Below are 72089 nucleotides of genomic sequence, written 5' to 3' on the forward strand. Positions count from 1 at the left end.
TACCGTCGTGCTAAGCAAATAAGATGCAAAAACATGATAAACATCACATGCAATCAAATAGTGACATGATATGGCCAATATCATTATGCTCCTTTGATCTCCATCTTCGGGGCACCATGATCATCTTCGTCACCGGCATGACACCATGATCTCCATCATCATGATCTCCATCATTGTGTCTTCATGAAGTCGTCACGCCAACGATTACTTCTACTTCTATGGCTAACGCGTTTAGCAACAAAGTAAAGTAATTTACATGGCGTTATTCCATGACACGCAGGTCATGCAAAATAATAAAGACAACTCCTATGGCTCCTGCCGGTTGTCATACTCATCGACATGCAAGTCGTGATTCCTATTACAAGAATATGATCAATCTCATACATCACATATATCATTCATCACATCTTCTGGCCATATCACATCACATAGCACTTGCTGCAAAAACAAGTTAGACGTCCTCTAATTGTCGTTGCAAGTTTTTTTACGTGGTTTGTAGGTTTCTAGCAAGAACGTTTCTTACCTACGTATGACCACAACGTGATTTTCCAATTTCTATTTACGCTTCATAAGGACCCTTTTCATCGATTCCGTTCCGACTAAAGTAGGAGAGACAGACACCTGCTAGCCACCTTATGCATCTAGTGCATGTCAGTCGGTGGAACCTGTCTCACGTAAGCGTACGTGTAAGGTCGGTCCGGGCCGCTTCATCCTACAATGCCGCCGAAACAAGATACGACTAGTAGCGGCAAGAAGAATTGGCAAACTCAACGCCCACAACTGCTTTGTGTTCTACTCGTGCATAGTAACTACGCATAGGCCTGGCTCATGATGCCACTGTTGGGAATCGTAGCATAATTTTAAAATTTTCCTACGCTCACCAAGATGCATCTATGGAGTATACTAGCAACGAGGGGAAAGGAGTGCATCTACATACCCTTGTAGATCGCGAGCGGAAGCGTTCCAATGAACGTGGATGACGGAGTCGTACTCGCCGTGATTCAAATCACCGATGACCGAGTGCCGAACGGACGGCACCTCCGCGTTCAACACACGTACGGTGCAGCGACGTCTCCTCCTTCTTGATCCAGCAAGGGGGAAGGAGAGGTTGATGGAGATCCAGCAGCACGACGGCGTGGTGGTGGATGTAGCGGGTCTCAGCAGGGCTTCGCCGAGCTTCTGCGAGAGGGAGAGGTGTTGCAGGGGAGGAGGGAGGCGCCCAAGGCTGTCAAGTTGCTGCCCTCCCTCCCCCCCTTTATATAGGCCCCCTGGGGGGGGGAGCCGGCCCTGGAGATGGGATCCCAAGGGGGGGCGGCGGCCAAAGGGGGGAAGGGGGTGGCTTCCCCCACAAGCCAAAGGGGGGCGCCCCCCACCCCTAGGGTTTCCAACCCTAGGCGCAGGGGGAGGCCCAAGGGGGGCGCCTCAGCCCACTAAGGGCTGGTTCCCTTCCACTTTCAGCCCATGGGGCCCTCCGGGATAGGTGGCCCCACCCGGTGGACCCCCGGGACCCATCCGGTGGTCCCGGTACAATACCGGTAACCCCCGAAACTTTCCCGGTGGCTGAAACTGGACTTCCCATATATAAATCTTCACCTCCGGACCATTCCAGAACTCCTCGTGACGTCCGGGATCTCATCCGGGACTCCGAACAACTTTCGGGTTTCCGCATACACATATCTCTATAACCCTAGCGTCACCGAACCTTAAGTGTGTAGACCCTACGGGTTCGGGAGACATGCAGACATGACCGAGACGCCTCTTCGGTCAATAACCAACAGCGGGATCTGGATACCCATGTTGGCTCCCACATGTTCCACGATGATCTCATCGGATGAACCACGATGTCGAGGATTCAATCAATCCCGTATGCAATTTCCTTTGTCAATCGGTAAGTTACTTGCCCGAGATTCGATCGTCGGTATCCCAATACCTTGTTCAATCTCGTTACCGGCAAGTCTCTTTACTCGTACCGCAATGCATGATCCCGCGACTAACGCCTTAGTCACATTGAGCTCATTATGATGATGCATTACCGAGTGGACCCAGAGATACCTCTCCGTCACACGGAGTGACAAATCCCAGTCTCGATCCGTGCCAACCCAACAGACACTTTCGGAGATACCCGTAGTGCACCTTTATAGTCACCCAGTTACGTTGTGACGTTTGGCACACCCAAAGCACTCCTACGATATCCGGGAGTTGCACAATCTCATGATCTAAGGAAAAGATACTTGACATTGGAAAAGCTCTAGCAAACGAAACTACACGATCTTTATGCTATGCTTAGGATTGGGTCTTGTCCATCACATCATTCACCTAATGATGTGATCCCGTTATCAACGACATCCAATGTCCATAGTCAGGAAACCATGACTATCTATTGATCAACGAGCTAGTCAACTAGAGGCTTACTAGGGACACGTTGTGGTCTATGTATTCACACATGTATTACGATTTCCGGATAACACAATTATAGCATGAATAATAGACGATTACCATGAACAAAGAAATATAATAATAAGCATTTATTATTGCTTCTAGGGCATATTTCCAACATGTACAACTCCTATTCCCAAGCTCCCAATAGCAAGTGATGGAGCAACCCTTATAAAGAGGTCTCACTCTTCTTACTGTAGCAGTATGGGACCAAACTTCCCACACTTCCCACCACTTGTCGTGCACACACATGGGCCTTAGAGATTAACCAGGGATTATTGTCTTATATGGGCCTAAGCCCATCTATATTCCATCAATCCCCCACCAGATCTAGAGGCACATAAGTTTGTCAACTGTTCGAAACAATGTTTGATATACCAGAATTTTCAGTGGAGACTGTTAAGTTGAACTTCCACCTAGAGCAATGGGATTAGACTTCTTCACAACTGAACAATGGACTATGCCTTGAATTGTCAGTTTGGCGTGTAGAAGTTTTGCCCATTGTCAGCTGATACGTGGCTGCCGAAGGCTAAACCCCACGGGTGGAGCTTATTAGTCATACTCCGTACCTTCTCATGAGCTTCCTAGAGATCACTCAATCTCATAGACTGTGACCAGCAGTTGGGCTCACATAGGCATGTGACATATGTCGGCATCTCGATTTCCATGGCACAGATAGCAGCAGAGGAAGTCTTGATGGCTAAGATCGGAGGATCAGTAAGCCCGAGGGGGGCTTGTAGGCAATGGAGTCTGCCAGATGTTTGATAACTTTCAGTAGCAGCAGTGTCAAGTGGGAGCGGCAGCATAGGAGGGTTTATTTTTGGTGGTGTTTCCGGGTGCTGTCTTTGGTGTGGTGGTTGTTTGCTGAGGAGTCGATCACTTTGGCAAGGCCATTTCCTCTCTTTTTTTCTTTTTTCTTTTGGGCTATGTGCATCCTAGATGTCTTTGTGACTTTTTGTTGGTGCAGAGGCCGAGTGTAATTGATATTTTCACGATATTAATATATTCCCCTTTAAAAAAACCTAGGACTGCTAAATAGCTCTGCTACCCAGAGCGCCCACTACTCCCATTCCTTCAAAAGGAGGCTAATATCATCTCTCGCTCTAACCTAGAAGATCTTATTGCAGTAGAAAATCAAGAAGCCTATTCGTATTCATTGCGCCTCCATCACGGGGACCTTATTGCAGTAGAAAATCGAGAAGCCTACAAGATCACAACGACCATAAGTATGTCTTTTGTGAAATATTAATATTTTCTTGGATAAATAAATAGTACTTTCTCTGTTCATTTTTATAAGGCCTTAAAGACATTTCAGACAGTGTGTAAAGCAGTCCATTTTCTTATGTCTGAAACGACTTACATAAGTGAACGGAGGGAGTAATAATGTATTCGTAGTGTATTTTTTCAATTTTTTTTCTTTCGGGGATGTCGTTTTTCCCTGTGCGTATATAGCGTGGAAATGAAGCAGACGACGGAGACGTACGGTTCAAGTCGGATCGGGAAATAAAACCGCGCGCAGTCCCGTCGGTCTATATATACGGATCGAACCACGTACGTAACAATACATAGCAGCGACAGAAGAAGAAGAGAAAAGAAAGGGAGGAGGTTTAACCGGGCTGGGAGACCGATCGATCGAGGTAACAATGGCCGCGCCATTGAGCGACGATGAGATCCGGTTGATGGTGGAGCAAGGCGTGCATCGACCCCTGGAGGAGACCATGAGGAAGCTGCAGTCCGCGGTGCCGGACGCGCTGCGGGCCAAGGGAAAGGGGCTCCCCACGCTCAAGCAGCTCGAGTGGGCGGACGACACCGAGCGGAGTGCCACGCGCGTCGCCCAGGACATGGGTGCGTGGGTGGCTTGTTAGCCAGCAAGGCGCACACAAGAGATGAGTTTGAGCGGTCTAGCCTGAAATGGTGGGAAAATTCAGAGCTAGAAGGGATGAAACATATCATCAAACTTAGCTACAACGATCTTCCTCCTCATCTCAAGCCATGCCTATTGTATCTGAGCATATTTCCTGACAACCATGAGATCGAAATAGAGCGTCTTGCGAGGCGATTAACTGCAGAAGGGTTCATCAGTGAATGCTGTTACAGAGATATGGAGGAAACAGCGACAGACTACATAAATGAGCTCATTGACAGAAACTTAATCCAGCCATCACGGCTGAACCATGATGGCACTCATCGGAGCTGCGTTGTTCATCCAGTAATACATGATTTCATCGTGTCCATGTCCATGGAAGATAATTTTGTTACTCTGGTACATGCTCAACAGAAATTTGCCCCACGTGGCTATCGCACCATCCGACATCTGTCCTTGTTGAACAGTGGTAAATATGACCAGGCTGCTGCACAAATCGATGGGGCGAAAATTTCTCGTGCTCGCTCCATCACCGTATTTTCTCACACCGGGGGCATGCCTCGTCTGAATTATCTCAGTGTGCTGCGAGTTCTGGACCTCGAAGACTGTGAAGGTCCACTGTGCCTCGATGGTCTCTGCGGATTGCTGCTTCTGAGGTACTTGAACCTCAAGGGAACAGATGTCAGCAAGCTCCCAGCAAAGATTGGGGAGCTAAGATGCCTAGAGACACTGGATGTGAGATCCACAAAGGTAAAAGAGCTACCTCCCAGCATTCTCAAGCTGGAAAAGCTAAAGCATTTGCTTGCTGGGAATGCAAGGCTGCCGACGGGGATAGGCAAGTTGAAGTCAGTGCTGACAGTTTCGTGCAGAAATATCGGGAAGAGCACCGATGTGGATATCCTTCAAGAGCTCGATGAAATGGCAAGCTTGAGTGAACTAGAACTATTTTGTAATTTTACACAGATTTCTGGGGATAAGAGACAAGTCACGTTTCCGAGTGACGGATTTAAGAGTCTTAGGAAGCTTTCCATTCGATGCAACTCGCCATCAGTGACCTTCATGACCGGCGCTCTATCGAAGGTTCGAGTGCTTGAGCTGAAGTTGGAACAATGCGTTTCGGAGAAGTCAAGAGGTGTGTCTGGCATAGAGCATCTGCCGCATCTGAAGCGCATGCTCATGGAGTTTTCGCAGCATGATGCGGGTGCTGCAGCAGCAATGGCTGTAGTCAGGAAGGTTGTTGAGACAGTCCACCCAAGCTGTGAAGTGATCACCGTAAACGCTGATAACTACTAGCTAGAGCCATAAATTGAGTTTTGGAGCATTGTGCGCATTTGATTCCGAGCAAGCATGAGCCAGTCAATGTTCATTGCAAAATACTTCCGTAAATTGATGCTCTTATATATGATTGTGTAGTGAGTTGGTTTTTGAATAACTGATGTCCCTAGGCATTATCATTCGTGAAATAAAATGTGTGATCTTTTCTGCCATTTTTCCTTGCTTCTAACCCATGAGTACGTGTCGTCATGCTTTACAGTAATTGCTAAAGTGTTCGTGAGGCTCAAACCCGTTCTTGTAACTGTGTACATCAGAAAATAATCCAGGAGAGAGAATATTTTAGAAGTATACTAATGCAGGAGAAAATCCCTCTCTGAAGAAATTGTCAAATTAAAGGAATTGTTGGGTGATCACAAATATCAATACAGGAACCACAACTTGTGGTGAAGTTGTGGTGGAATGACTCCACCCTCCCAAGGTTCAAATTCTGGTGCCCACATTGTCTCCCGTGCAATCTTTCTATCAAAAAATAATCTGGAGAAAATTATAAGATTTGCACTAACACCCACCAAGTGTGATAAGACTGATTAAAAAAACACTTGCAAAAAATGTTTGCGTGTAGAACAAGTAAAATTTGAGAAACTGATAACCCAGCCCGGAGATTCCCTTCAATGGAAAATGTGTGTACACGGACCCTTAGGAAGTGATAAGATGTCTAATCTGAAAATTCTCTTGGAGCAAAACATCATTGTTCCATTCATAACAATGTGAAAAACTTATTTCATTAAAAAAAACAATGTCAAAAACTTATGTGAACTAGATGCATATTATGTGGTGCTAGGGGAACATTCTTTCGCAAACAACTGTAGCACATTCTTTTTTTCTTTGTTTCTCAAAGAATGAACATCTTTCTCCAATAAACAATATCTTCCTTTGTTCAAAAATATAAAATGTTTGGGGTATTTCGTTAAACCACATATGGACTAAAAGAGTGAACAAATACACTAGAATGTGTCTATATACATCTAATTTAGAAAAAAGTTAGAACATCTAATATTTGTGAACGGAGGGAGTGAAAACTAGGTGAGTTTTGTATATCAACACTTTTCATTGTCGTCTGTCATATGGAATACTTTTGTAACGAGTAGCAGGAATATTACCAAAAATATTAATTCTGAAATTTGTATTCACATAACAGATGGTGGACAAAAACAGAAAACATGGGCGCTCATACAAATCAGTTTTTGGATACTCCATGTTGAAAAAAGAGCCTCACGTTCTTTTAGGGGTTTCTGTGTCTCACGTGCACTGCATGTCTCGCGGTTTTTGAAATACCAGTCTTTCTTATAGGGAGAAAAAAAAGAGAGGAAAAAAGAGTCTCACATACACACTGCGCATATATTATTAGTGGGCCGGGCTGAGCAGCGGCCCGCTAACAGCACGGAAATACCTGGTACTGGGTCAAACAAATAGTTGGCCCGTTTTGCCTGTCGATCTTGAATCCTTTGCGAGGTCTGTCTGGGTTCCGCGTCCGCTTCTTTAAATACTCCTACGGTCCTACCTGGTGACCACAGCAGCCACGATCGTCCAGTGCCGCAGAAACTTGCGACAATGCCGACGTCTCTACCAAACGACGTCATCTCCGAGATACTCTCCTGGTTGCCGGTGAAGTCGGCATGCCGATTCCGATGCGTATCCAGGGGGTGGCGCATGCTCCTCTCCGACCCTGCGTTCATGACAACGCATCAAGCCCGCAACGATCCGCATCTCCTCCTTGTCTCCAACTCTTTCCATGGTCTAGCCGGCGAAGGACTCAGCGACCTGCGGCTGGTGGACATGGACGGCCGCATCCTGAGGGTGGTCGAGGCCGCAGGTGACCTCTGGACCATCTTCTCTGGCCCCGACGGCCCTGTCTGCGCCACCCGCCATTATAAAGTCCTCAACCTGATCGATATGACGACAGGAATTGTGCTGAGGACTTGCACATGGATGGACTATGGAGACTATACCTTTGGCATCGGCTATGCCGCCCGGTCAAGTATGTACAAGATGGTCTGTATCATGAATAGTACACTTGGTCAGCACACATGCACGGTTCTTACATTAGAAGATGATGAAGCCAGAATATGGAGGAAGGTCCAGTCACCGCCAACTACAGCCGACGGTCGTTGTCACCAGAATTGTGTGGCGACGATAGATGGTGCCGTCTACTTCCTTTATGGCTCGGCGAACGAGGTGCTCTGCTTTGACCTCGAGAGCGAGGAGTGGAAGGGGACAATCAAAGGCCCAGCTAGATCAGGTGGTGAGTTACCACAGAAGTTTCGTATGGTTGAGCTCGATGGTGCCCTTTGCATTGTTCACTTGGTGGGGCGCCAGACTAGCCGTCGTCACACAACCATATGGCTCATGTCTGATTCCGCCAGGGGCACCTGGGTCAAGATGTACACGATCCCGATGCTTCCATCCATGGATTTCGTGAGGCCTTTGAGGATGATACGTCGTGATGGGAAGCTATTGTTCTATTGCTTCCATTTTGGCGAGGCAACTCCATCGCTGGAGCTCTATGATCCGTTCAATGGGACATGCACACACTTGGCGAAGCATCCACGTAACCTCTTGGGTGATGTTGGTGTTTGGGGCTTGCACTTGAAGTGTTTTGTCTCAGCCAAGATCTCGCCGGTGGCTACACCAGATGAATCCTTGATCTCTTTTATAAAGGATCTTTTTGACAAACCAAAACCACACGAATCCTTGATCTCTTTTATAAAGGATTTTTTTGAGTAGCCAAATAATGTGATCTGATGTAACCTTAAACCAAATCTCTTGTGTGGCCTTATAACCTACTATGTTTTTTTGTTGGAGACTTGGAGGAACATGAAGACACAAAGAGCAGAGCTCGGAATGACAATCATGTAAGAATTTTTAACGTAGCTTTATTTATTTTCAAGGAACCGGCATGAACGCTAACTTTATGTTGATATGAAAGGGAGATATTTATGAAAGCGCTAAATTTAGCTCGGGCTCCAAGGAGCCAACATTTCGAACAACTATATATATCATCCTAGACTATATATTAATCCAACCATTCTAAGAACACAACCAGTTGGATGTGGCCAGTGACAAGGCTGAGATGAGGGACACCGAATGCAATGGCGTGAGGTGTGAGGGGAAGGAGAGGCTGGGATCGAACCTTTCGTGGTGACAAGCCGGCGACCTTATCCAGAGATGATGCATATTTTTCCATGGCATAATGGGCTTTGAATTAACTCAACAATTTTTCGTGGTGATGCTGACGCAAGCGCATATATATGAGCGATTGCGTCTTTGCTTTTTTTATGGGAAAACATCCAACCTATTCATTTTTAATAATGATAGTACAACGAATACCAGAAATAATAAAAATTACATCCAGATTCATAGACCACCTAGCGACGACTACAAGCACTGAAGCGAGATGAAGGCGCGCCGCCGTCATCGCCCCTCCCTCACTGGAACCGGGCGAAACATGTTGTAGTAGACAGTCGGGAAGTCGTCGTGCTAAGGCCCATAGGACTAGTGCACCAGAACAACAACCACCGCCAATGAAGAACCGTAGATCGGAAGGATCCAATCTGAAAACATAAAAACGTAGACGAACGACGAACAGGTCCGAGCAAATCCACCGGAGACACAACTCCACACGCCCGCCGACGATGCTAGATGCACCACCGGAACGGAGGCTAAGCGGGGAGAACCTAATTCCATCTTCAGGGAGCCACCGCCTCCTCGTCTTCCTGAGCAGGATACAAATCCTAACAAAACTCGAAAACACATCTAAAAACGGATTCCTCCCACCGCAAAGGCCGGGATCCACAGTGCCGCCATGGCCCTAAGGCCACCGGAGACGAGGCGGATCGGCGGCAGTGCTGGCGGGAGGCGGAGGAACCCTAATTTTTTTAGGGAGGAGGCGGCTGCGTCGCTTGCGTCTTTACCAAGTAAAAAAACACTTTACATGATCATATGTTATTTTCCATATGGAATACTTTTCTAACGAGTAACAAGAATATTACCGAAAATCAGTGGGTTATTTTTCATGTGGAAAACTTTTTATTTTATGTGTTGATGATGTGATAGTTCTCTATCTTTAGTTTCAGCAATTGTCACGAATCACAATACAATCTCTTTCCGAATTTTTCAAAAATTAGTGGGTTGCAAGAAGTTGCAGTTCCCGTATACAATCTCTTCACGGCCTTGCGGCTGGTTGCTGGAGAAAAGTGAATCGACAGGAAGGGAAAGAGAAGGTCGCTGGAGTTCTCGTTGGAGATAAGGATAAGGGAACACTCGGGGAAGAAGAGAGAAAACTACTGGACGAGCTTTCTCTCGCGTGAATAGATGACCAGTTAAGGGAACGCTCGGTGGTGGTCCCCTCACAGGGACGCGTGTCAAGCATTGGAGGCGGCTTAAGCTGCGATTAAATCATCCGGCTGTTTTTGATCGTTTTCCTTTCCAGCCACTGATCGACCATGGCAACGTCGCTACCGAACGACGTCATCTCGGAGATACTCTCCTGGTTGCCGGTTAAGTCGGCATGCTGGCTCCGGTCCGTGTCCAAGGGGTGGCACGCACTCGTCTCCAACCCTTCGTTCCTTGCGGCGCACAAAGCCCACAACGAGCCGCATCTCCTCCTCGTCGCCAGCCCTTACCTCGGTGGATCAAAAGGACGCCGAGAGCTGCAGCTAGTGGACTTGGACGGCAACATCGTGAGGGTGGTCGAGGCCGTAGGTAACCCTTGGAGGATCTGCTCCGGCCCCGATGGCCCTGTCTGCGCCACACGCCATGGAAGCGTCCTCAACCTAATTGATCTGGCCACCGGCATGCTGATGACTTCCACAGAGATGGGCAGTCAAGAGCGCTATATCGATGCCATGGGTTTCGGTTATGCCACTCCGTCAGGCGCCCCCAAGGTGGTCCGCCTCACAAATGTATGCGAGGTTGTGACGGTAGAAGATGGCGCACGATGGAGGCGAGTGGAATCACACCCAGCTGATCTAAGCTATTACGAGAATTCTGTGGTCACAATAGATGGTGTCATGTACTTCCTTTACAGCTTGGAGAACGAGGAGCGTGTACTCTGCTTTGACCTGTAGAGTGAGGAGTGGAAGGGGTCGATCCAAGGCCCAATGAGATCCGGTGACGAGTTCCAAAAGAAGACACTGGCAATCCATATGGTCGAGCTCAATGACACCCTTTGCGTAGTTCTCGGAGGGAAGCATGACCATCCATCCCTGCACGACAATATGGCTCTTAACTGATTTCACCAAAGTCATCTGGATCAAAGCTTACACAATCCCGATGGCTTCAACCAACGATCTAATCATGCCTTTGAGGGTCATGTGTCATCGCAGTAGAAAGCTATTGTTCTATTGCTTCCGTAGTTGTGGGGCAACTCCGACGCTACATGTATATGATCCGCTCAACAGCGCATGCACTAGTAGAAAACTGGGCTTTGGTCACAGGGCAATATTCACATTAGTCCCGGTTCAGTCACGAACCGGGACTAATGTGAGCATTGGTCCCGGTTCATGCGGCCAGGGGCCTGCCGGGCCTCGTGGGGGCATTGGTCCCGGTTTGTCCGGCCCCTTTGGTCCCGGTTGGTGGGACAAACCGGGACCAATGGGCCTCGCTCCTAGCCCACCACCATTGGTCCTGATTGGTGGCTTGAACCGGGACAAGAGGCTCACCCTTTAGTTCCGGTTCATACCACAAAGCGGGACTAAAGGGTTGGTCCTAGTTGCGGTCAGAGTTTAGTCCCACCTCGCCAACCGAAGGGCGCTCACACCGATTTATAAGCCCGTCTCTTTCTGCCTTGTTGAGCTCCTCTCAAAGTGAAAATAGATGCCCTTATACAGGGAATTTGACCTAAATTCAGAATAAATTTCTTTGAATTTCATAGAAATTTATTATGAATTTAGGTTGAATTTTCTCTATAGGCGCATCTATGTTCATTTTTTTATAGTAAATAAAATAAATAAACCTTAATAAAATAAATAAAAATAAGTAAACCTTAATAAAATAAAATAAAATAAACTATAGTAAATAAAATAAATAAACCTTAATAAAATAAATAAAAATAGCAGCTGTAAAATAAATAAAAATAGCAGCAGTAAAATAAATAAAAATAAAATAAAGAAAGTAAAATACATAAGTAATTAGAAACAAAATGGAATAAAATAAATAAGTTTTTTGTTGTAAGTAGAAACAAAACAAAATAAATAAAGCAAAAGAGAAAACAAAAAACAGGGAAAAAAATTATGCCACCTACTGGGCCACCACGGCCTGAATACGACTTGAAACCCATCCATGGGCCAGGATTCAGGCCCATAGAAGGCCCAGTAGGCCCCACAGGCAAAGAGAACGGTTAGGCCCGAAAGCCTGCAGTTGAGAGGAGCTCGAGAGGGTGGGCGCAGCAGCGCTTATAAACCACTCTCGAGCTCTCTCAACTAGCGAGGTGGGACTAAACTTTTGACGCGGGGCAGCACAAGGCCTTTGGTCCCGGTTGGTGCCACCAACCGGGACTAAAGGGGGGCATGCGTACCGGTTCGTGGCACCAACAGGGACCAATGCCCCCCCTTTAGTCCCGGTTGGTGCCACGAACCGGGACCAATGCGCCCCCTTTACTCCCGGCGTGCATGATTTTCTCGAAGTGGCTGAGGCAAACAAGTAGAATGGTTTTATGTGTTGTCCATGCCCTACATGTGGGAATACGAAGTCTTACTCTGACCGGAAAATCCTTCACACCCACCTGCTTTACCAGGGTTTCATGCCACACTATAATGTTTGGACGAGGCACGGAGAAATAGGGGTTATGATGGAAGACGGCGAAGAAGAAGAGGATGATGACAACTATGTGCCCCCTGAATACGGTGATGCTGCAACTGGGGAAGCTGCTGAAGATCAAGAGGAACCAGACGATGTGCCCAATGATGCTGCAACGGGGGAAGCTGCTGAAGATCAAGAGGAACTAGTGCACGACGATGATGATCTCCGCCGGGTCATTGTCGATGCAAGGACGCAATGCGAAAGACAAAAGGAGAAGCTGAAGTTCGATCGCATGTTAGAGGATCACAAAAAAGGGTTGTACCCCAATTGCGAAGATGGCAACACAAAGCTCGGTACCGTACTGGAATTGCTGCAGTGGAAGGCAGAGAATGCTGTGCTTGACAAAGGATTTGAGAAGTTATTGAAAATATTGAAGAAGAAGATTCCAAAGGATAACGAAATGCCCGACAGTACATACGCAGCAAAGAAGGTCATATGCCCTCTAGGATTGGAGGTGCAGAAGATACATGCATGCCCTAATGACTGCATCCTCTACCGCGGTGCGTACAAGGATCTAAACGCATGCCCGGTATGCGGTGCATTGCGGTATAAGATCAGACGAGATGACCCTGGTGATGTTGACGGCGAGCCCCCCAGGAAGAGGGTTCCTGCGAAGGTTATTTGGTATGCTCCTATAATACCACGGTTGAAACGTCTGTTCAGAAACGAAGAGCATGCCAAGTTGATGCGATGGCATAGTGAGGACCGTAAGAAAGACGGGAAGTTGACAGCACCCGCTGACGGGTCGTAGTGGAGAAAATCGAGAGAAAGTACTGGGCTGAGTTTGCAGCTGACCCAAGGAACGTATGGTTTGGTTTAAGCGCGGATGGCATTAATCCTTTCGGGGAGCAGAGCAGCAATCACAGCACCTGGCCCGTGACTCTATGTATGTATAACCTTCCTCCTTGGATGTGCATGAAGCGGAAGTTCATTATGATGCTAGTTCTCATCCAAGGCCCTAAGCAACCCGGCAACGACATTGATGTGTACCTAAGGCCATTAGTTGAAGAACTTTTACAGCTGTGGAATGGAAACGGTGTACGTACGTGGGATGAGCACAAACAGGAGGAATTTAACCTGCACGCGTTGCTGTTTGTAACCATCAACGATTGGCCCACTCTCAGTAACCTTTCAGGACAGACAAATAAGGGATACCACGCATGCACGCACTGTTTAGATGACACTGAAAGTATATACCTAGACAAATGCAGGAAGAATGTGTACCTGGGCCATCGTCGATTTCTTCCGACCAACCATCAATGTCGAAAGAAAGGCAAGCATTTCAAAGGTGAGGCACATCACCGGAAGAAGCCTGCCATGCGTACCGGTGATCACGTACTTGCTATGGTCAATGATTTACACGTAATCTTTGGAAAGGGTCCCGGCGGACTAGCTGTTCCGAATGACGCTGAGGGACACGCACCCATGTGGAAGAAGAAATCTATATTTTGGGACCTACCCTACTGGTAAGAGCTAGAGGTCCGCTCTTCAATCGACGTGATGCACGTGACGAAGAACCTTTGCGTGAACCTGCTAGGCTTCTTGGGCGTGTATGGGAAGACAAAAGATACACCTGAGGCATGGGAGGACCTGCAACGTTTGCACGAAAAAGACGGCATGCCTCCGAAGCAGTATGAAGGTCCTGCCAGCTACGCTCTTACGAAAGAAGAGAAAGAAATCTTCTTTGAATGCCTGCACAGTATGAAGGTCCCGACTGGCTTCTCGTCGAATATAAAGGGAATAATAAATATGCCAGAGAAAAAGTTCCAGAACCTAAAGTCTCAAGACTGCCACATGATTATGACGCAACTGCTTCCGGTTGCATTAAGGGGGCTTCTACCGGAAAACGTCCGATTAGCCATTGTGAAGCTATGTGCATTCCTCAATGCAATCTCTCAGAAGGTGATCGATCCAGAAATCATACCAAGGCTAAGGATTGATGTGGCGCAATGTCTTGTCAGTTTCGAGCTGGTGTTCCCACCATCCTTCTTCAATATCATGACGCACGTCCTAGTTCATCTAGTCGACGTGATTGTCATTCTGGGGCCCGTATTTCTACACAATATGTTCCCCTTTGAGAGGTTCATTGGAGTCCTAAAGAAATATGTCCGTAACCGCGCTAGGCCAGAAGGAAGCATCTCCATGGGCCATCAAACAGAGGATGTCATTGGGTTTTGTGTTGACTTCATTCCTGGTCTTAAGAAGATAGGTCTCCCTAAATCGCGGTATGAGGGGAGACTGACTGGAAAAGGCACGCTTGGAGGGGACTCAATAATATGCAGGGACGGATATTCTTGGTCTCAAGCACACTACACAGTTCTACAGAACTCTACCTTGGTGACCCCGTATGTCGATGAACACAAGAACAGTCTGCGCTCCAAACACCCGGAGCAGTACGACGACTGGACTACATGTGAACACATCAGGACTTTCAGCAGTTGGTTGGAAACACGTCTCAGAGGTGACAACACTATTTGTGATGAGCTGTACTCGTTGTCCGGGGGACCATCTTTGACTGTATTGACTTACAAAGGATACGAGATAAATGGGAATACATTTTACACGATCGCCCAAGATCAAAAGAGCACCAACCAAAACAGCGGTGTCCGCTTTGATGCAACAACCGAGAGGGGAATGACACATATTATGGTTACATAGTGGACATATGGGAACTTGACTACGGACATGATTTTAAGGTCCCTTTGTTTAAGTGCAAATGGGTCAATCTGTCAGGAGGCGGGGTACAGGTAGACCCACAGTACGGAATGACAACAGTGGATCTGAACAATCTTGGGTACACTGACGAACCGTTCGTCCTACCCAATGATGTGGCACAGGTTATCTATGTGAAGGACATGTCTACCAGACCGAGAAAAAGAAAAGATAAGGAAGCGAATACATCATACGCTGAGCCAAAGCGCCACATAGTTCTTTCAGGAAAAAGGAACATCGTGGGAGTGGTGGGCAAGACAGACATGTCTGAAGATTATGAAAAGTTTCATGAAATTCCTCCCTTCAAAGTCAAGGCTGATCCAAGCATCCTGATAAACGATGAAGATTATCCATGGTTACAGCACAATAAGCAAAGGACACAAGCGAAGAAAAAGTGAAGAATTTCTCTCCACAACTATTATGATGATACCATGCCAACTTTCAACCTTTTTGTAGTTCATTTGAAATGCCTGTTGTAACAGATGAGTTTTCGTCCGAAATCCTGATACTTCGAAAGAGATCGTCCATTTTGTACACGAAGTGCATTCAGTTTTTGTCGTAACCCTCTCAACTTTTTAGCACATGCTATGTGGGTGAAATGATGACACCATGCCAACTTTCAACCTTTTCAGAGTTCATTTGTAGTGCTTTTCAATTTCACGGTCATATAGCTCATGAAAATCAGTAAATGCATGAAAAATAACAAATGAAGTCAGAAAGGGTTGAAAATTGATGATGTGGCTTTGAATGGTGCATTTTGAACACACAAAAAGTCTGGAGTTCAAATAAGTTCAAAAAAATGAAATCCCTTTGTAACTGATGAGTTTTCGTTCGAAACCCTGATACTTCGGAAGAGATTGTCCATTTTGTCCACGAAGTGCATCCAGTTTTTGCCGTAACCCTCTCAACTTTTTAGCACATGCTATGTGGGTGAAATGATGATACCATGCTAACTTTCAACCTTTTCAGAGTTCATTTGTAGTGCTTTTCAATTTAAGGGTCATTTATAGCTCATGAACTAATAGCAAAAAGAATGAACTAAAAATAATCAATTAAAATATGTTGTTATGATCAACTAAAACAAAACTATAATATTCTTCAATAGCCAAAAGAATCAACTAAAAAGCTTTTCTAAAACTCCAATAGCAAAAGGAATCAACAAAAAAACTTTTATAAACCTCTAGTATTATTGAAACTAAAATTATATAAAATTTATGCAACTAAAATTATCAAATCATTTTCTGTTCAAAACATTAAAAGCAAAAAAGAATTTTCATAAAGAATGTTTTTGTTAGAAATTTTAATAGCAAAAAGCATTATCATAAAGATTTTTTTGTTAGAAACTAAAATAACAAAATCTGTTTTTGAATAGAATCATAAAACACAGTAATATTAAATAGCAGGAAAAAGAATCACTCCAAAATCTATTTTTATAGTAAAGTTAATCACAAACTAGTGATTCACACAAATTTCAAAGAATTCAAATTTAAACTATTCAAATTTGAAAACTAATGGCACTAACAGAAAGTTTATAATTTTTGTGACCTAAAAGCAAAAAGAATTAAAAAACTTTAATAAAATAAATAAAAATAGCAGCAGTAAGTATTTTGTTGTAAGTAGAAACAAAATAAAATAAATAAAGCAACAAAGAAAAAAAAAGTGCCATCTACTGGGCCACCACGGCCTGAATACGACTAGAAACCCAACAATAGGCCAGGATTCAGGCCCGCGGGTGGCCCACTAGGCCCTACAGGCACATAGTGTACGGTTAGGCCCGAAAGCCTGCAGTTGAGAGGAGCTCGAGAGGGTGGGCGCAGCAGCGCTTATAAACCACTCTCGAGCTCTCTCAACTAGCGAGGTGGGACTAAACTTTGGCCGCGACGCGGGCAGCACATGTCCTGTGGTCCCGGTCGGTGGCACCAACCGGGACTAAAGGGGGGCATGGGTACCGGTTAGTGGCACCAACAGGGACCAATGCCCCCCTTTAGTCCCGGTTGGTGCCACCAACTGGGACCAAAGGCTGCCGCTTCCCGCCCTTTGGGCTGCTGAAAAGAGGCCTTTGGTCCCTGTTGGTGGCACCAACCGGGACTAAAGTGGGCATTCGTCCCGGTTGGTGGCACCAACCGGGACCAATGCTCTGTGTATATAAGCTGGACTTGTGAAATTTTTCACTTCTCATCTCGCAATTGCCGCCCGACGACGCCGTGCTCATCGACGCCGCCAGGCTGCCCGTGCTCGCCGTCGCCGCGCCCTGCCTGCCCCGACGCCGTCGCGCCCCTGCCGTGCCCCGACACCGTCGCCGCGCCCTGCCTTCCCCAACGCCGCCGCGCCCCTGCCGTGCCCCGACGCCGACGTCGTGCGCCCCTGCCCTGCCCCGACGCCGACGCGGTGCACCCCTGCCTCGCCCCGACGCCGTCGTGCCCCTACCGTGCCCCGACGACGCCACCGTGCGCCCTTGCCTCGACCTCGACGCCAACGCCGCCGCGCCCCTGCCCTGCCCCGACGCTGCGCCACGCCCCTGCCCTGCCGTCAATGCCGCCGCACCACTGCCTGCCAGACAGGCCGGTACTCCCTCCTCCCTCCCACCCCTCTCCTCTGTCCTTCCTTCATGTATGTGATGATGGTGAAGTTGGTTCAGTGCAAAGTTTCAGAGAATTGCATGTTTTCAGCCATGTCCAGAAGGTGTTTGATGAAATGCTAGGGCTAGCTAGGGAACTTTGTTTTTTGTGAAACTTGGCAGGATGATGTCTCCTTGGATGTTGGTGAAGATGGTTAAGTTGGTTTGTTAAAAGGAAAAACTTGTTAGTGCAAGTTTTATTAAAATTTAGTGCTGGACAGAAACTACATGAATTTTTTTGGTGGACTTGCTAGATGAAATTGGGGCTGGCCTTCTGGACTTAAGGGTTTAGTAGGAAGGACTACAAGATGTCAAAAATTCAGAATTTTTTTAGCAAGGAAAAATAGGGTTGTAGTTCAATGCCAAGATTGGACCAAAATTGAAAAATGGAAGTTGTGCTCAAAATTTTCAAATGACCAAAGTGGGTTTTTGAATAAAAATGATCTATAGGCATCAGAGGACTTCTCAAAAATTTTGTGTCATTTGAAAGGAATTATTTGAAATAGTTCTAGTGCAAAAAGTTACATTTAAGAAAAAATAAGAAAATTCTACTGATGTTTTTGTTCATAGCATTTTTTTTGTCCATGTATGTATGTATGAATGGATGGATGGATGGATGGATATGGATGTATATACAAAATATTCATATATGATGTTTTTTTTGTTCATAGCAATTTTTTTCCATGTATGTATAATTTATGTATGTATATGTTCATATATGCAAAAGTTACATTTAAGAAAAAATAAGAAAATTCTACTGATGTTTTTGTTCATAGCATTTTTTTGTCCATGTATGTATGTATGAATGGATGGATGGATGGATGGATATGGATGTATATATATACAAAATATTCATATATGATGTTTTTTTTGTTCATAGCAATTTTTTTCCATGTATGTATAATTTATGTATGTATATGTTCATATATGCAAAAGTTACATTTAAGAAAAAATAAGAGAATTCTACTGATGTTTTTGTTCATAGCATTTTTTTGTCCATGTATGTATGTATGAATGGATGGATGGATGGATGGATATGGATGTATATACAAAATATTCATATATGATTTTTTTTTGTTCATAGAATTTTTTTTTCCATGTATGTATAATTTATGTATGTATATGTTCATATATGCAAAAGTTACATTTAAGAAAAAATAAGAAAATTTTAATTTTTCTTCTTCTCTTCTATCCCGATAACTTCAACACGAGGGGGGGGGGTCGACCTACCCCCTCCCCGATAACATTATTTTCCCATGTATGTATGTCGTCATTGTCGATATAAACCCCTCCCGGATAACTTCGACCGTGATAACTTATACCACGGGAGCACCCCCGGGCCCTCTCGCTCGACCAAAACTCTCAAGGACACCCAAACCCTAGAAAAAACGATGTCGGTCTCCTACCCCTTCCCGCCGCGCACCTACCCTTGAAGCGTTGCCGAGGCCACCCCAAACCCGGAATAAGCTAGGTCTACGTTTGCACTAATATATCCACCTGCTGTCATGTTTGTGTAATAATTGCCATTTTGTAATATTTGCAGAAACAATGGAGCACGGACGAGACGAGCAAGCAGAAGAGGTGTTGGGGGACATAATCTTAGCCGGAGGTGATATCTTGTCGTATCTTAACGACAATGATGGTCTCCTACCCCCTCCCGCCGCGCCCCTATCCTTGAAGCGTTGCCGAGGCCACCCCAAACCCGGAATAAGCTAGGTCTACGTTTGCACTAATATATCCACCTGCTGTCATGTTTGTTTAATAATTGCCATGTTGTAATATTTGCAGAAACAATGGAGCACGGACGAGACGAGCAAGCAGAAGAGGTGTTGGGGGACATAATCTTAGCCGGAGGTGATATCTTGTCGTATCTTAACGACAATGATGGTCTCCTACCCCCTCCCGCCGCGCCCCTATCCTTGAAGCGTTGCCGAGGCCACCCCAAACCCGCAATAAGCTAGGTCTACGTTTGCACTAATATATCCACCTGCTGTCATGTTTGTGTAATAATTGCCATGTTGTAATATTTGCAGAAACAATGGAGCACGGACGAGACGAGCAAGCAGAAGAGGTGTTGGGGGACATAATCTTAGCCGGAGGTGATATCTTGTCGTATCTTAATGACAATGATGGTCTGGAAGAACAGGGTGAAGAAGCAGGCTACGGTGATCGAAGAGTGGAGGAGGAAAGACATGATTATGATGGCGCCGGTGACCCAATGCTGGTGCAAGAAGGAGCCCGTGGTGACGGCTCCGGTGACCGAACAGAGTCCGGCCAGGTAAATATATTAGTTAAGCCTGTGCTGACTAGCTAATTGATGCATTCATTGTTTTGGTATGTACACATATTAATTAACTCTAGTCTTTCTTCTTTTTTCTAGCCCTCCGGATAAAGCACAACTTCGGTTAAGAGACGAGGCCCGAAGAGAAAGTTGCGCTCGGATGAAAGGTTTGAGATCACAGCAATCGCGCGCGACGGCCAACCGATTGAACCCATCCGGACAAAGGAAGCATTTGCTGCTTAGTGCGGGGTTCTTGTTAGGGGCAAGATCCCGATCAGCATCCACCAATGGTATAAGCCTAAGAAGGAAGACCCTGAGGTGTCTTATGTCAATGATATGCAGAAAGATGATCTTTGGACTGAGCTGAAGGCAAATTTCACCCTACCGCCAGAGGAGGATCCGGAGAAGCCAGTTAAAGAGCAATTAATCAAGTCTCATGCTCTTAAGAAGATGGCAGACCTATTCAGGAGGTGGAAGAATGAGCTGAAAACGTTTGTCGACAAAGAAGACACCAGAATTCATCGGCCGGTATGAGAAGATCAGAGATCACTGGCCCGCATTTGTGGCCCACAAGACATTGGAAAAGAGTAAGAAGATTTCAGCGACAAACAAGAAGAATGCTGCGAAGAAGAAGCTTCACCATCGCACGGGGTCAGGTGGCTACCTCAAAGCCCGGCCTAAGTGGGCCAAGGCTGAGAATGATCTGCTTGAAAAAGGGATCGAACCACAGACAATGAACTGGCCAAACCGTTGCCGGACTTGGTTCTTTGGGGCTGGCGGAAAATTGGACCCTGTATCAGGGAGGTGCGTTTGGACGAACGAGCTTTTGAGAATACCAGTCAAGAAGATTCAGCAATATATCGATGCAGCGCAGGAAGGGACGTTCGTTCCAGACAGAGAGAACGACGAGCTCACAATGGCCCTCGGGAATCCTGAGCACCCTGGACGGACACGAGGCACGCCAGGCTCCGTTCCGTGGAAGGCTGGTTTTCCGGACGCAGGCGGTTACAAAAGCCAGGAGAGGAGGAAAAAAATGGAGCAGACCCAAATTCAGAAGCTGCACGAAAGGGTTCAAGCGCTAGAGAAACGAGATGGCAATCGACATGCCGAAACTACCCCCGAAGCTACCCCGCCATCTCAGCGGAGAAGCAGCGTGGCTTCCACCGAGCTGCTTCAGCCTGAGCATGTCTTGACGGCTCCTGCTAGCTACCCCGTGGATGCTATCACGGAGTCTCAACATTGCCACATTATGGCGCAATGGCAGAACTTCAAAGTCAAGGCAGCTGTTGGCTCTGTTTTACCTCCTGAACCCGGCGCAACCTACCACCGCCGGCCGATTCCAGAAGGATATGCTAGGGTGATGGTGGATGAAATAACGGAGGGATTTGAGGACCTCCAGCTTGACCACCCTACCGGTGAAGGGGAGACTCGGCTGGGTTTAGCTCTGAAGACTCCGTGCCTATGGCGGAAGGAGCTCATTAACCTTTCGAACTGGACGCCTCCGGCGAGTAAGGGCACTCCGCCGCCTCCTCCTTCGGCGAGTGATCAGGGCACTCAGCCTCCTTCTCCGGCGCGTGGCGGCACTCCGCCTCCTCCTCCGCCTCCTCCGGCGAGTGATCAGGGCACTCAGCCTCCTTCTCCGGCGCGTGGCGGCACACCGCCTCCTTCTCCGCCTGCGCCGGCGTGCCAGAGCAGCCAGCCTCCTCCTTCTCCGCCTCGTCAGCAAGGGCGGAAGAGACCCGCCGCCGCTCCGGCTGCTCCGGCGCGTCGTAGTCCTTCTCCTCCTCCTCGTAAGCAAGGAAAGAAGACAGCCGCAGCCGCTCCGTCTTCTCTGCCGGCGTCTAGCAGTACAGCTGCCAGAGGCGGGAGGCAATACAGATTCGGTCCTTCTCTGAAGACTCTAGAGAAGTTACCATATGAGAGGACCCCGGAGGAGAAAGCGAAGATCGTGCGAGCCGAAGTGACAAACTTCTTTCAAGGGGTGAAAGCAAAGGACATCCACCTCCGGAGGAGAAGGTAGATCCGGTGAAAGTGAAGCGCACTCTGGCTGCCCTGACAAAACCACCAAAGTCTCCGCCGAAAGGCAACTATGACCGCATTATTGCAAAGACATTTGTCGAAGCGGAGCGGTCGGGAAGTACTGTCAGTGATCAAAGGTTAAAAGAACGACGAGCTGGGAAAAAAATTGCCTAGCTCGGCGAACAAGCGAACCAATCGTGCCCCCCGCTCAAGGTGTCTAGCGACATCGTCGCTAATGATCCGAGGATTGTGCCCGGTTATAGCAATATTGGAGATTACCTACCCGACGATGTACATTATGAAATCATGGAGGTGGACGAACACAAATACCATTACGGGAAACCTCTCGTCAGAGATGAAAGATCTCTAACAACGATGATGCGAAGATTACATGATTGGTACATGAAAACCTGCAGAGAGTCTGATGGGATGAATACTTTGACGCTGAGAGTTAAACCGGAGCATGACCTCGTTGGAATTGAACTGCTGAATGTTCCATTTGAGGAGTTCTTCCAGTTTTTCAATCAAAAGGCCCTCGATAAATCAACGATCACTTGCTACTGTCTGTAAGTAGTACTACTTCTGTCATTAAGTCTCTCTATATAGGTCAGCTCTTTCATTGCATGTATTTATAATTATCCTCACTATATTATGCAGATTGAAGATCGCCGAATTGAAGAAAAGACAAATCGGTGATATTGGGTTCATTAACACAAATCTCATATATGCATATACGGTTGAAAAACATGCCAAAGAAGCCGAGGCCAACTTGCTACGATCATTGGTATTAAATCAAAACAAAGATATAATACTCTTTCCTTACAACTTCAAGTGAGTGTTACTGTCTTGTGCATATTCGGTTTCCCTTATTAATCCAGGTTATGGTAATGTAATTGATGACTATGCATGCATGCGCAGCTTCCACTATATTCTCCTAGATATTAAGCTTGAGCAGGGAGTAGTAACCGTCTTAGACTCGAGACGAAAAGATCCCCAGGACTATGCGGACATGACTCAAATGCTCGAGAAGTAAGTTAAATCGATCATTATCCACCATATCAGCAACTTTGTTCATTTCCTGATATCAAGTAATTGTTTTCTTTGTCTGGCAGGGTTTGGAGAAAATTCACCACAAAAGCTCTGGGACTGCCGAAGAAGCTGCAATTTAGACACCCGAAAGTAAGTACTATAGTAGCATGTTCCGCACATCTCCTAGTGATTCAAGCGCTAGTTTCATCAATACCATTTAGCATGCTTGCTTATCAGTTAGATTGACCTCTATTTCTTGTAAAGTGGTTGTGGCAGGAACAAGGGAATGATTTCTGTGGATACTACGTTTGCGAGTCTATCCGTCACACGACCTGTGAGCGGGGCTACTCTGACGAACAATATGAAGTGCGTAAGCAATAATATTCACAATTTTATTTTATTACCATCATTTGTGTCGAGTTTCATTTATTCATATATATATGTATTGACCCCCTTCTTCAAATTAGATCTTTCGGATGCGGGATGAACTCCTAGCACCAGATCGTATGCGAGCAATTCAAGAGGAATTGGCGGCATTCTTCCTTGACCACTTTGATCGCTGAAAACGGAGAATACTATGTGGACCCTGTGTTCTTACAATTTAATTAGGAGATTATATTGTAAGAGATAATTATTGTATATATGTAGCCGGTAGTGTCAGATAGATATACGAAAACTTGTTGTTGGAGAAGGAGAGGTTGTCGATATCACTTCTCTCTGTATGCATATGTTCATGACGATCTTCTGTTTCCTTCATTTGCTTACTAGCTAGCGTGTCTAGTCCCCTCCATACGTATATAGTACGTAGCGTCGACCAAGCACGGAGATAAGAGAGGACACTTCTCTCTATTAATTAGCTAGCTAACACAATATATGAAACACCTAAATTAGCCCCCCAAAACCTCCCAACTCCCCCCCCTTTCAAAAACAAAAACAAAAACCCCAACCCATGAAATGCTGACGCGTGGATGCCTGTTGGTCCCGGTTGGTGACACCAACCGGGACAAAAGGCCCTACCTATTGGTCCCGGTTGGTGTCCGAAGGCCCCCCTGCCTGGGCTGGCAGCAGCGGCCACGTGGAGGACCTTCTGTCCCGGTTCGTGTAAGAACCGGGACTAAAGGGTTAGGGCTTTAGTAACGACCCTTTAGTCCCGGTTCGAAAACCGGGACAAAAGGCCCTTACCAACCGGGGTAAAAGCCCCTTTTTCTACTAGTGATGCACGCACCTGGTGAATCTTCTGGGTAACCTTTTGGGCCGGGTTGGTGTTTGCCGCTTGCACTTGAAGTGTTTTGTCTCATCTAAGATGTCACCGATGGCTGAGCGGCGGGCCCAATTAGCTACGAGTCTCAAATATTGACACACGTGCATCAAGTGCATCAAATAGTGATCTGATGTAACCTTAAACTAGAGCTCTTGTGTGTACTTGTACCGTATGATCTTTGATGTTTTCTTTATTGGAGATTGAGTCTTGGGGCTGCAATTCTGGATGAATTATTTCATGGCCTTTTTTTAACATGTCTCCCAGCTGGTTGTGCTTTCTTTCTGCTTGTTCCAACCGTTTCCAACAAAGAAATCTGAATCTGCCCGCATCGCGAAGGAGCCAGGTGGTAGCACGGAGACCCCCAACATAATAGCTAACTCTATGCCGGACAAGCAACAGGCATCAACTCCGGCTCCACGGACAATACATGAATCGCAGTCAGGTTCTGAACCAGACGAGGTGCTGCAGGACATGGCCGACTCTACGGCTCCTTTTTTTAGTGGAGCTGTACGGCTCCTAAATAGTAAAAGTCACGAAACCACGGTGGCCAGACTTGGGAACGCGATCCTACCGACCCGATTGTTTTGTTAGCTTATCGCCTTACACACGGCCAACGAGGTTCTATCGCTAGAATATTAGCGTGGCCCAAACTCTAACCCTAATCCTAGACGTACGACGTCTGCTTCCCACGACCAGACGACCGGCATGGACGACGGCGGCGCCACCGCTGCAGGCTCGTTGTTGCCGAGGGATGCCATCTTCGACATCCTCACCTGGGCGCCGTTCAAGTCCGTGTGCCGCTTCCGTTGCGTGTCCAAGGATTGGCTTGCCCTCATCTCCGGCCTGGCCTTCATCGCCCAGCACAGGTCACGCTCGGGGTCGCTCCTCGTCGGCAGCTACTGCATCCCCTACGACGGCGGCCTGCGGGTCATGGACGTGGAGGGCAACGTCTTGAGGACGATCAAAGGCTTAGGCGCCTTCCCTTCCGTCGCCTCGAGTGTCGGCAACCTAGTCAGCGTCCACTGCACCGAAGCCCCCGGCGTCCGCTTGGTCGATGTCACCACCGGTAAGGTGCTCCTGACCAGCCCAACATTGGGAAGCAGCAAGCTCCATGCCGTCAGCCTTGGCCGCGCCGCCGTCTCCAACTCGTGCAAAGCCATCCGCATAACCGAAAGCTTCTCGTACAATGGTGAATATGGTGTTGTTCAATCCCAGCAGACATGCGAGGTTCTCACGTTAGGGCATGACGATAGTGAGTGGAGGCAGGCACCATCGCCCCCAGCCCTTGTCCGCATGCACAATTTCATAGGCTCCACTGCCGCTGTCAATGGTGCCATGCACTTCCTCTCTCAGCAAGAGCCTGTAGGCAACAGTGTTCTTTGTTTCGACCTCGAGAGCGAAGAGTGGGGGAAGACAATCGAAGGCCCATTGAAAGAAGACACTGAGCTATGGGGCCAGACCGGGCTAATCCACATAACACAGCTCAAGGATACCCTGTGCATGATCCAGACGGAGAAACACAAGGCTGAACAGCGCACCAACATATGGCTCCTAGTTGATGCGGACAATAGCGTATGGATGAAGGCGTATGCGATTCCGATGCCCATGTCTGTTGATATGGTCCAACCATTGATGATAATGGCGGATGGTGTAAAATTGCTGACAGACTACCATACTAGACGCTCGTTGGTTCCTGTGTTGCGAGTGTACGATCCCTCTACCGGGATATTCACGGATGCGGTCAAGCTGCCGGAAAACACCTTTGGCAGAGTCTGTCTTTGTGACTTGCACTTGCATTGCTTTGGTGCCGGCAAGATCTAATGACGGCCGCGCAACTGAATCCACCTTCAATATGCTATTTGGATCTGCTATGGACGCAACCCATTATTGTTCATCGGTCAAGGACGTCGGCAAATTCATAGACATCAGATAGCTTCTTAATCTTATTCTTGTTCTTGTGCATTGAACTACAGGTTTAATTACCAGCTTCAGTTTCTTGAGTTAGTTTCCATGTCTACAAGCTTGGGTTTGTTTTGTTAGTGCAAGTGCTTTCACCTTGCTATGTATGGCCTGGACATTATGCAAAGTCCTAGTCCTGGTCCAGGTATAGTTCGTCGGATGGAATAAAAAAAAAGTTTGGTTTAGGTCCAATAGCCACGATTAGTTCTGCAAAGTGACCATGTCTGGTTCGTACAGGAAGTGCACTCCGAGTCCAAGATAGAGTATATGTGTACAAGATAGAGTATATGTGTCCGATTCTGTTTTGGGTGTGTTAGTTACTGGCCGGATGCGTATGTATATACACACAATGTATATATATACACATGCACAGGGCACCTTGTAACCGTGAGTTAAAAGAAGTATAGAGAAAAGTTCGTGACGTTTAGTAGGAGTTTGTATCCAAAACACATGGCCGAAGATGGCGTCACTGTTGTCTGGTTGCCAACAGATGCCATCTTTGACATCCTTCCCTGGACGCCGATCAAGTTGGTATGCCGCTTCAGATGTGTCTCCAAGGAGTGGCTATGCCTCATCTCTGGCCCGGCCATCGTCTCTCAACATAAGTCAAGCAGCACATCAGAGGGTTGCTCCTTGTCGCTGTCTACAATGAGGTCGATCAGCCCCACGGCGATGTTGTTATGAATGTGATTGACATGGAAGACAACTCTGTGTGGACGATCAAAGCCATATGTTTTCTTCCCTTTTGTCCAATCGAGTTTTGACTGCCTTCTTTGTGTGTCCTGCTCTTATTCCATTATCCGCGTGGTCGAGGTTGCCACCACAAATAAGGTGCTCGTGACATGCCTCGAATCGGACGGGGTCAGCGAGGTCTACACCATCGGCCTTGGCCGCGCCACAGTGTCCAACTCAAGCCATGGAGCAAGATGGACCCAATCCACATATTTGAGCTTAACTACACCTCGTGCATATGATCCATGCATAGGTACACCATCTACGTTTTTTTAGATAACCTACTAGGCTTTATTCATCATGTAGTATGGATATAGATATTACAATGGGTTCATGTGGCTGCCCTAGCCAAATGTGGCGACCCTGATCCATAGTAATTAAGTGCATGCCTAGCAAGATTATGTTGCTCAAACTTTGAGCTCCTAGACTCATAATTGAAATTACAAGAATTAAAGAGTTTGCCAAGATAAAATTTCTTTAACTACTACACCATAGGTGTCTCCTGATCCTTCCTTGATGTGCTTTACCACTGTTTCATAGTCCTGACGCAATAACAAGATTTTGAAGCCCCACTGCAAGTGATAGTCCCTCACGGTAGGTATATAATCGCTTCTAGACTTGGCGGGTCTATCATTTCCCTAATAACGAAAACTAATGATCCCATGTATCCCCCTAGGTGATCTCTTCACACAAACCGCAACTGAACCCACCCCATGTGAAACTACCGCATCGACATTGATCTTGACATGCCCTGCCGTTGGAGGGATCCACCTCTTTAGTTGAACTGTTGGAGCTATCCTACTCCCCTGGTTCCCACCTGACTTCGAACCCCGCCTAGCTTCGTAATAAAATGGGTGATGAACATAAATGTTGATATAGGGCTTTGGTTAATCCCTTCGTAAATTAATTTCACTTGTGCCCACCATATAGCCCAAAGCGTGATTGTCAATCCTTAAACTTCTGGTGAGGCAACTGCTCAATCATTGTAAATAGGTTCATTGATCAGTCATGCACTCAAGCAAGCTGCGTCGCCGTGAATCCGGCATCCCACAAACAACACAACTGCATGTAGTCAACATGTTCCTATGCATTCTCACATCTTCTGTCGGGATGGATACCGAGCTAACGTCCACAGAAACACTCGAATTATTGCTATACAAAGTACTACCGGGGTAAATTGCTTTGTGAGGTCACAAAGGTCATGACCTGTCGTAGTTCTACCCACTCCACGATAGTTCCAACACATGATACTCATTGTGCCTGACGGAGATCACTCTAGGGCTCAGCACACATGGCGCATCATTCGTTTTCTAATTTTGGTTCTTCTTCCGTAAACCCTTCTCAGCACTTGCGGAAACTCTAGCTCTTTCTGAGTCATACTTCGACGACGAACTCGGTGGGATAACTGGGTCCAGTCAGCATTAGCCGATTATTAACCGTAGTTGTGGCTCCCTTAGGGTGGTTGTCTTGCTTCCTGAGTCCACATTCGCATATGAGGATCTCTTCCTACTAGGGCCGGCCTCCTCCATATAAGCGTCGGGATATTCATACTTAGAATTATGCTGCGAGTGTTGTGTTCTTCCCCGTCCAAATGCGAAAGGGATACCGCCCTGTGGAGCTCCACGACCAAAGCCTCCCCTCCGTGCATGTCCTTCACCCGGGCCTCACCCTGCGACACGGGAGCACGTTGCCCTCAAGACCTTGAACACTAGTGCTTTTGGAGGGTGAACACCATCACCATGTTCCTTATATTAATGGCCAATATGACCACACACAACACACCAATCTCGAAGATGCTCATATTTGACGATAAAAATCCGACTCTTGTGTTCCTTCACCATTGATGTAGCGTTCTTGAGTGGTTTGTAAATGTTGACCTTATGCGGACACTATAAAAGTTCCCTCTAAATCATGAGTTGGTTCCACGAAAACCATCTCACCAGCCTTTCCAGGCAACGCATTCAACATGGGACAGTAGCCGTTAGGGAGATCATGTATCTGAACCCAGAGCTCAAGGGTATCCAACTTGATTTGTGACGGCTTGGTAAATCCGTCATATGGCGCTACGATCACAACAAAACCCTTGTAATTCCATGGCCCTTCTTCCATGACTCGCTCCCACTCACCCAAACAAAAGAATTGTAAAGTGTATAGATTATCCTGAAGGGTCTAATCTTCACCTCCCGGGCTAGATCCCAAGTTGCTCTCGTCGTTTTGAAAAACCAAAATTGGTTGTAAGGTTTCTCTTTTGTTGGAAATATGCCCTAGAGGCAATAATAAAATGGTTATTATTGTATTTCCTTGTTCATGATAATTGTCTATTGTTCATGCTATAATTGTATTAACTGGAAACCGTAATACATGTGTGAATACATAGACCACAACATGTCCCTAGTAAGCCTCTAGTTGACTAGCTCGTTGATCAATAGATGGTTATGGTTTCCTGACCATGGACATTGGATGTCATTGATAACGGGATCACATCATTAGGAGAATGATGTGATGGACAAGACCCAATCCTAAGCATAGCACAAGATCGTGTAGCTCGTTTGCTAAGAGCTTTTCTAATGTCAAGTATCGCTTCCTTAGACCATGAGATTGTGCAACTCCCGGATACCGTAGGAATGCTTTGGGTGTACCAAACGTCACAACGTAACTGGGTGGCTATAAAGGTGCACTACAGGTATCTCCGAAAGTGTCTGTTGGGTTGGCACGAATCGAGACTGGGATTTGTCACTCCGTATGACGGAGAGGTATCTTTGGGCCCACTCAGTAATGCATCATCATAATGAGCTCAATGTGACTAATGAGTTAGCCACGGGATCATGCGTTACGGAACGAGTAAAGAGACTTGCCGGTAACGAAATTGAACGAGGTATTGGGATACCACGATCGAATCTCGGGCAAGTAACATACCGATAGACAAAGGGAATTAAATACGGGATTGATTGAATCCCCGACATCGCGGTTCATTCGATGAGATCATCGTGGAACATGTGGGAGCCAATATGGGTATCCAGATCCCGCTATTGGTTACACTACAAAAAAAACACTTCCGTGATGATACGTGTTTGTCACAGTAGGTCGCGTTTTTTGTCATGCATGTACATCCATGACGATTTTATGACAGAATCGAGATAGTCATACCTGTGCTGTCGTAGAAGTGTTCCATGACATTACCAAAATTATCATCACGGAAGTGTCCACTTCCATGACGATAAATCGCGCGTCATAGAAGTGCTTTCGTCAAGGGTGACTGACACGTGGCATCCACCGTAACAGAACGCTGTTAAGCTATCGGGTCGGGTTTTGGATCCGATAACCCGTTAACAGCCCCGACCAATGGGGATTTTCCACGTGTAAAATCATCATTGGCTGGAGGAAACACGTGTCGGCTCACCGTTGGGACAGATGTCATCCGCTCATTGGACCGAAGGCGCCTATGATACGGCGACACGTGGCACGGCCCAACAGAGGCCCATTCTTGTGAAAAGGCCGGCCCGTTTGACTTGGTCAAAAGGTGGCGGGCCGGCCCACGAAAAGCCTGTTAACGGCCTGTTCGCATATAGCCCATTTACAGCCCACTAACCCAGGGCCCGTTACGCCCTATCCGAATTAGGCCCAGTAGCGTCATCTGGGCCGTCCAATATGATTCAGCCCGTTTTAACTTCCGGCCCATGTGTGGCCCATGACTTCTTTCGGCCCATATGAGGACCTTTGTAGCTCTTGGCCCATTAACGGCCCGTGGTGAAACTGGCCCGTAATGAACAGTGTATCACTTTATACCCATTAAAGGCCCGTTATTCCATTGGGCCGTTTCCAGCCCAAGTTATCTTTCGGCCTTCTCAAGGCCCATTGATTATTGGTCTCATTTGCAGCATTCGGTTACATACGGCCCGTTACTGTCATTTTCTGCTTGTGGGCCAAATTCAGCCCGTCGTTACAGTCGGCCCGTTTGCGGACCGTTAATACGTTGGGCCGTTTTCATGTAAAAAAACCCGTTGGGCTGTTTTCATAGAGTTATCAAATACGGCCTATTAACGTCCTGTTATGGTCCACGAATAGTACGGCCCATGATTGGCGAAATGATGATACGCCCCGTAGAAGGCCCATGGATCCTACGGCCCATATGAGGCCCATGGATAGTACGGCCCGTAGAAGGCCCATGGACCCTACGGCCCATAGAAGGCCCATGGACCCTAAGGCCCGTATAGAAGGCCGATGGATCCTACGGCCGGACGAAGGCCCATGGATCATACGGCCTGCAGGAGGCCCATGGTTACAACAGTCCGTGTGTTGCCATGATTATTTTGGCCTAGTTACCAAAAATAGGCTATTGTGGCCACTAGAAAAAAAACAGAAAAAGAACTGCAGTGACTACAAGCAAACAACTAAACAAGACAATAAGGAAATAAATAAGCAAGCAATTAACGCTAGCCTATTACCACTATTATACATATTACATCCACTGGGCATCAAAGTTCGCCACCAGTGCAAATATAGGGAACAAAGCAGCACATTACATGCACTAGCCGTCAAAATTGGCCACCAGTGCAAATAAACGCGGCAGCAAAACAAGAGCATAAATAAAACAACTTCAGAAGAGCTCAAGAAACGTTATCCTAGGTATCCACCATGCTGGCAATAAGCTTAGCAAGCTGATTAGCTTTGTCCTGTTTGGCGCTAAAATCCTCCAACGCTTGCTGTTGCACCAGAAAGTATGCATCTGAATGCTCCAGGGACTTCCGCAGTCCTTCCGCTTCTTGTCGCAGCACAGCTGATCGATGTCTTTCAGCTTGTAGTTGAGACTCAAGAAACCGAACTGATTCAGACAGTGAGTTTGAATAGCTTGTGCAAGCGGTAGTGGCCAGTAACTCGAACACTAAACCAAGACAGGACTTTGGGGTTGTCTCACTGTCTTCAAGATAGTCTTCCTTAGCTGTTTTATCAGCTTTGTTGGAGACCAACAAGGATGTGTCACTATCCTGAACCTTATCTGCATTACTTCCTTTACCATTGCTTAATAAGGCACTCTTCCCCAATATTCTGTCAGCATTCTAAAAGAAGAAACAAGCAGACACATAACAAGTTTAGCATGTACTAGTATATGAAACTCATTTCGGTGAACCAGTTCATTAGTAAGGTGGACAGGATTAAACTACCAAGTCTTCTATTGCCAAGTACTAGTACATAATAAAATCATCAAACAAACATATATCTATGTCCTATGGTCACTGCATTGTCTTGCCAAATCAAAATAGAGACACGGTTCAAATCATATCAGTTCAAGACAAAGCAGCAGTGAAAGAACACAAAGCGTGGGAAACTACATGGCACAACAAGATTTCAGATGGGTACCACGGGTCTACATGTACAACAACACTATTGGCTCTGTTGTGATGCTAGTAATATGCATGATATGAAAGTCAACTGTATACACAATTGAAATTGAAATCAACAGAGCTATTGATAAGAGCAAACCTGTTAAAGAAACATGCGTGAACATACCTGCTGTGCCATTGGAGTTTCGATTGGATCCTTGAATTTAAAAATAAGTTTGTATGAGTAAATACAGTGATACAAGAGCAAAGCAATCATAGTTAAAAAAGGCGCGCCTAAGCGAGCGCTTAAGCGGCCTAGGCTCTAGGCGTTGGCAAAACGCATTGCGCATAACTACGCATAATCTATGCATAACTGCGCATAAGCATGCACTTTGGTCAGTAAAGCGCAAGGCGGTGGCAAAACGCACAATTAACGCCTAGCGCTTTTTTGAACTATGATAGCAATGGAATCTTAAATTAGAACAGTTGTTCTTCAGGTTTAGGCACTTGTTCTACATGAACAGAGTACAGTAAGACGCAAGAATATAATACTTAAAAATAGAAAATGAGCTCATAGACCTTACGACATTCTTGGTTCGGGACCAGTACAGAACAAGGCGTTCCCAGTCATCGTCCAGTAAATGTGTCTCAGGAGAACGTAAGGGAATTTGATGAGTTTCTTTGCCGGTGAAGTACGTTTTCTTCAGGTAATTCCGATACTGCCACCAAGCATTCTTGAAGATAGCAGAGGTATTAGCACAGGTTACCTCATCCTGAGTTTCCAAATCGGTCCTTCTCTATAGAGAAAAATGGGAAAATTTGCTGTTTTATAACCATCATGGAGGTAGGATGTATGGGACAAAGCAAAGTAATTGCCATGAATAACATTACTTACACATAACTCATGGACAAACACCTGCAACTGGCATTTTCCTTCATCTTCAGTATAATATTTCCAAGATGGGAAGATACGCACATACGATTTAACAACATCAAATGCGATAGATGCTAAACTACGACTAGCTGCTTGTGCTTCCTCCACAGGAATAGGCGTACTAACTGGTGGAGTTGGGGTTCGCCGTGATAGTACTGGCCCTTTGGGCACTGGAGCTGCCTTACTAACTGCTCTTGTTTGGGAGCTCTGTGGTGGAGATGGTGCTGTGTCAACAGGAACTGGGTTACTATCGGCTGGGGTTGGGGTTAGATTGGGTGAAGCTGGTTCTCTATCCATCGCAGTAGGGGTGCAATCTGTGAGAGTTTGGGTTATGTGTGGTAGGGCTGGTTCTTGTGCATGTATAACCGGGGTGCTATCTCCACCAAGAGGTAGCACTGTTTTATTTGAAGACCGTGTTTTTAGTCCGCTAGATACTGGCATCACCCGCTCCAATTCAAATGGCTGATAAACAGGAAACATAGTTGAATGTACATACATTGTATGAGAGACAGATGCAATAGATAGTGTGGAAAAAGAGGGCATAAAATAGTTGACATGTATATTGTTTAACTAAAACGGATATCATGACATAATTTCACATATATGATGTCTATCTAAACTGGATAGCATAGCATAACATAATTCAAAGATATGATGAATAACTAAACAGGATCGCATGACATAATTCACCTACATGTTATCTAAGTAATCAGGATCGCATCATTTAATTCACATATGTAATTTATATGCTAAACAGAGGGCATTAGATATGATGTCTGAACTAAGAACATGGTGTTGAATATTGTGTATATGATGTCTAAACTAGGCAATGCAAGACACCGTATGCATGATATGAGCAGTATAACCGTGCCAAGTTAGAGCATACACCTCAGTGGGGGAATAGGACTGGTCATCTGTCTCTGAATCCATCTCTGAGGAGCTATCGGGACCCAACAAGAGATCTGTTTCGACAGGTAGCATTGTCTGCTCTGAAGGCCTTCTTTTCACTCCAGATTTTTCCATCTCCCACCCAAATGGCTGATTCACAGGAAGAGTAGTTTAATGTACAAACATTGTCGACAAATGGAAATGTAATGAAGAAAAGGATGGGCAAGATATCATTCAAATATATGATGCCTGGTTAAACAGGATGGCATTGCACATTTCACATATATTATGGCTGGCTAAAAGACATGAGACTGCATAATTCCCATATATGATATAGAAACTAAACAGGTGGCATTACAGAACATGTCTAAACTAAGAAGATGACATATATGATGTCAAAAGTAGGCACTGCAAGGCAACATATGCATGATATGACTAACATCATCATGCCAAGGTAGAGCAAACACCTTGGGGGGTAAATAGGAGTGGTCAGCGGCGTCTGAATCCGCCTCAGAACAGATATCTTCCTCTGGATTACAATCTGGAGAGGGGTGGGGAGAGTTTGCCATTGAACCCACCATGGAGCGATGTCTGCATGACATTGTATTGCCGCGCAAAACTCTTCTCTTTTTCTCTACATGTTCAGCATGACTGTGTACAATATCTGACATGCATACGAAAAAATATGGTGAGATTATGTAAGGAGAGCATGCAGAAATTTAGAGTGATGGTAACAACCAGTGGATCGACGTTTTTCCGTTGAACCAAAATAGCCCTAATGGATCGACGTGAATGTATAGTAATAAGTGATGCAACAAGTGTACAACCTCTTTGTCGTAGCCGTGTCGACCTCGGCATCATTGGGTTGGTCGCTGAAGCAGTTGAGGCAGAGGTGGTTGTCGGAGGTGTGGTGGAAGATCTGAGGAATCTGTAGATGGCGTCCAGGGCACTGCTCTATTGTGATGGATCGTTCTGTCGTTGGAGCAGCTCCGGTGAGCCGTAAGACGTCAAGGCTGAAGCAGCACAAGACAGACATCGTCAATCTCAAGTGGGATTCTAATAGCATCTCCAATAGATGATGTAAAATGGATGTAAAATTAACATCACCAAAAACCACCTGACTACAACAGATGAGGTAAAAACTGTTGACTCTGAACTTAACTGTCGAAACTGAAATTTACTGTGGAATCTGAATGCTACTGTCGAAACTAAACGCAATGGTAGCAGAGAGGCACTTGACATGTAGTTTAGGGAGGGCCTGCAGTTCATCTTCAACCTGCACCCCCCTGAGCCGCCAGCCACCACCGGCCGAACCGCCGGCCCCAGCGCCGCCTCGCCGCCCCGAAACAACTCGCCACCGCCGCCCCGGCCAGCCCTCTAGGCCCCCCGCCCCCACCCTGAACCCTAAGATAGATAGTGGGGTACCTCTCCGGCGAGCCCCCGTCCCCGCTGCGGGTGGTTCTTCCTTAACTCTGGCGAGCCCCCCAACCCCTGAAAATCGACTGACCCAAAAGTCAATTTTGTCGACTGAAGTGTGGCTTAATTGGAGCAGAGCAGCAGCACGAGCGAGGAGGAGAGTAGCAGCAGCAGCTGGGCGAGCGAGCAATCGAGCGAGAGCCGGAGTAGCAGCAGCAGCGCGAGCGAGCGAGCGAGAGCCGAAGCAGCAGCAGCAGATCCGGCTGGTATGGACGCCGCCACCGAAGGGGCCTCGCACTGGGGGAGAGCCGCCATGGAGATGTCGCCCGCGGCGCCGGCTTCAAGGTAGCCGCTCCATGGGGGTGCGGGATGGAGCACCGTCGGCACCGGGAGGTCGAGTTAAGGAGAAGGTGCGATGCGATGAGTGTACAACCTCATTGGTGGCGCCGAGTAGGCCTCGGCTTCGTCCGAGGAGTCGGTGAGGATGATGCGGTTCCGGTGGAGCAGGTTAAGGCGGCGCTGTGGGGATGGAGCAGCCGCGATAGACGAGGCAATCGTCGGAGCAGCTCCTTGGAGGTGGAGGACGGGGCGGCTGAACTGGCGGGACGGCGAGATGGACGACGGATCCTCATCCGGGGAGGTGGACGAGGGACGTCGAGCTGTTGCGGTGGACGACGTCATCGGGGAAGAGGCTCCGGCTGGGCAGCGGTGACGTGGCGGACGGAGGAGGGTGGAGTTTTGCGGCTGGAGCGGAGAGGTTATGGCGGCCTAGGATTTCGAATGGCGAAAAGGGGGCGATGGGAGGGGGTGAAGCATGACTTAGGGATGCGCTTGTCCAAAATGTAGGGTGTGTTACAAAAGTACCCCCCACCGATTTGAACTAGCGGCCCTTTCGGCTCAGGGTTAGAAGGGGGATTTCGCGTGTCGGGATTTGGCAGCTGGAGGGAGTTTTCGCGCGCGTTGTAGTTTCGGGATAGCAAGGCGCGGGTTGTGAAGGCGCCAGTTTTGGGAGCACGATATCTGAATTTTCGGAATATAACAAGACGCGGGTTGAATTTTAGGGACAAGCCTAACGTGTAGTAATATTGTACTTGTACGTACCAAATCAATTCGCACTTCCCTCAACCAAAAAGAAAACAAAAAAATAAAACTATTCACACCACACAAAGAGAGAGTCTTGCCCCGTTTTACTATACAAATGCTATTCAAAGCTACTCCATCCTTCCATCTATATAGGGCCTAATGCGTTTTTCGATGCTAACTTTGACGAAATATTAGAGCAATGATATATGACATGCAACTTACACAAAGCACACCGTTAAATTCGTCTGTGAAAGGTTCTTTCAATGATATAATTTTCACATTGTGCATGTCATGTACTATTAATCTTGTCAATAGTCAAAGGCGGCCTTAAAATATCATTACGCCCTATACAGATGGAAGGAGGGAGTATGAATCCATGTTATGTCCGATTAATTTTTTTTGCTTGCTGTATAATGCATGTAACCTACTCATACCAACATTTTAGTGCATTCCAAATGTCTATACTACCGCTGCAATTCGAACTAAATTTGAATTCGTTTCTTTATTTCAATAAGAATCTACAATCATGATTGTTGCCAACTTCAACCATCATAGTTTCCTTGCTATCCGCCAGATATAAATCGGACGGCCTATAATGCAGGATGGCAGGCACACCATCATCAACAACTTCGTTTTTTTATAAGAGTAGAGATAAAATATATTAAATGTAGTATAACATGTTCATAACCACACCATGTGTATCACCGTTATATATATTCACACATGCGTCAGTTTGAAACACTATGATAAATTCTTCAAATATCCGAATTCGCTTTTTATAATGAAGTATATATGATCTCTATTCGTCTTTTACACCCACACAACCCTCTTATCTTTGTAGCTAGCGCTAACTTTCTCTTGTGCATGCACACGCCCGCATCCCTCTCACCCTCCCTCAGCATTCTCTAGCTCCATCGCGCAAATTCGTCTTTTCACTTTAGGTCGTTCACCCACGGTGTGTGTAGGCCCCCCAGCTCCTTCTTTACGGCACACATCGATCGATATGCCTCTCTAGCCAGGTGTGCCTAGCACAAACACAAGCTTCCCCTCTTCTCTTGTCACCGTCCATGCCTCACTCCCACCACTCTTTTCATCGTTCTCGTACTCGCACACTCCTCCCCCCTCGATATAGTATGCCTCTCGTACCACCTCCTACATGCATCCCTCTCTCTTTATCCTTCTCCTCGTGCCTCATTTGCTTATAACACACACATGCATGTATACCGATCGATCTCCCAACATATACCTAGATCGACTTTAACTACCCCCCCCCCCCATCGATCGAGGTACCTCACAAGTTATGTCTCTCCTTTCTCTAACAAAGGGAGATTGATCTTCCTATGTAGTTACGTCTGCTTACCACAGCCACATCGTCCCCCCTCATCATTCGTGCATGCCTCCTGACCCATCTCTCACACGCACGTGCACAGACAACAAGCAGCCTTCTCCTCTCTTATTGATATTGCGAGCGTGCCCTCCGTTTGTCTAGCAAGCCTATCCCACCATTTGTTAGAAGCAACTCCACTACCACCCCCTCCAACACTCTAGCTCTGTCTCTCTCCCAAACTTATTCCTCTCCTGCACATATGCATGGATGCCGATTGATCTCCCTTAATACATGAGGCTGATCGATCTCCTTAATACATGAGGTAGGCCTCTCTCCTCCTTCACACATATACCAGCCATTGTACCTCTATAGTTAATTGGGCCTCCCTCTTCCCCCACCACACACCGATAGTCGAGCGCTGTAGGTAGGTATCCATGCCACAGAGACAAACTGCACATGTCCCATCTCACGTTCCAGTAGGCCAGCCACTCTATATCTTTGACGTGGGCACACACAAATTCGATGGCACTCTTTATCGATCGCGCGCGCACACACACACACATCATCATCCCTCTCTTCGATTCTATGGACACCTCAAGCCGATGATACCTCCACTCTCTTCTCGTGGATCGCGCCCTCTATATATATGTTATATCCAGGACTCTATTTCACACACATTGCATATGTTACATTTTTTGATTGACCCCCCACCCCCAAAAAAACTCTCAAGAACCCACACACTATATCTCTCTAGGTTTGTATCTCTCTCACACAACCCCGCGTAGGTGGTGTACGTATACAAGAAGAGAATAGGTGCACCGTGCATGTACTCACGCTTCGTGCCCAGCCACACCCGCGCGGGTACACGGTGGAGCTCATTTCTTTACGAAATGGCAGCCCACGTGCTAATTTGAACGCCTGTAGCGGTTGTTTACCTAGGGAGGTCGTGTACCACGCGTGCACGAAACAAAGTTCGAGTTGACGCGTTGCCGCGTTATTTTTAAATAAAGTTATAACGCTCAATGGCACGTACACAGAATATAAAGCGATTTTTATGGAGAAAAAGGTAGTCCGCTCACTATATACAATGGAGCCTGCCTGCCTGGTTTCTCGCTCTTCAGAGTATCTCACACAAGGCTGCGGTGGCCTCTCTCTCTCTCACCGTTGGTCACTGATCCGGCCGCATCCCGTCCGCCGGGGGAAAGGGAGTGCGGTGGCCTCTCTCTCTCTCACCGTTGGTCACTGATCCGGCCGCATCCCGTCCGCCGGGGGAAAGGGAGGAAGTGCATCGTTTCTCCGTTTGACGGCGCCGAGGCAGCACGTCCCGATCTGCGGTACACGCTGTTCTCTCTGACCAAGCTCCGGCGCGGCAGGGCCTACGCCACCTGCTCGCAGATTCCGCACGCCACCGCTCACCTAGTTACATTCTGACGACCTCCAGGTATCCCCTCCGGCCTTGCTCCACTGCCCGTCTTCCCACGTCGCTGCATGTGGATCTTCCATAGTTCTTTGCCCAAAACGTAGCTCGTCCGACGTACTTTCCATATTGCATTCTCATCCTCACACCGTTTTAGATAAACACAACCGTGTTGTTATCTTCCCTTAGGACAAGGAATATGCTTCTTTTTTTCGTCGCATGTGTCATCAGCTGTTATTGGCCAGTAATTGTTTCCTTTCTACTCGTTGCTATTGCGACCTTTTGGTGAATTGCACAAATCACTTTTTTCTTAAGAGTGTTTTGTGCAGTTGTACTAAAATGTCACACGGGCAACGTCTCTACATTTCAGTGCGACTGCACAAAGGGAGATTGATTTTGCTCTATCCTCCTCATCCAACTCCGAGCCTAATCTTCTCCAACTAGTTAGTCTTAAGAGAGACTGCAAAGGTGACCGGCTTCTATTTGTGTGTTTATTGTTTCATCAGCAGTCCTCTATTATCGTAATCACACTTAATATCTTTGGAACAGGGACGCTCAGCTCTATTTTAGTGGAACTGCACAAAATGATCGGAATGTTTCATGCTCCAGACAGCTACTTTTTTTTCCCAACATGCCTTGTTGATTTAGACAGAGCTGGGGGGACGTTGCTGCCAATGAAAGCATGGATCAATTTTAATTTAGCACCTTCTCACAACTCTGTCTTCAGTTGTGATGTAATTATTAGCTCTGATCTGCTAATAATTGACATGCATTAGCAAGGAAGTTAGTTTTTTATTGTTTCTGAAAGAGCATCGATGGCAAGACACGCGAAACAAAAGCTGAAAGCTCACACCATTGTACAATTTCATGTCGCTGGAAAATTATTTGTATAGTACGTCAATTATGTAAACAAATGATGGAAGCTTGATAGCATTGCCAGAAGCCTCTTCATCATCCGGGTCCATGTGCCATGCACAAAATTATACTCCTTCGTTCCTAAATATTTGTCTTTTTACAAATTTCAAACGGGCATATTTTAGAGTGTAGATTCACTCATTTTGCTTCGTATGTGTACTCCCTCCGTTCCTAAATATTCTATTCGTCTTTCTAGAGATTTCAACAAGTGACTACATACGGAGCAAAATGAGTGAATCTACACTCTCAAATATGTCTATATACATCCGTATGTGCCAGTCCATTTGAAATCTCTAAAAAGACAAATATTTGAGTAGTCACTCGTTGAAATATCTAGAGAGACAAATACTCTGGAGTATATTTAAGAACCGAGGGGGTAGTGCACAACCGCATGGGAGACTCAGCCCGGTCGTTGCGCCGCATTAATAGTGAGTAATGAGCAGTCAAATCATAAGCCCCACGTTTCCCACTGTAAGTTGCTCTGAAGAAGCAACCATCAATACGCTCTTCTTTGAATCCACTCATACTACTCCATCCGTCACTGTTTATACAGCGCGCTTCCGAAAAAAGAAAAAAAAATATGTGGGACCAAGGCGACTAGCGATCGGCCTGAAAAATAGCATTGGTAGTTATAGCACGGCGTCTATTACTAGAGGGAATAAAGCGTACACACATGCATGCAGTGCTTCCACCCCGGGTACACACATGCATGCACTTACTCCACTCCGTGGTAGAACAGTACATGGAGAGAAAATTGTGGACTTGATTGCGGTTACCACGCCCTAATTACTTGAGCATTAAACCAAACGCGTCTAAAGTCTCTCTGGTGGTGGAAATGCATTGAGAGAAATGCATCATAATGAAGCGCGCCCTGTAAACTGTGACGGAGGGAGGAGTAGTATGAAGGTGCAAAACCAAGTACGCATATGGCCAGTCGGTCAACGCACCTCCACTTGGCATATCACTGACATGTGGGACAAGAGTGTGAGCAAATCGATCTCAGTTGACGGCAAAGAGCAAACCCGCCGTTCCTTAAGAGAGACGAGGAGCGAGAACACACAGACAGGCTCGCACGGAGGCCAAGATATATTCGAGCATCGTTGGTTGATCGATATCATTCATTACATGTTGGGCTGCCGTTTTCCGCCCTTCTCCGGAATAAATGTGTACTTTATCAGAGATAAAAAATAAGAGTACAGACGCTCCACCATGCGGTTCTAGTAGTAGTACTACTCGTACTAATGCGCTTGGCTCTTCGCCTCTTCGTGAAGTCGAACAATGATGGTACTCCGCATGTTGGGTACTACAGTGTATGCCTCTGACAATCTGACACCGAATGGACTGATGCATGTCCACCGAGGGTAGGTTGCATTAGTCAAAAGGCGTAAGCGAGCTTCACCTTGTCCTGCAAGCTTCTCCTCGTTCTGTGAGTTGACGGGACACACCAAAAAGTAGTGCTAGTCCATACTCCCTCCTTTCCGGTTAATATGGCTTAATCTTTTTTACGGGTAAATGAGAGAGCTTTATTCATATATAAGCATTCTGAGGACGATCAGCCAAGACACTGGTCACTAGGAAGCAAGGTACCCCGCAAAAAAAGAAGTAAGAAGCGAGGTGTTTCATCAAGCCAGCTCTCGGCCACATTCAAAGTGCAGCAAGCACGGTTCGCACGAAGATGCGCCGCAAGGTTTGCTGACCTGTTTACATGCTGAATAACAAAAAAAGAGGAAATATTACCGAGTGCTATTATTTGTAACAGGATATGAGCCAGAATTAAGCAAGAATTGTGGCGAGTGTTCCATGCAATCAACTTCCATTATCACATGCGAGAACCCTCGAAGAGAACCAAATGTGTTGAAGATTGCTTTATCACATTTTAAAATTATAATAAGAGTGCAGACGCTCCTCCATCCGGTTCCTAATACTAGTATAGTACGTACCTTTATAGACTATAGTAGTAGTACTAGTAAACTTTGCGCTTGGCTGTTCGCACAAAGATGCGCCGCACGGTTCGCACGAAGATGCGCCGCACGGTTCGCACGAAGATGCGCCGCAAGGTTTGCTGACCTGTTTACTTTGCGCTTGGCTGTTCGCCTATTCGGGAAGTCGAACAATAATAGCACTAGTAGTATAGTGTATGCTTCTGGCAATCTGACACCGAATTAACTGTTGCACGTCCACCGCCTGAGCGAGGGAGAGCTTGCATTCGTCAAAAGTTTCTCCTTGTCCTGCGAGCCACCGCGCGCAAGCTTCTCCCGTCCTGCAACCTTCTCCTTGTTCGGCAAGTTGACGGGACACAGCAAAGTAATGCTAGTCCATACTGCCTCCTCTCCGGTTAATATGGCTTAATTTCAAACGAGATAAATACACTGTCTGTCACTGTATATTTGTAAAAATACGGTCAGTGGACTTCATAATACGCTCATTGCGCTCAGTATATATATTTTCCGGTGTTTATACGGTCACTAGCTCACCCTGACTGAGTATGTGTGTGCATGCACGTGTAGGTTGAGCACTTGAGCGTGACTGTGTGTGTTCTGTCATGTGCTCGGACATGCATGCATTAGGGCGTCGCGCGCGTTTTTGCGTCCATGTGTACGTGTGACTGTTGCATACACGTAGGGGGAGTACGTGTAGGGGCCACGAAGGAGCAGTCAAATCACACAGTAAGTTAGTCGGAAGAAGCAACCATCATTTCACTCTTGAATGACACGTACGCAATATAAAATGGTTGATATGGAGAGAAAAAGAAAACCACTATATATACACTAGCAGGAGCCTAAGCTACAAGCCTGCTTGCTTAGGTTGCTCTCTTCACAAGCATAGAACGACGGGCCTGATCCCACAGCTGGGGGAAGGGAACAATGTTCTGCGTAGACGCGGTCGACATCGGCGAGGGAGAAAACCCACAGTCGGTGCGTCATCGCGGTATGGGCCGATGTCGCGTCCCAACCGCCCTTCTAGCTATAGCCCGACGTCCCAGGTAGTCCATCTTCCTTTTGGAGCCGGCTTGCTCCACTGCCGTAGCTCCATCTCCATGTCGATCTTTCTCTACTTCTATCGGCTTCTACTTGTGATGAGTTTATGTCTCATGAACTAGTGCCAGTACTATTATTCTAATCACACTTCTTCAATATCTTTGCCATCAGGGATGCTCAGGTCGATTTTAGTGGAACTGCACAAAAGCATCGTATGATCCGAGGGTGCCAGCCGTCTTTCCTTCGACAGGTTCTACCTGGCCAGGAAATTAAATCATGTTTAGGGTTTAGGGTTTAAGTCGTAGTGCCCCATCAGTAGTTTTTCTTTCGTACACGCTCTCACAACTTTTTTCTTTAGTTGTGAAGTAAATATTGGCTATGATCTGTGAATCATTGAGATGCATCAGCATGCGTGTTAGTTTTCCTTTGTGTTTGATGGAATGTTTTAACGGGGCAACCTTGGAATAGGAATGAAAATGGAGTGGAAAGTTTCCGTTTTTCCGGAGAAAAAATGGAAACAGAGAGAAACCAACGTTTCGTTTCGTTGGATCGCGCCATCGAGCAAAACCAACGTTTAAATCACGTCTCTCGTATTCGTGTCTCACCCTCCTCCACGGCTCGACCCCACACGGTCGCTCGGCATGCCACTCACCGCAAACCGAGTATACGATAACTTTCCCGCCTGCTTGTCGATGGATCGCGCCATGGAGTACTAGCACTACTAGAAGAGATTGACGAGTTGGGGGAGGACAGCTAGCTATAGCACGGACTCCCAAGAACTTTTTACATGCATGTTGTAGCCGGCTATTGCGACCATTGAACGCAGAGCAGCCGCGTGCACCCGGAAGCGGCCGGTGCGCCGCTTCAATGCCGGCACCAGTGAGAGGTCGCGTCCGCTCTCGCCGGGCATAAATGCGGCACTGACCGTTTCGGGCGGGAAGCACGCGCGGGTGATGAAGAGGGTTCGGGTTGGTCAGGACCGGCCGTGGCAGCGGTCTGGACGTGCGCCAACAAGAGATGTTATACGTTAATATTGCTGCGTATATAATTAACAACGTAAATAATGTGCCAGTTGGACAAATATAATTGAAGATGGAGATTGAAATGGAATTTTACGTAAACACGGATATGCATGTCTATGTCTATGTGTGTGTGTGCGACGACTCTCGCGGCCTGGAAGCGGGGGCGTGTTTTTGATCGAGTTTTCTTTCTTGGTACGTTAGAAAATCAGTTTGTCTAATTCACATCTAGATGTTATTTAAGGATATCACATCTAAGCTCCCACAAGTATATAATGTAGCAACAAGAAACAAAAAAAAATAGGAAAAAATAGACCACAAACAGAGTGGACATCAACTTAGATCTGACATAACTATGTCACATCTAGATGTGTCCTAGACAGACCCTTAAAAAATTGTCCGCCAGTTTTCGTTTCCTTTTTCCGGGAACGCGGGTATTCTATTTAAAACCACTGCTATGGAGAGATTTTTTTACTCCATTATAGCCTCTTGTTTGATAGAGTTTCTCGCGTCTCGCTCTCTCACCCTCTCCATATATGTTACACGCTGGAGGCTCAGCGTTCATTTGCTAGGGTTTGCTATATTCACAGTCTCTCACCCTCTCTTCACCATATCTAAACAAGACTGCGTTGGCCTCTTGTCTCTCTCTCCCCCCTCACAGCTGGTGAAGGAGGCGTCCGTATCCCGTCGCACCGGGAAGGGGAGGAGGTGCAGCGTTCACTCTATCGCCTTCGGCGAGGGAGGCAATCCACTGCCGGCTGCGCTATTCTCTTTCACCCAGCGCCTGTGCGGGAGGGCCACCGACCCCTTCTTCCTCGCTGTCGTACGTAGTGTGGGCAGATCCGGCCTCCCGCCGCACGCCTTGCCACATCCCGACGACCCTAAGGTATAAGTTTCTTTGAAACCGTCGTTGCTCTGGCTGCATGTGGATCTTTTTCGATCTGTAGTTGAATCTAGGTCTTGGTTTAAAGAGGAAAGAAGGGTGCGGTGGGCTGGAGCAAGAATCTAGGACGTGGTTCAATGAGGAAAGGAAGGGCGGAAAGTAGTATAGACTGGCTATCCAGCCGCTTTGTAGGTCGAAAAGGGAAATAGGGGGTAACCCAATACACACATCTGTAAGGAACCGATCTCTTTGTTGAAAAGGGAAAGAAGCTGGGGGTCGGGTAGTTTGTGCAGGACTAGATTTGCTGCCCTCACATAGGAAGAAGGTTCAAAGAGAACAAATATGGGACCAGCGCATATATGCTGCTTGGCTACATACTCTGCATCACCCATTTATACGTGTGGACGCACATGGTGCTGGCATGTCCCATACAGCTATTTTGCTGTTGTTAATCTAAGAATGCCGCCGGAAAATTGAAGCAATGCCACTGTTAAAAGTAAATTACATTTTTTAACGAATGTTGTTTCAAGAGAATGTCTCTGTTAATATGAATCAATGCAGCCGTTTTAGAAATGCTACTGTCCTACTTTGTTTTCCATCCAAGATAAGTTAGATGCTTCTTTCTGTCACTGTTTGTTTCATCCTCCTTTATCGGCAAGTAATTGTTTCCTTTTTTGCCTCTGTTAAAACAGGGCTATCGATTCAACTTGTTGCTATTGCGACATTTTGCTTCGCTACTCGAAACACAGTTCAACTTGAATGTCACACCGGTGACTTTGCTTAATTTTGGTGGAACTGCACAAAAGGAGATCGAGATTTGTTTCCAGTCTTCGTGGCGAGTTGTTTCAAATCTTGGTCTCAACCACATGATGTGCAGTGTGCTTTGAGATGTTGTGCTAGTTGTTTTGGTTCTATTTTAAATAAATGTTGAATTGAAGCTATTGTATTGCTGTCTTTTTCCATTAAGTAGTGAACAAAAATGGGACCAACCCAGACATGATGCTTGTTGCTTTGCTACAACAGATTCAGCATCACCCCCTTTATAAGCCAGTAATTGATGCCACTCTCAGAATTAACTACTGAATCTTATTTTAAAACTGCAACACTTGTTAGGGATTGGCGGGATTACCATTTTTGTGGTCGCATGTTTCATCCTCCTTTATTAGCCAGTAATTGATTCCTTTTTTTGCCTCTGTTTAAACAGGGATATCTATTCAACTTGTTGCTATTGCGACATTTTGCTTCGCTACACGAAACACTTTGCTTGATTTCAGTGCAACTGCACAAAACGAGATTGGATTTCCTATTCATGTTGGCAGATTCATATTTTATCTTGTCCGTCTCATGAAAGGTCAGTACAGGCCTTCATCCACATGTTGTGCAGTGTGCTTTGAGATGTTGTGCTACTTGTATTGGTACTGTTTTAAATAAATGTTGAATTGAAGCTATTGTATTGCTATCTTTTCCCAGTAAGTAGTGAACAAAAATGGGACCAACCCAGACATGATGCTTGTTGCTTTGTTACAACAAACTCTACATCACCCCCTTTATAAGTAGATGGAAGCACATACTGTTGTTGCGCCCACTCTCCCCTGGAACTGTTTATGCTTTTTGTTAATCTAATGCCGCTGGTAAAATTAAGCAATGCCACTCTCAGAATTAATTAACCACTGAATCTTAGTTCAAAACTGCAACACTTGTTAGGAATGGTACTATCCTGCTTTGTAGTTCTTTCTACATGTTTAACCAAGGTATTGTTAAGATAATGTCTCTGTTAAAATGAATCAGTTGCATTGTTTTAGGAATGGTACTTTTCTGCTTTGTCGTTCTTTATACATGCACTACGGGAATCAGCTAATTTGCCGTCAGGGGAGCTCTTTGCCGTCAGCTTTTCGTCGGGACAGACGGCAAAGACCACTTTTGCCATCAGTTACTGACGGCAAAGAATGGCTAACGGCAAAGACATACTTTGCCGTCTGTAAAAAAACACAGACGGCAAAGACTCTTTGTCGTCTACGTTTTTTATTTAGAGACGGAAAAGTGCTCACTTTGCCGTATGTAAAAAAATTCGAAGACGGCAAAAATCTTTGCCGTATGTTTTTTTTACAGACGGCAAAGTGCTACTTTGCCGTCTGTAAAAAAGCCCGCAGACGACAAAGAAGAAACATAGCCCACGGATCAATCACGCGGATCAGTGACATGGCAAAATCTGGTCCACACATCCCTACAACGCAAAACCCACTCGCCCCACGCCCCGATGACCACGCCCCCACCACTCTCTCTCTCTCTCCACCCCCATCACGATCCTTATCCTCCTGACAGCCCACCCACCCCCATCACGACCTCTCTCTGCCTCGTTCCTCTCTGCTCTCGATCCAGAGAACACAGCCACGACCTCGCCTGCCGGCCATGCCCTCACCGACCACCACCTCTCATGCCGGCTCCGGCCTCGCCGGCCAGCACATCGACCGCCCGCCGTCCTCGGGCCTTCCCTCTTGGCCTCCAAATCCAGCGCCCCCGTTCCCCTTGGCCCTCGATCGCCGACCGCCGGCCTGGCGCCGTCGCCCTGGTCGACCTCCGCGCCCCGTTCCCCGTCACCCCAGCCTGGCGCCGTCGCCCTGGTCGACCTCCGCGCCCCGTTCCCCGTCTCCCCAGCCGACCGCCGGCGCCATTCCCCATCGCCCCAGCTGGCCGCCTGCGCCGTTCCTCGTCGTCCCAGCCGGCCGCCGGCGGCGTTCCCCGTCGCCCCCGCCCGCCGCGGCCCCTTTCATCTTCACCACCGGTGCCACCGGGCCCGACCCCATCCCCCTTCGCCACCGCAGGCCGCTGGCCCCGGCCCGTCGCCCCAGCATGCCTCCGCCGGCCCCGGCCCTCGACGCTGCACCATCACCCGGATGAGGTTGGCAAGCTCCGGCGCGGCGGCGGATGGCTTGAGCTACTCGGGCGTCCATGTTTGCCTTAATTCTCTTGTAATTTATTGGTTTGTAATATGTTCATCCTGTGAAATAGAGTAGTTTTATATTGTGAAATTCATTCGGTGGTCGTTGATTCTTGGAACAACAAGTGTTGGATACTGTGGTGTTCGTGGTCTGTTCGTTCATTTTTTTAATATAACAAATTCTTTGCCGTCTGTGATTTAGGAAGAAGACGACAAAGACATATCCTGGCTGACGGCGAATATACTTTTCTTTGCCGTATGTTATTTATACGGTTGAAGGCAAAACTTTAGTTTAGCTGACGGCAGAATCTTTGCCGTTTGGTCGATGAAAAGCAGACGGCAAAGTATTCTTTGCCGACTAGGCTTTGCCGTCTATGTTTGACGTCTGTCAGTTGACGGCAAAATCTTTGCCGTCTGTATTACAGCCTTTGCCGTCTGTACTTGCCTGACGGCAAACTACCTGATTCCTATAGTGATGTTGAAACAAGGCATTGTTAAGATAATGTCTCAGTCAATATGAATGAATCACACTGATGGAGAATTGCTACTCTCCTGCTTTGTTTCCCATTAAGCTAAAGTAGATCAGTAGATGCTTTTCTTCTGGGAGTACAAGTCATCCACCGTTATTTCTTAGTAATTGTTTCCCTTATACCTATTGTTGCTTACAGGGATATCAAATTAAAGCACGGTTTTATTCCGACTTCGATTTTAGTTGAACTGCACAAAAGGAGCCAATGTGTCCAAGGCAAACTGCTGCATTACTGGGTCCAGTTGGTCGTTCCACTTTGCAGAAAGAAGCAGTCACTGTTTGCGCTACATTACAAAAGGAATGACCGAGAAGCTTTACAGAGTATTATTAGACACCGGTGACATGACTAGTCTGCAGAGACCATTGGCAATTTAACAACACGTGGAGTGCCCTGGGCAAAGAGTGCCCAAACAAGTACAAGAAGCTACGACAGGACTCCACGATCATAGGCATTACATATTTTGAATGGGAAAAGCTTGTCAAAGTTTAATCATTGATGTTAGCAAGAAGATGTTAGTTTAATATATTGGAATTGGAAAACCTTGTCAAAATTTGCTCATTGATGTTAGCCAGAAGACATGCATTTGATATTTTTGAGTGGGACGCCCTTGCTATGAGCAGCGTCGAGTGTTTTTTCCTATTCCTGTGTTCAGTTTAGAAGTAAATAGTTACTCTGCTGAGATATTCCTGTGTTAAGAGTTTGTTCTGAATATTGTCTATGTAATGCGAGGCCTTGTGTTTGATTGCAAAGTTGAGCTTGGAATGTTGTGGCATGCGGCATCATGAGCTATTCACCGTGCCTCCTGAGAATAATGCTTCGTATTGTTTTGCATGTTGACCTAATGCCAGTGATTTTCTTGTTAAGAAGATCATCCTCTTCTGTTGTTTCCGTGCTTAAGAAGTTCATCGTCTGATGTTTCATTCATAGCCTATACGACAAGTCGGGTAGGTTAGACGTGAAACCATATGATCTTCCGACCAACTCATGATATTAGGCCGTGATTGGATCATCGTTTTCCAACCAAAACCGCTTGTAAAACTGACGCTTGTAAATTAAAGCAGATGGTCTCGGGCGAAGGTGCTTGGTTGGTCGATTTCGACTAGTAAAATATCGGAAGTACTTCACACACGATAAAAATGCTGAACGGCACTCGGACGATTGCTAATCCAGCCGTTAGCTGTTGTTTCAGCCTTGCCCATGGATGGCATGATACGCACGTCGTGCATGTATCGTCTGGTAATGTCGTCCATATAGCAGTGCTCGTAAAATATACACTGGTCTCTCAAATTACACGTGTAACCCGCCGGTTTTACTTACAGACCTCGGGCCCTCGGTTTCATTACGCCTGTATTTTACGCGTTGTTTCCGATGACGAGTAAATTACACTTGTATGTTAATACAGGTTTGAAATAAACCAGAGCTCCCAAGCGCGGCCTTACCGTTTCATGCCGTCTCAGTTTCTCGAAGGTGCTGATAGGTGTCCGATGATCCTGGCTTCCTGAATGAGCAGCGGGCGCTGTATCAAACCATCTGTAGGGCCCGCGAGGCCCTCTCCGTTGTCCTTCGAGTTTTTGTGCTCGCCGTGGCGCCGAGCATTGTTAACATCGTCAACGAACATGAGGATTCAGGAGATGACTTTATTTTGACTAGATGACACTAGGGACCCACTAGGGCCATAGTCGTACGTACGCAAGTGCCTCCTTATTATGTACAACTTTATTTTTTTTGCTTTCTCCTGGTTTCCTGACATCACGGTCCCACACCATTGTCAACCTATGTAGTCAATATAAACGAGAGAATTGCACAAGGTGCGGCCGACAGCTGGGACCAAGCAGCTCGAGCAGTATTTGTGTTTTTTAGGCGTGAGCACTGCAGAGTTTTTCTTGGCGATGATTTTGTTGTTGTTCAGAGGAGAGCAGGGTATTAACTGGGCGGGCTGTGGCCCGTCTAGCCCAGGCCAGATATCCAGCCCAGATACTAATTTTTTTAAGATGAAAATGGCTAGCCCAGCTATACGTCTTTTTGAGGAATACCCAGGCAAGGTCAACTTGTTATTTTCCGCCCCGCTGGGCTGCAAATCTTTCCTAGGAGGGATGCATTAGGCTTAACAGGAAAATGGGCTTTAAAAAATAATAAATGGGATGTAATTATAAAAACTGGGCAGTAACTATAAAAAATGCACCAAACACAAAATTAGTTTATGAAATATTATTTATGGATTTTGAAAATCTTAAATTTTCATTGTTGCGCGCGCAATGTTTCGTTGGATTTTTACGTAATACAAATTTATATTTAATCTGACTAGAAATTTCGGGATAAAAATATTTCGGATCCCATCAAAATGTGGGAAATTTTATTGAATTCTGTCTTCAATGGTTGGTTGAAATTATTAATCGTTGTCCTAGCTAGAAAATGGACTATACTTTTAACAAACTATAAATGGGCTGTTGTAAATTCCATTAGAATTCAAAAATGGGTTGTACATTCTTACAAAACGGAAATGGGCTATAAGTTCTCTGCCACACACTTGTGGGCCTACTAAGTGACGCGTCCCCTAAAAAAATAAGTTGACGCGTATGCAAGGCTTTGTCAACTTATTATAGTCAACACATGGTTCTAGCAGCAGTGGCCGTTGGATGTCTATCCAACGGATGTCGTGCTTCTTCTTCAATCTGGGATATTCTTAGCTTCGGCCGCCCAAAAAATGATTCCTCCCCCTGACATCTGGGGCGCACCGTTTCGGAGGCTGACCTGTGGGCCTACTAAGTTGGAGCGTACCAAGGGCTTTGTCAACTTAGTCAATATAAACGATTCTAGCTTCAGTGACCGTACGATGTCCATCCAACGGCCGTAGTGCTTCTTCAACCTCTGGTCTTCTTGGTCCAGCCGCCCAAAGCAGCGCCGGTCGTGCCGCCTGCTCCTGCCTCCCGTGGCCGGCTGTGCTGCCGCGGAGGCCTCACCGCCCCCATACTACTCCCACCGCTGGCCAGGCCATCCCTCCACTCACCCACACCCCCTGTTATTCTGCGGCGACGGCAGCCTCACACCGCAGCCGAACCAGTGAACCCTCGTACTCCTCTTCGCGCGGGCTTCCACTGTTGCGTCTTCCCCGACTCCGCGTCGTCCCCTTCCTAGGCCTCGCCGTCGTCCACCGCCCTGGTGCTCTCGGCGTGGTGTGGTCAACGTGGTCAATGACCGACTTCCATCAGAAGAGTACTGTACATAGAGAGGCTGACAGCTGGGTCCACGGCGGTCGCAAGGAAGTGCCTCCTTATTACGCGCAAAATAATTATTCCTCCACCTAACAGCGGGGACCCACCGGATGGGCCACCCTATTTCACGAAAAAAACGTTTCCCCCCTGACTGTTGGGACCCACCGGACGGGCTACCGTATTTTGCGAAAAAATCGTTCCCCCCGCTGTCAGCTCGGACCCACCGGAAGTGCCTCCTTATTACGCACAAAAAAATGAATACTCCCCCTGCTAGCTGGGACCCACCTTGGTGGGAGGCTGACTTATGGGCCTACTAAGTTGACGGGGACGGAGGGCTTTGTCAACTTAGTCAATATGAACGATTCTAGCTCCAGTGACCGTACGATGTCCATCCAACGGCCGTAGTGCTTCTTCAACCTCTGGTATTCTTGCTCCAGCGCCCAAAGCAGCGCCGGTCGTGCCGCCTACTCCTGCCTCCCGTGGCCGGCTGTGCTGCCGCGGAGGCCTCACCGCCCCTACTATTCCCACTGCTGGCCACGCCCTGCGGCGACGGCAGCCTCACACCGCAGCCAAACGAGTGAACCCTCATACTCCTCTCCGCGTGGGCATCCACTGCCGCGTCTTCACCGGCTTCGCATCGTCCCCTTCCTAGGCCTCGCCGTCGTCCACCGCCCTGGTGCTCTCGGCACGGCGTGGTCAACGTGGTCAAGGAACGACTTCCATCAGACGTGGACTGTACGTGGAGAGGCTGACAGCTGGGTCCACGGTGGCAGCAAGGAAGTGCCTCCTTATTACGCGGAAAATAATGATTCCTCCACCTGACAGCAGGGACCCACCGGACGGGCCACCGTATTTCATGTAAAAAACGTTTCCCCCCTGACTGCTGGGACCCACCAGCTACACCTTCGCACGCAAGGAAGTGCGTCCGGGCAAAAAACGATTCGCCCCCCTGACTGCTAGGACCCACCAGCTAAATCTTCGCACGCAAGGAAGTGCGTCCGGGCAAAAAAAAACAAAACGATTCGCCCCCCTGACTGCTGGGACCCACCAGCTACATCTTCGCAGGCAAGGAAGTGCCTGACAGTCAGGACCCACCTGGTCGAAGCGTACGTAGTGTTGTCATTCTGGTCGCGAACGTGTACGTACATATATACTGGTCAATGTAGAGGCGCGCACGTGTCGTAGTAGAGGCGCGTACGTGTCGTAGTAGAGGCGCGCACGTAGCATGTACACGTACGTACAGCGGCCAGGGTGCAAGAAAGAAAATACGGCCACGTACGTACATACGGGCAGTGTCTCGAACACCTACTCGCGCATACGTACGGCGAGGGCTCGTGTACATGGTTGGGTCGAAACGGAGAAACAACATCGTCGTCGTGTTCATGGGGAGGCAACGGAATGCGTCGTGTTCATGGGGAGGGGTGTGGCGTACCGCAAAATGGAGGAAACGGACCTCCTACGGTCGGAACGGGGATCCTGTCGATCGGGAGGAGTGTGGCGTACCGCAAAACAGAGGAAACAGACCTCCTACGGTCGAAACGGGGGTCCTGTTGGTCGGGAGGGGTGTGGCGTATCGCAAAACGGAGGAAACGGACCTCCTACGGTCGAAATGGGGGTCCTGTTGATCGGGAGGGGTGTGGCACACCGCAAAACGGACGAAGCAGACCTCCTACGGTCGGAACGGGGGTCCTGTTGAACGGGAGGGGTGTGGCGTACTGCAAAACGGACCTCCTACGGTCGAAACGGGGGTCATGTTCATCGGGAGGGGTGTGGGGTACCGCAAAACGGGACTCCACGGGATACTGTTCATCTCCACCGTCGACCTCCTCCAACCTCCACGGGCTACCGTCGACCTCCTCCAGCCTCCATGGGCTCCTATTCATCCAACCTCCACCGCGCACTACTCCACCGGCTATTGTCCAACCACCCCTCCACGAGCACCCCTCCACCGTCTACTGTTCATCCAGCCGTCCACACCACGGGGTCCTGTTCAACCACCCCTCCACGGGCACCCCACCACCGTCTACTGTTCATCCAGCCCTCCTCACCACGGGGTCCTGTTCATCCAGAGGCAACGCCACCGCTCACTGTTCATCCAACCACCCCCCCCGCAATGCTCACTGTTCATCCAATCGATCGGCTTCAGTTAGCAGCAGTAGCGAAGGAATCGCTCGATCGGGTTCAGTTAACAGCCATCGATCGATCACTCGGGTTCAGTAACGCGTAGCCTGCAGTGCAATCGCTCGGGTTCAGTTAGAGCCCAACGCCTCGCTCGGGTTCAGTTAGAGCCCAGCGCCTCGCTCGGGTTCAGTTAGATCGAGTTCCGGAATGGTCCGGAGACAAAGATTTATATATGGGAAGTCCTTATTCAGTCGCCGGAAGTGTTCGGGGGTATATCGGTATTGTACCGGGACCACCGAAAGGGTTCCGGGGGTCCACCTGCCCCAGAGGGCCCTATGGGCCGAATATAGAGGGGAACCAGCCCCTAGGTGGGTTGGGCGCCAAACCCCCCTAGGGCCCATGCGCCTAGGGTTGGGGGGAACCCTAAAGGGGGCGCCCCCTTGGCTTGGGGGGCAAGCCTCCCCCCTTGGCTGCCCCCCCCTCTAGATCCATCTGGAGGGGCCCGGCCCCCCTCTCCCTTGCCCCTATAAATAGAGGGGGGTGGGAGGGCAGCCGCACCCCCTGGCAAGGCGCAACCCTCTCCTCCTCCAACTCCTCCTCCTCCTCCGCAGTGCTTAGCGAAGCTCTGCCGGAGAACCACGAGCTCCATTTCCACCACACCGTCGTGCTGCTGGAGTTCTCCCTCAACTTCTCCTCTCCCCTTGCTGGATCAAGAAGGAGGAGACGTCCCCGGGCTGTACGTGTGTTGAACGCGGAGGCGCCGTCCGTTCGGCGCTAGATCGGATCTTCCGCGATTTGAATCGCCGCGAGTACGACTCCATCAACTACGTTCTTGTAACGCTTCCGCTTAGCGATCTTCAAAGGTATGAAGATGCACTCCCTCTCTCTCGTTGCTAGCATCTCCTAGATTGATCTTGGTGACACGTAGGAAAATTTTGAATTATTGCTACGTTCCCCAAAGTGGCATCATGAGCTAGGTCTATGCGCAGATTCTATGCACGAGTAGAACACAAAGTAGTTGTGGGCGATGATTTGTTCAATTTGCTTACCGTTACTAGTCTTATCTTGATTCGGCGGCATTGTGGGATGAAGCAGCCCAGACCGACCTTACACGTACTCTTACGTGAGACAGGTTCCACCGACTGACATGCACTTGATGCATAAGGTGGCTAGCGGGTGTCTGTCTCTCCCACTTTAGTCGGATCGGATTCGATGAAGAGGGTCCTTATGAAGGGTAAATAGCAATTGGCATATCACCGTTGTGGCTTTTGCGTAGGTAAGAAACGTTCTTGCTAGAAACCCATAGCAGCCACGTAAAACATGCAACAACAATTAGAGGACGTCTAACTTGTTTTGCAGGGTATGCTATGTGATGTGATATGGCCAAAAGGATGTGATGAATTATATATATGTGATGTATGAGATTGATCATGTTCTTGTAATAGGAATCACGACTTGCATGTCGATGAGTATGACAACCGGCAGGAGACATAGGAGTTGTCTTAATTTATTGTATGACCTGCGTGTCAATGAAAAACGCCATGTAATTACTTTACTTTATTGCTAACCGTTAGCCATAGTAGTAGAAGTAATAGTTGGTGAGACAACTTCATGAAGACACGATGATGGAGATCATGGTGTCATGCCGGTGACGAAGGTGATCATGTCGCGCCTCGAAGATGGAGATCAAAGGCGCAAGATGATATTGGCCATATCATGTCACTTTATGATTTGCATGTGATGTTTGTCATGTTTACATCTTATTTTCTTAGAATGACGGTAGCATAAATAAGATGATCCCTCAGTAAAATTTCAAGAGATGTGTTCCCCCTAACTGTGCACCGTTGCGAAGGTTCGTTGTTTCGAAGCACCACGTGATGATCAGGTGTGATAGATTCTAACGTTCGCATACAACGGGTGTAAGCCAGATTTACACATGCGAAACACTTAGGTTGACTTGATGAGCCTAGCATGTACAGACATGGCCTCGGAACACAAGAGACCGAAAGGTCGAACATGAGTCGTATAGTAGATACGATCAACATGAAGATGTTCACCGATGATAACTAGTCTGTCTCACGTGATGATCGGACACGGCCTAGTTGACTCGGATCATGTATCACTTAGATGACTAGAGGGATGTCTATCTAAGTGGGAGTTCATTAAATAATCAGGTGAACTTAATTATCATGAACATAGTCAAAAGGTCTTTGCAAATTATGTCATAGCTTACGTTTTGGTTCTACTATTTAAGATATGTTCCTAGAGAAAATTTAGTTGAAAGTTGATAGTAGAAATTATGTGGACTGGGTCCGTAAACTGAGGATTATCCTCATTGCTGCGCAGAAGGCTTATGTCCTTAATGCACCGCTCGGTGTGCTGAACCTCGAGCGTCATCTGTGGATGTTGCGAACATCTGACATACACGTTTTGATGACTACGTGATAGCTCAGTGCGTAATGCTAACAGTTTAGAATTGAGGTGCCAAAGACGTTTTTGAAACGTCGCAGAACATATGAGATGTTCCAAAGACTGAAATCGGGATTTCAGACTAGTGCCCACGTCAAGAGGTATGAGACCTCTGACAAGTTTCTTAAGCCTGCAAACTAAGGGAGAAAAGCTCAATCGTTGAGCATGTGCTCAGATTGTCTGAGTACTACAATCGCTTGAATCGAGTGGGAGTTAATCTTCCAGATGAGATAGTGATGGTTCTCCATAGTCACTGCCACCAAGCTATTAGAGCTTCGTGATGAACTATAACATATCAGGGATATACATGATGATCCTTGAGCAACTCGCGATGTTTGACACCACGAAAGTAGAAATCAAGTAGGAGCATCAATTGTTGATGGTTAGTAAAACCACTAGTTTCAAGAAGGGCAAGGGAAAGAAGGGATACTTCATGAAACGGCAAATCAGTTGCTGCTCTAGTGAAGAAACCCAAGGTTGAACCCAAACCCGAGACTAAGTGCTTCTATAATGAGGGGAACGGTCACTGAAGCAGAACTACCCTAGATACTTGGTAGATGAGAAGGCAGGCAAGGTCGACAGAAGTATTTTGGATATACGTTATATTAATGTGTACTTTACTAGTACTCCTAGTAGCACCAGGGTAATAAATACCGGTTCGGTTGCTAAGTGTTAGTAACTCGAAATAAAAGGCTACGGAATAAATGGAGACTAGCTAAAGGTGAGATGACGATATGTGTTGGAAGTGTTTCCAAGGTTGATGTAATCAAACATCGTACGCTCCCTCTACCATCGGGATTGGTATTAAACCTAAATAATTGGTATTTGGTGTTTGCGTTGAGCATAGACATGATTGGGTTATGTTTATCGCAATACGGTTATTCATTTAAGGAGAATAATGGTTACTCTGTTTATTTGAATAATACCTTCAATGGTCTTGCACCTAAAATGAATGGTTTATTGAATCTCGATCGTAGTGATACACATGTTCATGGCAAAAGATATAAAATAGTAATGATAGTACCACATACTTGTGGCACTGCCATTTGAGTCATATTGGTATAAAACACATGAAGAAGCTCCATGTTGACGGATCTTTGGACTCACTCGTTTTTGAAAAGATTGAGACATGCGAACCATGTCTATTGGTAGATATGCATGAAGAAACTCCATACAGATGGATCGTTTGGACTCACTTGATTTTGAATCACTTGAGACATGCAAATCATAACACATGGGCAAGATGACTGAAAGGCCTCGTTTTCAGTAAGATGGAACAAGAGAGCAACTTGTTGGAAGTAATACATTTGATGTGTGCAATCCAATGAGTGCTGAGGCACGCAGTGAATATCGTTATGCTCTTACTTCATAGATGATTTGAGTAGATTCTAAGTATATTTACTTGATGAAACACGAGTCTGAATTATTGAAAGGTTCAAGCAATTTCAGAGTGAAGTTGAAGATCATCGTGGCAAGAGGATAAAATGTCTATGATATGATCATAGAGATGAATATCTGAGTTACGAGTTTGGTACACAATTAAGACCTTGTGGAAATTGTTTCATAACTAATACCGCCTGGAACACCATAGTGTGATGGTGTGTCCGAACTGTTAGGGAACGTAGCAGAAATTCAAAATTTTCTACGCAGCACCAAGATCAATCTATGGAGTAATCTAGCAACGAGGGGAAGGGGAGTGCATCTACATACCATTGTAGATCGCGATGCGGAAGCATTGCAAGAACGCGGATGAAGGAGTCGTACTCGTAGCGATTCAGATCGCAGTTGATTCCGATCTAAGCGCCAAACCACGGCGCCTCCGCGTTCAACACACGTGCAGCCCGGTGACATCTCCCACGCCTTGATCCAGCAAGGAGAGAGGGAGAGGTTGGGGAAGACTCCGTCCAGCAGCAGCACAACGGCATGGTGGTGATGGAGGAGCGTGGCACTCCAGCAGGGCTTCGCCAAGCACCGCGGGAGAGGAGGGAGAGGGGTAGGGCTGCGCCAAGAGGGAGAGCAAATCATCATGTGTTGGGCAGCCCCATACCTCAAGTATATATAGGGGAAGACGAGGGGCTGCGCCCCCACCTAGGGTTCCCTCCCCAGGGGTGGCGGCAGCCCCAGATCCCATCTGGGTGGCGGCCAAGGGGGGAGAGAGGGGGGGCACACCTAGGGTGGGCCTTAAGGCCCATCTGCTCCTAGGGTTTGCCCCCTCTCCTCTTGAGGGCGCCTTGGGCCTTGGTGGGAGGCGCCCCAGCCCACCTAGGGGCTGGTCCCTTCCCACTATTGGCCCACGTAGGCCTCTGTGGCTGGTGGCCCCACCTGGTGGACCCCCGGGACCCTCCCGGTGGTCCCGGTACGTTACCGATAGCACCCGAAACTTTTCCGGTGACCAAAACAGGACTTCCCATACATAAATCTTTACCTCCGGACCATTCCGGAACTCCTCGTGACGTCCGGGATCTCATCCGGGACTCCGAACAACATACGGTAACCACGTATATCTATTCCCTATAACCCTAGCGTCATCGAACCTTAAGTGTGTAGACCCTACGGGTTCGGGAACCATGCAGACATGACCGAGACGTTCTCCGGCCAATAACCAACAGCGGGATCTGGATACCCATGTTGGCTCCCACATGTTCCACGATGATCTCATCGGATGAACCACGATGTCGGGGATTCAATCAATCCCGTATTCAATTCCCTTTGTCAACCGGTATGTTACTTGCCCGAGATTCGATCGTCGGTATCCTGATACCTTGTTCAATCTCGTTACCGGCAAGTCTCTTTACTCGTTCCGTAACACATCATCCCGTGATCAACTCCTTGGTCACATTGTGCACATTATGATGATGTCCTACCGAGTGGGCCCAGAGATACCTCTCCATTTACACGGAGTGACAAATCCCAGTCTCGATTCGTGCCAACCCAACAGACACTTTCGGAGATACCTGTAGTGCACCTTCATAGCCACCCAGTTACGTTGTGACGTTTGGTACACCCAAAGCATTCCTACGGTATCCGGGAGTTGCACAATTTCATGGTCTAAGGAAATGATACTTGACATTAGAAAAGCTCTTAGCAAACGAACTACACGATCTTGTGCTAGGCTTAGGATTGGGTCTTGTCCATCACATCATTCTCCTAATGATGTGATCCCGTTATCAATGACATCCAATGTCCATGGTCAGGAAACCGTAACCATCTATTGATCAACGAGCTAGTCAACTAGAGGCTTACTAGGGACATGGTGTTGTCTATGTATCCACACATGTATCTGAGTTTCCTATCAATACAATTCTAGCATGGATAATAAACGATTATCATGAACAAGGAAATATAATAATAACCAATTTATTATGGCCTCTAGGGCATATTTCCAACAGTCTCCCACTTGCACTAGAGTCAATAATCTAGTTCACCTCACCATGTGATTAACACTCACAGGTCACATCACCATGTGACCAACATCCAAAGAGTTTACTAGAGTCAACAATCTAGTTCACATCACTATGTGATTACCACTCAATGAGTTCTTGTTTGATCATGTTATGCTTGTGAGAGAGGTTATTAGTCAACGGGTCTGAACCTTTCAGATCCGTGTGTGCTTTACGAATATCTATGTCATCTTGTCGATGCTACCACGCGCTACTTGGAGCCATTTCAAATAACTGCTCTACTATACGAATCCAGTTTACTACTCAGAGTCAGGCGGATTAGTGTCAAAGTTCGCATCGACGTAACCCTTTACGACGAACTCCTTTTCACCTCCATAATCGACAAAAATTCCTTAGTCCACTAGATACTAAGGATAAGTTCGACCGCTGTCATGTGATCCATTCCCGGATCACTATTGTACCCCTTGACCAACTCATGGCAAGGCACACTTCATGTGCGGTACACAGCATAGCATACTATAGAGCCTACGTCTAAAGCATAGGGGACGACCTTCGTCCTTTCTCTCTCTTCTGCTGTGGTCAGGTCTTGAGTCTTACTCAATACTCACACCTTGTAACACAGCCAAGAACTCCTTCTTTGCTGATCTATTTTGAACTCTTTCAAAATCATGTCAAGGTGTGCGTTCTTTGAAAGTATCATCAGGCGTCTTGATCTATCTCTATAGATCTTGATGCCCAATACGTAAGCAGCTTTATCCAGGTCTTCCTTTGAAAAACTCCTTTCAAACAACCCTTTATGCTTTCCAGAAATTTTACATCATTTCGGATCAACAATATGTCATTCACATATACTTATCAGAAATGTTGTAGCGCTCCCACTCACTTTATTGTAAATACAAGTTTCCAACAAACTTTGTATAAACCCAAAAACTTTGATCACTCCATCAAAGCGTATATTCTGACTCCGAGATGCTTGCTCTAGTCCATGGAAGGATCGCTGGAGCTAGCATACCTTTTAGCATCCTTAGGATCGACAAAACCTTTCTGATTGTATCACATACAACCTTTCCTTACGAAAACTGGTAAGGAAACTTGTTTTTTTTACATCCATCTGCCAGATTTCATAAATGCAGCTAATGCTAACATGATTCCGACGGACTTAAGCATCGCTACGGATGAGGAAATCTCATCGTAGACAACTCCTTGAACTTGTGAGAATACTCTTTGCCACAAGTCGAGCCTCATAGACGGTAAAATTACCGTCCATGTCCGTCTTCTTCTTAAAGATCCATTTATCTCAATGGCTTGCCGATCATCGGGCAAGTTCACCAAAGTCCTAGCTTTGTTCTGATACATGGATCCTATCTCGGATTTCATGGCTTCTAACCATTTGTCGGAATATGGGCCCACCATCGCTTCTCCATAGCTCGTAGGTTCAGTATTGTCTAACAACATGATATCTAAGACAGGATCACGTACCACTCTGAAGTAGCACGCATCCTCGTCGTCCTACGAGGTTTGGTAGTGACTTGATCCGAAGTTTCATGATCACTATCATAAGCTTCCACTTCAATTGGTGTAGGTGCTACAGGAACAACTTCCTGTGCCCTGCTACACAGTAGTTGAAGTGACTGTTCAATAACCTTATCAAGTCTCCACCATCCTCCCACTCAATTCTTTCGAGAGAAACTTTTCCTTGAGAAAGGACTCGTTTCTAGAAGCAATTACTTTTGCTTCCAGATCTGAAATAGGAGGTATACCCAACTGTTTTGGGTATTCTATGAAGATGCATTTATCCGCTTTGGGTTCGAGCTTATCAGCCTGAAACTTTTCCACATAAGCATCGCAGCCCCAAACTTTTAAGAAACGACAACTTAGGTTTCTCTAAATGGTGTCGTCTCAACGGAATTGCATGGTGCCCCTTTTAAAGTGAATGCGGTTATCTCTAATGCCTAACCCATAAACGATAGTGGTAATTCGATAAGAGACATCATGGTATGCACCATATCCAATAGGGTGCAGTTATGATGTTCGGACACACCATCACACTGTGGTGTTCCAGGCGGTATTAATTGTGAAACACTTTCCACAATGTCTTAATTGTGTGCCAAACTCGTAACTCAGATACTCATCTCTATGATCATATCACAGACATTTTATCCTCTTGTCACGACGATCTTCAACTTCACTTTGAAATTACTTGAACCTTTCAATAATTCAGACTTGTGTTTCATCAAGTCAATACACTCAGCATCTACTCAAATCATCTATGAAGTAAGAACATAATGATATCCACTGCGTGCCTCAGCACTCATTTGACTGCACACATCAAATGTATTACTTCCAACAAGTTGCTCTCTTGTTCCATCTTACTGAAAACGAGGCCTTTCAGTCATCTTGCCCATGTGGTATGATTTGCATGTCTCAAGTGATTCAAAATCAAGTGAGTCCAAACGATCCATCTGCATGAAGTTTCTTCATGCATATATACCAATAGACATGGTTCGCATGTCTCAATCTTTTCAAACGAGTGAGTCCAAAGATCCATCTACATGGAGCTTCTTCATGCGTTCTATACCAATATGACCCAAATGGCAGTGCCACAAGTATGTGGTACTATCATTACTATTTTATATCTTTTGGCACGAACATGTGTATCACTGCGATCGAGATTCATTTTAGGTGCAAGACCATTGAAGGTATTATTCAAATAAACAGAGTACCATTATTCTCCTTAAATGAATAACCGTATTGCGATAAACGTAATCCAATCATGCTCAACGCAAACACCAAATCTCGATGGTAGAGGGAGCATGCGATGCTTGATCACATCAACCTTGGAAACACTTCCAACACATATCGTCATCTCACCTTTAGCTAGTCTCCGTTTATTCCGCAACTTTTATTTCGAGTTACTAACACTTAGCAACCAAACCGGTATCTAATACCCTGGTGCTGCTAGGAGTACTAGTAAAGTACACATCCATATAATGTATATCCAATATACATCTGTCGACCTTGCCTGCTTTCTCATCTACCAAGTATATAGGGTAGTTCTGCTTCAGTGACCGTTCCCCTCATTACAGAAGCACTTAGTCTCGGGTTTGGGTTCAACCTTGGGATTCTCCACTAGAGCAGCAAATGATTTGCTGTTTCATGAAGTATCCCTTTTTGCCCTTGCCATTCTAGAAACTAGTGGTTTTACTAGCCATCAACAATTGATGCTCCTTCTTGATTTCTACTTTCGCGGTGTCAAACATCGCGAGTTGCTCAAGGATCATCATGTCTATCCCTGATATGTTATAGTTCACCACGAAGCTCTAATAGCTTGGTGGCAGTGAGTATGGAGAACCATCACTATCTCATCTGGAAGATTAACTCCCACTCGATTCAAGCGATTGTGGTACTCAGACAATCTAAGCACATGCTCAACGATTGAGCTTTTCTCCCTTAGTCTGCAGGCTTAAGAAACTTGTTAGAGGTCTCATACCTCTTGACATGGGCACTAGTCTGAAATCCCAATTTCAGTCTTCGGAACATCTCATATGTTCTGCGACGTTTCAAAACGTCTTTGGTGCCACAATTCTAAACCGTTAGCATTACGCACTGAACTATCACGTAGTCATCAAAATGTGTATGTCAGATGTTTCGCAACATCCACAGACGACGCTGAGGTTCAACACACCGAGCGGTTCATTAAGGACATAAGCCTTCTGTGCAGCAATGAGGACAATCCTCAGTTCACGGACCCAGTCCGCATAATTGCTACTATCAACTTTCAACTAAATTTTCTCTAGGAACATATCTTAAACAGTAGAACTAAAGCGTAAGCTATGACATAATTTGCAAAGACCTTTTGACTATGTTCATGATAATTAAGTTCATCTGATTATTTAATGAACTCCCACTCAGATAGACATCCCTCTAGTAACCTAAGTGATACATGATCCGAGTCAAACTAGGCCGTGTCCGATCATCACGTGAGACGAACTAGTCATCATCGGTGAACATCTCCATGTTGATCGCATCTACTATACGACTCATGTTCGACCTTTCGATCTCTTGTGTTCCGAGGCCATGTATGTACATGCTAGGCTCGTCAAGTCAACCTAAGTGTTTCGCATGTGTTCCGAGGCCATGTCTGTACATGCTAGGCTCGTCAACACCCGTTGTATTCGAACGTTAGAATCTATCACACCCGATCATCACGTGGTGCTTCCAAACAACGAACCTTCGCAACGGTGCACAGTTAGGGGGAACACGTCTCTTGAAATTTTAGTGAGGGATCATCTTATTTATGCTACCGTCGTTCTAAGCAAATAAGATGTAAACATGACAAACATCACATGCAAATCATAAAGTAACGTGATATGGCCAATATCATCTTGCGCCTTTGATCTCCATCTTCGAGGCGCGGCATGATCACCTTCGTCACCGGCATGACACCATGATCTCCATCATCATGATCTCCATCATCGTGTCTTCATGAAGTTGTCTCGCCAACTATTACTTCTACTACTATGGCTAACGGTTAGCAATAAAGTAAAGTAATTACATGGAGTTTTCATTGACACGCAGGTCATACAATAAATTAAGACAACTCCTATGGCTCCTGCCGGTTGTCATACTCATCGACATGCAAGTCGTGATTCCTATTACAAGAACATGATCAATCTCATACATCACATATATCATTCATCACATCCTTTTGGCCATATCACATCACATAGCATACCCTGCAAAAACAAGTTAGACGTCCTCTAATTGTTGTTGCATGTTTCACGTGGCTGCTATGGGATTCTAGCAAGAACGTTTCTTACCTACGCAAAAGCCACAACGTGATATGCCAATTTCTATTTACCCTTCATAAGGACCCTTTTCATCGAATCCGATCCGACTAAAGTGGGAGAGACAGACACCCGCTAGCCACCTTATGCAACTAGTGCATGTCAGTCGGTGGAACCTGTCTCACGTAAGTGTACGTGTAAGGTCGGTCCGGGCCGCTTCATCCCACAATGCCGCCGAATCAAGATAAGACTAGTAACGGCAAGTAAATTGACAAAATCGACGCCCACAACTACTTTGTGTTCTACTCGTGCATAGAAACTACACATAGACCTAGCTCATGATGCCACTGTTAGGGAACATAGCAGAAATTCAAAATTTTCTATGCATCACCAAGATCAATCTATGGAGTAATCTAGCAACGAGGGAAGGGGAGTGCATCTACATACCATTGTAGATCGCGATGCGGAAGCGTTGCAAGAACGCGGATGAAGGAGTCGTACTCGTAGCGATTCAGATCGCGGTAGATTCCGATCTAAGCGCCGAACCACGGCGCCTCCGCGTTCAACACACGTGCAGCCCGGTGACGTCTCCCACGCCTTGATCCAGCAAGGAGAGAGGGAGAGGTTGGGGAAGACTCCGTCCAGCAGAAGCACAACGGCATGGTGGTGATGGAGGAGCATGGCACTCCAGCAGGGCTTCGCCAAGCACCGCGGGAGAGGAGGAGGGAGAGGGGTAGGGCTGCGCCAAGAGGGAGAGCAAATCATCATGTGTTGGGCAGCCCCATACCTCAAGTATATATAGGGGAAGAGGAGGGGCTGCGCCCCCACCTAGGGTTCCCTCCCCAGGGGTGGCGGCAGCCCCAGATCCCATCTGGGTGGCGGACAAGGGGGAGAGAGGGGGGGCGCACCTAGGGTGGGCCTTAAGGCCCATCTGCTCCTAGGGTTTGCCCCCTCTCCTCTTGAGGGCGCCTTGGGCCTTGGTGGGAGGCGCCCCAGCCCACCTAGGGGCTGGTCCCTTCCCACTATTGGCCCACGTAGGCCTCTGTGGCTGGTGGCCCCACCTGGTGGACCCCCGGGACCCTCCCGGTGGTCCCGGTACGTTACCGATAACACCCAAAACTTTTCCGGTGACCAAAACAGGACTTCCCATATATAAATCTTTACCTCCGGACCATTCCGGAACTCCTCGTGACGTCCGGGATCTCATCCGGGACTCCGAACAACATTCGGTAACCACGTATATCTATTCCCTATAACCCTAGCGTCATCGAACCTTAAGTGTGTAGACCCTACGGGTTCGGGAACCATGCAGACATGACCGAGACGTTCTCCGGCCAATAACCAACAGGGGATCTGGATAACCATGTTGGCTCCCACATGTTCCACGATGATCACATCGGATGAACCACGATGTCGGGGATTCAATCAATCCCGTATTCAATTCCCTTTGTCAACCGGTATGTTACTTGCCCAACATTCGATCGTCGGTATCATGATACCTTGTTCAATCTCGTTACCGGCAAGTCTCTTTACTCATTCCGTAACACATCATCCCGTGATCAACTCCTTGGTCACATTGTGCACATTATGATGATGTCCTACCGAGTGGGCCCAGAGATACCTCTCCGTTTACACGGAGTGACAAATCCAAGTCTTGATTCGTGCCAACCCAACAGACACTTTCGGAGATACCTGTAGTGCACCTTTATAGCCACCCAGTTACGTTGTGACGTTTGGTACACCCAAATCATTCCTACGGTATCTGGGAGTTGCACAATCTCATGGTCTAAGGAAATGTTACTTGACATTAGAAAAGCTCTTAGCAAACGAACTACACGATCTTGTGCTAGGCTTAGGATTGGGTCTTGTCCATCACATCATTCTCCTAATGATGTGATCCCGTTATCAACGACATCCAATGTCCATGGTCAGGAAACCGTAACCATCTATTGATCAACGAGCTAGTCAACTAGAGGCTTACTAGGGACATGGTGTTGTCTATGTATCCACACATGTATCTGAGTTTCCTATCAATACAATTCTAGCATGGATAATAAACGATTATCATGAACAAGGAAATATAATAATAACCAATTTATTATTGCCTATAGGGCATATTTCCAACACAAACATCATAACTGCACCCTATTGGATATGGTGCATACCATGATGTCTCTTATCGAATTACACTATCGCTTATAGGCTAGGCATTAGACACAACCGCATTCACTTTAAATAGGGCACCACGCAATTCCGTTGAGACGACACCGTATGAACTATGGTTTAGAGAAACCTAAGCTGTCATTTCTTAAAAGTTTGGGGCTGCGACGCTTATGTTAAAAGTTTCAGGCTGATAAGCTCGAACCCAAAGCGGATAAATGCATCTTCATAGAATACCCAAAACAGTTGGGTATACCTCCTATTTCAGATCTGGAAGCAAAAGTGATTGTTTCTAGAAACGGGTCCTTTCTCGAGGAAAAGTTTCTCTCGAAAGAATTGAGTGGGAGGATGGTGGAGACTTGATGAGGTTATTGAACCATCACTTCAACTAGTGTGTAGCAGGGCATAGGAAGTTGTTCCTGTGGCAACTACACCAATTGAAGTGGAAGCTTATGATAGTGATCATGAAACTTCGGATCAAGTCACTACCAAACCTCGTAGGTCGACAAGGATGCATACTACTTCAGAGTGGTACGTAATCCTATCTTGGAAGTCATGTTGCTAGACAACAATGAACCTACGAGCTATGGAGAAGCGATGGTGGGCCCGGATTCCGACGAATGGCTCGAGGCCGTAAAATCTGAGAGAGGATCCATGTATAAAAACAAAGTATAGACTTTGGAAGAACTACTTGATGGTCGTAAGGCTGTTGGGTGCAGATGGATTTTGAAAGGAAGACAGACAATGATGGTAAGTGTCACCATTAAGAAAGCTCGACTTGTCCTTTAGATGTTTTCCGACAAGTTCAAGGAGTTGACTGCGATGAGACTTTCTCACTCGTAGCGATGCTAAGGGTCTGTTGGAGTTATATTAGCAGTTACTGCATTATTTATGAAATCTTGCAGATAGGATGTCAAAACATTGTTTCCTCGACGATTTTCTTGAGGAAAGGTTGTATGTGATACAACCAGAAGGTTTTGTCAATCCTGAAAGATGCTAACAAGTATGCAAAGCTCCAGCAATCCTTCTAAGGACTGGAGTAAGCATCTCGGCGTTGGAATGTACGCTTTGATGAGATGATCAAAGATTTTGCGTTTATACAAAGTTTATGAGAAACTTGTATTTCCAAAGAAGTGAGTGGGAGCACTATAGAATTTTTGTTGAGTATATGTTGTTAACAGATTGTTGATCAGAAATGATGTAGAATTTCTGGAAAGCATACAGGGTTATTTGAAAAGTGTTTTTCAATGGAAAACCTGGATTAAGCTACTTGAACATTGAGCATCAAGATCTATAAGGATAGATCAAAAACGCTTAATAGTACTTTCAAATGAATACATACCATGACAAGATTTTGAAGGAGTTCAAAATAGATCAGCAAAGAAGGAGTTCTTGGCTGTGTTACAAGGTGTGAGTATTGAGTAAGACTCAAGACCTGACCACGGTAGAAGAGAGAGAAAGGACGAAGGTCGTCCCCTATGCTTTAGACATAGGCTCTACGGTATGCTATGCTGTGTACCGCACCTGAAGTGTGCCTTGCCATGAGTTAGTCAAGGGGTACAATAGTGATCCAGGAATGGATCACATGACAGCGGTCGAACTTATCCTTAGTATCTAGTGGACTAAGGAATTTTCTCGATTATGGAGGTGGAAAAGGAGTTCGTCGTAAAGGGTTACGTCGATGCAAACTTTGACACTAATCCGGATGACTCTGAGTAGTAAACCGGATTCATATAGTAGAGCAGTTATTTGGAATAGCTCCAAGTAGCGCGTGGTAGCTGCATCTACATGATGACATAGAGATTTGTAAAGCACACACGGATCTGAATGTTGCAGACCCGTTGACTAAAACCTCTCTCGTAAGCACAACATGATCAAACCCTAGAACTCATTGAGTGTTAATCACATGGTGATGTGAACTAGATTATTGATTCTAGTAAACTCTTGGATATTAGTCACATGGCGATGTGAACTTTGAGTGTTAATCACATGGTGATGTGAACTAGATTATTGACTCTAGTGCAAGTGGGAGACTGTTGGAAATATGCCCTAGAGGCAATAATAAAATGGTTATTATTGTATTTCCTTGTTCATGATAATTGTCTATTGTTCATGCTATAATTGTATTAACTGGAAACCGTAATACATGTGTGAATACATAGACCACAACATGTCCCTAGTAAGCCTCTAGTTGACTAGCTCGTTGATCAATAGATGGTTATGGTTTCCTGACCATGGTCATTGGATGTCATTGATAACGGGATCACATCATTATGAGAATGATGTGATGGACAAGACCCAATCCTAAGCATAGCACAAGATCGTGTAGTTCGTTTGCTAAGAGATTTTCTAATGTCAAGTATCGTTTCCTTAGACCATGAGATTGTGCAACTCCCGGATACCATAGGAATGGTTTGGGTGTACCAAACGTCACAACATAACTAGGTGGCTATAAAGGTGCACTATAGGTATCTCCGAAAGTGTCTGTTGGGTTGGCATGAATCGAGACTGGGATTTGTCACTCCGTATGACGGAGAGGTATCTCTGGGCCCACTCGGTAATGCATCATCATAATGAGCTCAATGTGACTAATGAGTTAGCCACGGGATCATGCGTTACGGAACGAGTAAAGAGACTTGCTGGTAACGAGATTGAACGAGGTATTGGGATACCGACGATCGAATCTCGGGCAAGTAACATACCGATAGACAAAGGGAATTGAATACGGGATTGATTGAATCCCCGATATCGTGGTTCATCCGATGAGATCATCATGGAACATGTGGGAGCCAATATGGGTATCCAGATCCCGCTATTGGTTATTGGCCGGAGAGGTGTCTCGGTCATGTTTGCATGGTTCCCGAACCCGTAGGGTCTACACACTTAAGGTTCGGTGACGCTAGAGTTGTTATGGGAAATAGTATGTGGTTACCGAAGATTGTTCGGAGTCCCGGATGAGATCCCGGACGTCACGAGGAGTTCCGGAATGGTCCGGAGACGAAGATTTATATATGGGAAGTCCTTATTCGGTCGCCGGAAGTTTTCGGGGGTATATCGGTATTGTACCGGGACCACCGAAAGGGTTCCGGGGGTCCACCGGGAGGGTCCACCTGCCCGGAGGGCCCTATGGGCCGAATATAGAGGGGAACCAGCCCCTAGGTGGGCTGGGCGCCAAACCCCCCTAGGGCCCATGCGCCTAGGGTTGGGGGGAAACCCTAAAGGGAGCGCCCCCCTTGGCTTGGGGGGCAAGCCTCCCCCCTTGGCCGCCGCCCCCCTCTAGATCCATCTGGAGGGGGCCTGCCCCCCTCTCCCTTGCCCCTATAAATAGAAGGGGTGGGAGGGCAGCCGCACCCCCTGGCAAGGCGCAGCCCTCTCCTCCTCCAACTCCTCCTCCTCCTCCGTAGTGCTTAGCGAAGCTCTGCCGGAGAACCACGAGCTCCATTGCCACCACGCCGTCGTGCTGCTGGAGTTCTCCCTCAACTTCTCCTCTCCCCTTGCTGGATCAAGAAGGAGGAGACGTCCTCGGGTTGTACGTGTGTTGAACGCGGAGGCGCCGTCCATTCGGCGCTAGATCAGATCTTTCGCGACTTGAATCGCCGCGAGTACGACTCCATCAACCGCGTTCTTGTAACGCTTCCGCTTAGCGATCTTCAAGGGTATGAAGATGCACTCCCTCTCTCTCATTGCTAGCATCTCCTAGATTGATCTTGGTGACACGTAGGAAAATTTTGAATTATTGCTACGTTCCCCAACATCTTTGTGGACTTTTGCAAGTGCCATCCATTTTATTGACTCTAGAGGGGGGGGCTTCTTCTTCCTCAAACACCACACCATCTAGATCATCCTCCTGGAGACCCGTCATCTCCATCATCTCGGCTAGATCCTTGTCCATGTACCCTCGTAGACCGAAAGCGGAAGCGTTAGTACAACGCAGTTGATGTAGTCCTACGTCTTCACGATCCGACCGATCAAGTACCGAACGCACGGCACCTCCGAGTTCAGCACACGTTCAGCCCGATGACGTCCCTCGAACTCCGATCCAGCCGAGTGTTGAGGGAGAGTTTCGTCAGCACGACAGCGTGGTGACAATGATGATGTTCTACCGACGCAGGGCTTCACCTAAGCACCGCTACAGTATTATCGAGGTGGACTATGGTGGAGGGGGGCACCGCACACGGTTAAAAGATCAACAGATCAATTGTTGTGTCTCTAGGGTGCCCCCCTGCCCCCGTATATAAAGGAGCAAGGGGGTAGAGGCGGACGGCCAGGAGGGGCGCGCCAGGAGGAGTCCTACTCCCACCGGGAGTAGGACTCCCTCCCTTTTCCTTGTTGGATTAGGAGTGGAGAGGGAAGGAGAGAGAGGGGGAAAGGTAAGGGGCCCCCTCCTTGTCCAATTCGAACATGGGGGGAGGGGCGCGCGGCTGCCCCTTGGCCGCCTCTCCTCTTCCACCAATTGGGCCCATGAGGCCCCATAACCTCCGGGGGTTCCGGTAACCCCCCGATACTCCGGTATATATCCGATAACCCCCGGAACCATTCCGGTGTCCGAATATAGTCGTCCAATATATCAATCGTCATGTCTCGACCATTTCGAGACTCCTCGTCATGCCCGTGATAACATCTGGTACTCCGAACTACCTTCGGTACATCAAAACATATAAACTCATAATATAACTGTCATCGAAACTTTAAGCGTGCGGACCCTACGAGTTCGAGAACTATGTAGACATGACCGAGACATGTCTCCGGCCAATAACCAATAGCCGAACCTGGATGCTCATATTGGCTCCCACATATTCTACGAAGATCTTTATCGGTCAGACCGCATAACAACATACGTTGTTCCCTTTGTCATCGGTATGTTACTTGCCCGAGATTCGATCGTCGGTATCTCAATACCTAGTTCAATCTCGTTACCAGCAAGTCTCTTTACTCGTTCTGTAATACATCATCCGGCAAATAACTCATTAGTTGCAATGCTTGCAAGGCTTAAGTGATGTGCATTACCGAGTGGGCCCAGAGATACCTCTCCGACAATCGGAGTGACGAATCCTAATCTCGAAATACGCCAACCCAACAAGTACCTTCGAAGACACCTCTAGAGCACCTTTATAATCACCCAGTTACGTTGTGACGTTTGATAGCACACAAAGTGTTCCTCCAGTAAACGGGAGTTGCATAATCTCATAGTCATAGGAACATGTATAAGTCATGAAGAAAGCAATAGCAGAATACTAAACGATCGTG

At 46.9% G+C, this 72089-nt stretch overlaps 4 protein-coding genes across 4 annotated transcripts; all 4 read left to right on the forward strand.

Moving 5' to 3' along the window:
• The first annotated feature begins 3062 nt into the window (after positions 1-3062).
• Positions 3063-5593, forward strand: LOC109754973 (disease resistance protein Pik-2-like). The gene is made up of 2 exons (XM_073503082.1): positions 3063-4281; positions 4365-5593. The coding sequence occupies exons 1-2, from the start codon at positions 4080-4082 to the stop codon at positions 5591-5593; spliced, it is 1431 nt and encodes a 476-aa protein (XP_073359183.1). The 5' UTR covers positions 3063-4079.
• Positions 5594-7186: 1593 nt separating this feature from the next.
• Positions 7187-8359, forward strand: LOC109754983 (F-box/kelch-repeat protein At3g23880-like). The gene has a single exon (XM_020313868.1). It carries the CDS (start codon positions 7187-7189, stop codon positions 8357-8359), a length of 1173 nt encoding a protein of 390 aa, XP_020169457.1.
• Positions 8360-10077: 1718 nt separating this feature from the next.
• On the forward strand, positions 10078-10701 carry LOC109754993 (F-box/kelch-repeat protein At2g43270-like). Its single transcript, XM_020313878.1, has one exon. It carries the CDS (start codon positions 10078-10080, stop codon positions 10699-10701), a length of 624 nt encoding a protein of 207 aa, XP_020169467.1.
• Positions 10702-25057: 14356 nt separating this feature from the next.
• LOC109755002 (F-box/kelch-repeat protein At4g19930-like) lies at positions 25058-26173 on the forward strand. Its single transcript, XM_020313890.1, has one exon. It carries the CDS (start codon positions 25058-25060, stop codon positions 26171-26173), a length of 1116 nt encoding a protein of 371 aa, XP_020169479.1.
• The last annotated feature ends 45916 nt before the right edge of the window (positions 26174-72089 follow it).

This window comes from Aegilops tauschii, chromosome 7, assembly GCF_002575655.3.
Source record: "Aegilops tauschii subsp. strangulata cultivar AL8/78 chromosome 7, Aet v6.0, whole genome shotgun sequence".
Lineage (NCBI taxonomy): Eukaryota > Viridiplantae > Streptophyta > Magnoliopsida > Poales > Poaceae > Aegilops > Aegilops tauschii.

What these genes read in the sequence shown, in the direction of transcription:
- LOC109754983 (XM_020313868.1), top strand. Translation starts at nt 7,187, where the DNA reads ATGCCGACGTCTCTACCAAACGACGTCATCTCCGAGATACTCTCCTGG.
- LOC109754973 (XM_073503082.1), top strand. Translation starts at nt 4,080, where the DNA reads ATGGCCGCGCCATTGAGCGACGATGAGATCCGGTTGATGGTGGAGCAA. An exon ending in GCGCGTCGCCCAGGACATGG is followed by an intron (nt 4,282 to 4,364) that starts GTGCGTGGGTGG and finishes GGGAAAATTCAG; the next exon opens with AGCTAGAAGGGATGAAACAT.
- LOC109754993 (XM_020313878.1), top strand. Translation starts at nt 10,078, where the DNA reads ATGGCAACGTCGCTACCGAACGACGTCATCTCGGAGATACTCTCCTGG.
- LOC109755002 (XM_020313890.1), top strand. Translation starts at nt 25,058, where the DNA reads ATGGACGACGGCGGCGCCACCGCTGCAGGCTCGTTGTTGCCGAGGGAT.